This window comes from Oncorhynchus keta, unplaced genomic scaffold (genome assembly GCF_023373465.1).
Source record: "Oncorhynchus keta strain PuntledgeMale-10-30-2019 unplaced genomic scaffold, Oket_V2 Un_contig_13790_pilon_pilon, whole genome shotgun sequence".
Lineage (NCBI taxonomy): Eukaryota > Metazoa > Chordata > Actinopteri > Salmoniformes > Salmonidae > Oncorhynchus > Oncorhynchus keta.
Genome location: NW_026278361.1, coordinates 1 through 54,335, shown reverse-complemented (window position 1 = coordinate 54,335; position 54,335 = coordinate 1). Strand labels below are relative to the sequence as shown.

The 54,335-nt window shown below is 45.4% G+C and overlaps 1 protein-coding gene and 1 long non-coding RNA gene across 3 annotated transcripts; both read left to right on the top strand.

The window, feature by feature from the left end:
• The first annotated feature begins 2,581 nt into the window (after window positions 1–2,581).
• LOC127918221 (formin-2-like) lies at window positions 2,582–32,550 on the top strand. Its single transcript, XM_052501485.1, has 5 exons — window positions 2,582–2,618; window positions 8,942–9,061; window positions 25,058–25,150; window positions 30,272–30,323; window positions 32,376–32,550. Exons 1-5 carry the CDS (start codon window positions 2,582–2,584, stop codon window positions 32,548–32,550), a joined length of 477 nt encoding a protein of 158 aa, XP_052357445.1.
• Window positions 32,551–33,434: 884 nt separating this feature from the next.
• Window positions 33,435–35,061, top strand: LOC127918219 (uncharacterized). 2 transcript variants are annotated; one of them, XR_008099499.1, is made up of 3 exons: window positions 33,435–33,728; window positions 33,911–33,988; window positions 34,923–35,061. It is a non-coding gene; the product is annotated as an uncharacterized LOC127918219 (long non-coding RNA). The 2 variants fall into 2 exon arrangements; XR_008099500.1 differs by lacking the exon at window positions 34,923–35,061 and adding an exon at window positions 34,677–34,840 and having other exon boundaries at window positions 33,435–33,644.
• The last annotated feature ends 19,274 nt before the right edge of the window (window positions 35,062–54,335 follow it).

The window sequence follows — 54,335 nt, the reverse complement described above, 5'->3', positions numbered from 1 at the left end:
CAAAATAAAAGATGGCGGAACCGCAAAAGTTCTTCTGTGCAAAGGTGTTTATTTACAAGTGAATTCCGGAACAAAAACAACAGTACTGCCATCAACGTCTTCACCTTATGGGACAGCTTAAAAACAATGCTGCCCCATCCACAGCTCAATCCAAAATAACCTCCCCCATGACTGAAAGAGGGCTCCTTTTGTAGGGCTAGCCCTCCTCCTCAGAACAATTAACCCTGGTTAATTAATCAATTAATAATACAAACATACATTTTCCATGAACTAACATACTAAAGGATATACATTGCAACACGGTTTTTAAACAATATCACAACATAACATTTACAACATTACATCACTACTGACAATATCTTTCAATATGCCCATGTGCATTAATGAGCCATTTGGGACAGGCACTATAAAGCCAACTCCAATTCCCTGAGCTCGGGTCCTTTTCCAGCATACCCGGAAGCTACAGAGATGGAGAGAGAGAAACAGAACAAACAAACAATGCGCATCCACAACATTGATAAGTATAAAATGCATGCACCAAGACAGAAGTTAATTTGTGTGTCGACCCACATTGTTAACTTATCTTATAATGGCGCAGGGAGGAGTGATGAATATGTGTGTATGTTAAAGAACCAAATGCTGCCCGCGGCCAGTGACGGACTTCTACGTCACATTACCTTCTCCTCTCCTGAAGCGACCATGTACGGGAGCCTTGATAGGTAGTCCGCAGTAACGCTCTCTTTTTCCTGCCTTGTGACGGACACAGAACCTGAAGGGCTGGAGCTCCAGATACCACCTGGTCACACGAGAATTCGGTCCTTCATGGTCTGGATCCAGGTCAGTGCTCTGTGGTCCGTGTGCAGGTCAAATTCTCCCAAGAAGGTAGTAACGGAGGCTATCTAGGGCCCACTTTATAGCCAGACACTCCTTTTTCGATTGTAGAATACCTGGTTTCCCTGGGCAACAGCTTCCGACTCAGGTACAGCACAGGAAGCTCTTCTCTTGGCTCCCTTGGGCCAGTACAGCCAATTCCTACAGCCGAAGCGTCCACCTGCACGAAAATCTCTTCTGAAAATCAGGGGTCTGGAGAACAGGGAATGAGCACAGTCGTTTTTCAGTGTCATGAAGGCTTCCTCACACTCCTCAGTCCACTTCACAGGGTTGCTGGCCCCTTCGAAGTGAGGTTGGTCAGAGGACAGCGATGGTCGAAAACTGTGGAATGAATCTCCGGTACCACCCTGCCAGACCTAGGAAGGACTTCACCTGTTTCTTGGTTCTGGGTTGAGGGCTATTCCTGATGGACTCCACTTTCTCCACCTGAGGCCGAACTTCACCCTTACCCAGCTGGTAACCCAGGTACTTTGTCTCCTGTTTCGCCCACTCACACTTCAGGAGGTTAAGCGTGAGGCCTGCTTCATGAATCTTCCCCAGGACTCTGCTAAGATGCTGTATGTGCTCCTCCCAGGAGTGGCTGTAGATCACCACGTCGTCCAAGTAAGCAGCACAGTAATCGTCACAGTCCTGGAGGACCTTGTCCATCAGCCTCTGAAAGTCGCAGGGGCCCCATGAAGGCCAAACGGCATGACCTTGAACTGGAACAGGCCCATTGGTGTCCGGAATGCAGTGTAGGCCTTGGATTGTTCATCCAGGGCACCTGCCAGTACCCTTTGCAGAGATCCAATGTGGTGATGTAATGAGCTCTACCTATTCTCTCCAGTAAGTCGTCAATGCGGGGCATGGGATAGGCATCAAACTGGGAGATGGCATTCACCTTACGGAAGTCCATGCAGACGCGCAAAGAGCCATCCTTCTTTGGGACAATGACAATAGGGCTGCTCCATTCACTTGAAGATGGCTCGACAACATCCATCTCTATCATGGTGTGGACCTCTACCTTGAGGGCTACCACCAGCCTCTCAGGCACACGGTAAGGATGCTGGCGGACAGGGTTCTGGCCAGGTTTCAAACGAATGACGTGTTCTAGGACTTTGGTTCTTCCTGGTCTCTGACTGAAGAGGGCCGGATACTTGCCAAACAGCTGCTTCAGCTCATCTTGCTTGTCTTCTTCCAGGTGAGCCAGTATGACTTCTGCTCGTTCTTTCCATGCCTCTGTGACCCCATCCGACTCATCCTCTTCTACTCTGCGGACCAGAAAGGACTTTCCTTTGGAGAGTTCCTCTCTCTCCTCCCAGGCCTTGAGAAGGTTCACATGGTAGATTTGCTTTTTCTTACCCTTGTCCGGGTGCAGCACCTCGTAGGTCACTGGGCCCATCTTCCTCCCGATTAGGTACGGTCCTTGCCATTGTGCAAGGATCTTGCTGGTAGACGAGGGAAGGAGGAGCAGGACTTTCTGTCCTGGCTCAAACTCTCTGTGGCGAGCGTGCTGGTCATAGCCTCTCTTCTGGGCCTTCTGGGCTTGCTGAAGGTTTGCTCTAGCTTCCTCTCGGTACCGTTCCAACCTGTCTCGCATCTGGAGGACATACTGACAATCCCCTGTCCTGAGGTAGCTACTGGGAACCTTCCCAGCACTTCTTCAGCAGGTCCAGTGGTCCTTGCACTGGCCATCCATAGAGGAGTTCGAATGGCGAGAAACCTGTCGATGCCTGAGGCACCTCCCTGTAAGCAAAAAGCAGAAAGGGTAACCACTTATCCCAGTCTTTACCAGTGTCAGCCACAAACTTCTCAACATGTTCTTGAGCGTTTGATTGAATCTTCTACGAGCCCATCCGTTTGGGGATGGTAGGGAGTAGTCCTCAAGCCTTTAATGCCCAGCTGTCGGTGGAGTTGAACCATCAGTCAGCGAGGTGAAGTTTGTCCCTTGGTCCGTCAGGATTTCATCTGGGATTCCTACACGAGAGAAGAGCTGAACAAGAGCACTGATTATTTTTGGAGTGGTTATGGAACGGAGTGGGAAGGCTTCTGGGAACCGGGTGGCATAGTCACAGATCACCAATATATACTTGTAACCTGCACTACTCTTCTCCAAGGGTCCAACAATGTCCATTGCAATTCTCTTGAATGGGGTAGAGATAACTGGCAGTGAACATAGAGGAGCCCGCTCAGACCTACGGACAGCACTGGTTTTCTGGCACGTGGGGCATGATTTGCAGTATTTTTGTACATCAGTATACATGGAGGGCCAAAAGAAACGGGAGCCTAGCCTAAGATAGGTCTTATGTTGCCCTAGATGGCCTGCCCATGGAACTGTATGTGCAAGGTTGAGAACAAGTGGTCTACAGGTAGATGGCACCACCAACTTCCTGCTATCTGCCTCTGACCCAAGGTAGAGTATGTGGTTGTCTACTGTGTAAATCCCCCACATGAAGATTGACTGTCCCCAGCTAAGGCCTTGTCAAACAAACATTTCAAGGTTGCGTCAGACTTCTGCAGTGTAGCAAAATTTTGTGGAACATCCCATTGCACCTCTAACCCAGACACATCAGCAACAGGTACAGGGGTTCCCACATACTTCTCAAGACGCCGCTGGCGGGCGTGACTTTCTGGGCCCTTTGGTTCCCCCTCGCACAGACTATCACACAAGTCAGGCAGAGGTTGTAAACCAGCTTTGGCCTGGGCACGAGTGACAACTGAACATGCCATCTGAACATCAGACTGGCAAACTGACTGCTCATATAGCTGACCCCCACACTTCCCAACAGATCAGAGAGTACAGGCACATCCCTCCCCAAAATCATCTCAAAAGGTAGCTTCTCCATTACCCCAACTTTGAGGAGGTATTTCTGACCCTGAATCTCAACTGTGAGCTCAGCTGTGGGCTGCTGTGACTGGTCACCATGAACACATTGGATCAGTGTCTGATGACCATAATCAATGTCATTAACAGGTACATTACCTTTTCTGATCAATGACAGGGAACTGCCGGTGTCAATCATTGCAGTAAGACTTTTACCATTCACTTTTACAGGTACCAAGCATGACCCTTCCCGAGTCTGTCTATTCTGAACACCATCCCCCCTCTCTGGGTACATAACAGTAACCTGAGAGCTTGATTTACGTAGCGGACACATTGAAGCTTTGTGCCCCTGCTGCCGGCAGTAAAAACAGGTCAGACCCCTCCCATCAGAGCGAACTGCATGATCCCTTACCTCCCTCCCAGACACATAACCCCCAGAGTTACCTCCACCATCTCTGGCGTTTCTGATGTCCCTTGTGTCTCTGAGACTCCTTGGAGCGGGTGCTGCAGGTTGTGGTGGGCCCCCTTTACGTGCATTAAGATACTGCAGGGCAAGCTTGGCCGCCATAAGCCCGTCCTTGGGCTCGTGCTCTCGGACCCAGGTTCGAATGTCGTGTGGTAGAACTTGTAGAAGTTGCTCGAGGATGATGACCTCCCGATTTCGTCCTGTGTCTTCTCCCCGGTCGAACCCATCGTCGGTAGAGACCCTTGAGGCGGTGGTACGTCTCTGTCGGCGACTCACCCGATGGCGTTGATGCAGCTCTGGCGTTGACGGTAGGTTTCCGGTGAGATGTCAAACTTCACCAGCAGCGCTTCCTTCAAGCCCTTGTAGACATTGGACAGCCCCTCATCCATTGCTGTGTAAGCCTCTAAGGCCTTGCCCGTGAGCAATGGGACAAGCCTGCAGGCCCACTCTACCTCAGGCCACTGCCACGCCTTAGCCATGCGCTCAAACCTCAGCACGTAGTTTTCAATGTCCTCCCCCTGCTGGTATGAGGGCATCTTTGGCTCCTTCCTCAGGAATGCTGGAAGATGGACGTTAACACTGCTGGACTGGTCTCCTGGTGCTGGCCTCATTACTGCTTGGGGTGCCTGCTGTGGAGTTGAAGTCCCCGCTGCATCGAGCTTTGTCGTCCTGGTGTTGAAAGACACCATATTGGGCTCTCACTGACGAGTTCCGCCTGGTGGGAGCTGTGAGGATAGATTGGCGTAGGCCACGTAACTCCTGCTTGAGGTCTTCGTCCCTCCTCTCAAGGCAGGTGAAAAGTTGCTGAAAAAGGGTTACCATGGTTGGGTGTGGTTCTGGTCCCCCAACTGCTCCTTCAGTCAGCAGCTCACCCAGTTCTGGTTGTCTTTGGCCCTGCGGTCGGGCTCCTAGTTTCTCATACTTGACCTCTTCTTCACCAGACGATTCCATGGTATTCCACCCCGGTTCAACTTCAGGTACCTTTTTCTGACAGTTGATGCTGTTGCTGAGAACGCAATCCTGTACGCATTCCTTTACCTCTCTTGTTGGAATTCACTGATTTGCGGTACGCCATCCCACCACTGCCACCATATGTCACGAGAGTAGGCCAGAAGGCTAAACTGGATAACCTAACCTCTATCAAAATAAAAAGATGGCGGAACCGCAAAAGTTCTTCTGTGCAAAGGTGTTTATTTACAAGTGAATTCCGGAACAAAAAAACAACAGTACTGCCATCAACGTCTCACCTTATGGGACAGCTTAAAAACAATGCTGCCCCATCCACAGCTCAATCCAAAATAACCTCCCCATGACTGAAAGAGAGGCTCCTTTTGTAGGGCTAGCCCCTCCCCTCAGAACAATTAACCCTGGTTAATTAATCAATTAATAATACAAACATACATTTTCCATGAACTAAACATACTAAAGGATATACATTGCAACACGGTTTTAAACAATATCACAACATAACATTTACAACATTACATCACTACTGACAATATCTTTCAATATGCCCATGTGCATTAATGAGCCATTTGGGACAGGCACTATAAAGCCAACCCAATTCCCTGAGCTCGGGTCCTTTTCCAGCATACCCGGAAGCTACAGAGATGGAGAGCGAGAAACAGAACAAACAAACAATGCGCTCATCCACAACATTGATAAGTATAAAATGCATGCACCAAGACAGAAGTTAATTTGTGTGTCGACCCACATTGTTAACTTATCTTATAATGGCGCAGGGAGGAGTGATGAATATGTGTGTGTGTGTTAAAGAACCAAATGCTGCCCGCGGCCAGTGACGGACTTCTACGTCACAGACCGCCACAGGAAAGACCCAGAGTTACCTGTCTCTCATGAGGACCGCCACAGGAAAGACCCAGAGTTACCTGTCTCTCATGAGGACCGCCACAGGAAAGACCCAGAGTTACCTGTCTCTCATGAGGACCGCCACAGGAAAGACCCAGAGTTACCTGTCTCTCATGAGGACCGCCACAGGAAAGACCCAGAGTTACCTGTCTCTCATGAGGACCACCACAGGAAAGACCCAGAGTTACCTGTCTCTCATGAGGACCGCCACAGGAAAGACCCAGAGTTACCTGTCTCTCATGAGGACCGCCACAGGAAAGGACGACCCAGAGTTACCTCTGATGCAGAGGATCAGTTCATTAGAGTTACCTGTCTCTCATGAGGACCCGCCACAGGAAAGGACGACCCAGAGTTACCTCTGCTGCAGAGGATAAATTCATTAGAGATTAACGGCACCTCAGATTACAGCCCAAATTAATGCTTCACAGAGTTCAAGTAAGACACATCACAACATCAACTGTTCAGAGGAGACTGCGTGAATCAGGCCTTCATGGTCGAATTGCTGCAAAGAAACCACAACTAAAGGACACCAATAATACGAACAGACTTCCTTGAGCCGAGAAACACGAGCAACAGACATTAGACCGGTGGAAATCTGTTATTTTGGTCTGATGAGTCCATATTTGAGATTTTTGGTTCCAACCACCGTCTGAGTGAGACTCAGAGTAGGTGAACGGATGATCTCTGCACGTGTGGTCCCCACCGTGAAGCATGGAGGAGGAGGTGGTGTGGGGTGCTTTGCTGGTGACACTGTGATTTATTTAGATTTCAAGGCATACTTAACCAGTATGGCTATCACAGCATTCTGCAGCAATACTCCATCCCATCTGGTTTGCGCTTAGTGGGACTATCATTTGTTCTTCAACAGGACAATGATGCAAACACACCTCCAGGCTGTGTAAGGGCTATTTGACCAAGAAGGAGAGTGATGAACTACTGCATCTGATGACTTGGCCTCCACAATCACCTGACCTCAACCCAATTGAGATGAGTTGGACCGCAGAGTGAAGAAAAATCAGCCAACAAGTGCTCCGCACATGTGGGAACTCTTTCAAGACTGTTGGAAAAGCATTCCTTATGAAGCTGGTTGAGAGAATGCCAAGATTTTTCAGAGCTGTCATCAAGGCAAAGGGTGGCTACTTTGAAGAATCTAAAATATATTTTGATTTTAACACTTTTTGATTACTACATGATTCCATATGTGTTTCATAGTTTTGATGTCTTCAGTATTATTTTACTGTTGAAAATAGTACATTACTACCCAAACCCACTCTACATGATCTAACTCTACTACCCTAACCCACTCTACATGATCTAACTCTACTAGCCTAACCGACTCTACATGATCTGACTCTACTACCCTAACCGACTCTACATGATCTGACTCTACTACCCTAACCGACTCTACATGATCTAACTCTACTACCCAAACCCACTCTACATGATCTAACTCTACTACCCTAACCCACTCTACATGATCTAACTCTACTAGCCTAACCGACTCTACATGATCTGACTCTACTACCCTAACCCACTCTACGTGATCTAACTCTACTACCCTAACTCTACTACCCTAACCCACTCTCTACGTGATCTAACTCTACTACCCTAACCCACTCTGTCATTTAACTCTACTACCCTAACCCACTCTACGTGATCTAACTCTCTACCCTACTACTCGTCATTTACTCTACTACCCTAACCCACTCTACGTGATCTAACTCTACTACCCTAACCCACTCTGTCATTTAACTCTACTACCCTAACCCACTCTACGTGATCTAACTCTACTACCCTAACCCACTCTACGTGATCTAACTCTACTACCCTAACCCACTCTACGTGATCTAACTCTACTACCCTAACCCACTCTACGTGATCTAACTCTACTACCCTAACCCACTCTACGTGATCTAACTCTACTACCCTAACCCACTCTACGTGATCTAACTCTACTACCCTAACCCACTCTACGTGATCTAACTCTACTACCCTAACCCACTCTACGTGATCTAACTCTACTACCCTAACCCACTCTACGTGATCTAACTCTACTACCCGAACCCACTCTATGTGATCTAACTCTACTACCCTAACCCACTCTACGTGATCTAACTCTACTACCCCAACCCACTCTACGTGATCTAACTCTACTACCCTAACCCACTCTACTACCCTAACCCACTCTACGTGATCTAACTCTACTACCCGAACCCACTCTACTACCCTAACCCACTCCATCTAACTCTACTACCCTAACCCACTCTACTACCCTAACCCACTCTACGTGATCTACTACCCGAACCCACTCTACTACCCTAACCCACTCTACGTGATCTAACTCTACTACCCTAACCCACTCTACTACCCTAACCCACTGATCTACTCTACTACCCTAAACCCACTCTACTACCCGAACCCACTCTACTACCCTAACCCACTCTACGTGATCTAACTCTACTACCCGAACCCACTCTACTACCCTAACCCACTCTACTACCCTACTACCCAACTACCACTCTACTACCCTAACCCACTCTACGTGATCTAACTCTACTACCTAACCCCTCTACTACCCTAACCCACTGCTCTGATCTAACTAACTACTACCCTAACCCACTCTACTACCCTAACCCACTCTACGTGATCTAACTCTACTACCCTAACCCACTACTACCCCAATCTCCAGGCTTCACTGAAGTTTACTACCCTAACCCACTCTACGTGATCTAACTCTACTACCCTAACCCATCTACTACCCTAACCCACTCTACCAGGCTGAACCCACTCTACTACCCTAACCCACTGTACTACCCGAACCCAAATACCTAAACCCACTCCATTAACTCCAAACCCCGATTTGATCTAATGCTCTGTGCTCTAAGGACTAAGGTCATGTGATGTATTGTCAGGCCGCACATCTAGGGAGACTTTCTACCCTCTCCCTGAGCCCCAGGATCTGTTCCAGGCTTCACAGATGAAGTTTGAGGACTTTCAGAAGGATCTGACCAGGCTGAAGAAGGACCTTCGAGGTAACTGTACTGGTCCAAAATATAAACACATCCATTTCAAAGACTTGACTTGAGTTCACAGTTCATATAAGGAAATCAGTCAATTGAAATAAATAAATTAGGCCCACATCTATGGATTTCACATGACTGGGAATACAGTCTGTTGGTCACAGATATACACTACATGACTGGGAATACAGTCTGTTGGTCACAGATATACACTACATGACTGGGAATACAGTCTGTTGGTCACAGATATACACTACATGACTGGGAATACAGTCTGTTGGTCACAGATATACACTACATGACTGGGAATACAGTCTGTTGGTCACAGATATACACTACATGACTGGGAATACAGTCTGTTGGTCACAGATACACACTACATGACTGGGAATACAGTCTGCTGGTCACAGATACACACTACATGACTGGGAATACAGTCTGTTGGTCACAGATACACTACATGACTGGGAATACAGTCTGTCGGTCACAGATACACACTACATGACTGGGAATACAGTCTGTTGGTCACAGATATACACTACATGACTGGGAATACAGTCTGCTGGTCACAGATATACACTACATGACTGGGAATACAGTCTGTCGGTCACAGATACACACTACATGACTGGGAATACAGTCTGCTGGTCACAGATATACACTACATGACTGGGAATACAGACTGTTGGTCACAGATACACACTACATGACTGGGAATACAGTCTGTTGGTCACAGATACACACTACATGACTGGGAATACAGTCTGTTGGTCACAGATATACACTACATGACTGGGAATACAGTCTGTTGGTCACAGATATACACTACATGACTGGGAATACAGTCTGTTGGTCACAGATACACACTACATGACTGGGAATACAGTCTGTTGGTCACAGATATACACTACATGACTGGGAATACAGTCTGTTGGTCACAGATACACACTACATGACTGGGAATACAGTCTGTTGGTCACAGATACACACTACATGACTGGGAATACAGTCTGTTGGTCACAGATATACACTACATGACTGGGAATACAGTCTGTTGGTCACAGATACACACTACATGACTGGGAATACAGTCTGTTGGTCACAGATATACACTACATGACTGGGAATACAGTCTGTTGGTCACAGATATACACTACATGACTGGGAATACAGTCTGTTGGTCACAGATATACACTACATGACTGGGAATACAGTCTGTTGGTCACAGATATACACTACATGACTGGGAATACAGTCTGTTGGTCACAGATATACACTACATGACTGGGAATACAGATATACATCTGTTGGTCACAGATATACACTACATGACTGGGAATACAGTCTGTTGGTCACAGATATACACTACATGACTGGGAATACAGTCTGCCGGTCACAGATACACACTACATGACTGGGAATACAGTCTGCTGGTCACAGATACACACTACATGACTGGGAATACAGTCTGCCGGTCACAGATATACACTACATGACTGGGAATACAGTCTGTCGGTCACAGATACACACTACATGACTGGGAATACAGTCTGTTGGTCACAGATATACACTACATGACTGGGAATACAGTCTGCTGGTCACAGATATACACTACATGACTGGGAATACAGTCTGTCGGTCACAGATACACACTACATGACTGGGAATACAGTCTGCTGGTCACAGATATACACTACATGACTGGGAATACAGTCTGTTGGTCACAGATATACACTACATGACTGGGAATACAGTCTGTTGGTCACAGATACACACTACATGACTGGGAATACAGTCTGTTGGTCACAGATATACACTACATGACTGGGAATACAGTCTGTTGGTCACAGATATACACTACATGACTGGGAATACAGTCTGTTGGTCACAGATACACACTACATGACTGGGAATACAGTCTGTTGGTCACAGATATACACTACATGACTGGGAATACAGTCTGTTGGTCACAGATACACACTACATGACTGGGAATACAGTCTGTTGGTCACAGATACACACTACATGACTGGGAATACAGTCTGTTGGTCACAGATACACACTACATGACTGGGAATACAGTCTGTTGGTCACAGATATACACTACATGACTGGGAATACAGTCTGTTGGTCACAGATACACACTACATGACTGGGAATACAGTCTGTTGGTCACAGATATACACTACATGACTGGGAATACAGTCTGTTGGTCACAGATACACACTACATGACTGGGAATACAGTCTGTTGGTCACAGATATACACTACATGACTGGGAATACAGTCTGTTGGTCACAGATATACACTACATGACTGGGAATACAGTCTGTTGGTCACAGATATACACTACATGACTGGGAATACAGTCTGTTGGTCACAGATATACACTACATGACTGGGAATACAGTCTGTTGGTCACAGATATACACTACATGACTGGGAATACAGTCTGTTGGTCACAGATATACACTACATGACTGGGAATACAGTCTGTTGGTCACAGATATACACTACATGACTGGGAATACAGTCTGTTGGTCACAGATACACACTACATGACTGGGAATACAGTCTGTTGGTCACAGATACAATTCATGACCAAAAGTATGTGAACACCTGGTCGTCGAACATCTCATTCCAGAATCATCTGCATTAATTAATATGTCCCCCCTTTGCTGCTATAACAGCCTCCACTCTTCTGGGAAGGCTTTCCACTAGATGCTGAAACATTGCTGGGAGGGGACTTGCTTCTAGTCAGCCTCAAGCATTTGTGAAGTCAGGCACTGATGTTGGGCGATTAGGCCTGGCTCGCAGTCTGCGTTCCAATTCATCCCAAAGGTGTTGGATGTCATTGTATTCTGTAGCGTTAAGATTTCCCTTTACTGGAACTAACAGCCCCGGACCATTATTCCTCCTCCACCAAACTTTACAGTTGGCACCATGCATTGGGGAAGGTAACGTTCTCCTAGCATCCGCCAAACTTTACAGCTGGTACCATGCATTGGGGAAGGTAACGTTCTCCTAGCATCCTCCAAACTTTACAGTGGGTACCATGCATTGGGGAAAGTAACGTTCTCCTAGCATCCTCCAAACTTTACAGTTGGTACCATGCATTGGGGAAAGTAACGTTCTCCTAGCATCCACCAAACTTTACAGTTGGTACCATGCATTGGGGAAAGTAACGTTCTCCTAGCATCCTCCAAACCCAGATTTGGCTGTCGGACTGCCAGATGGTGAAGCGTGATTCATCACTCCAGAGAACGCGTTTCCACTGTTCCAGAGTCCAATGGTGGTGAGCTTTACACCACTCTAACCTGCGCTTGGCATTGTAAATGGTGATCTTAGGCTTGTGTGTGGCTGCTGCCTCTCCTAGCCCCCCCCCACCCCCCCCCGCATCTCCTAGGCCCCCCCACCTCTCCTAGGCCCTCTACCCCGTACCTCCCTGGTGTTCCAGAACACTGCTTCTAATGCCAGCCAGGCCAGGGAGGGAGTTGCACCAGGCTTGTTTGTAGTGTTTAGCACTCTGTAAAGCCCACTCCTACACCACGCCTGTATGTTTCTTCTCCATGGCCCTTGGGGAAAGTAAGTCTGTTGGTCCTAGCATCCACCAAACTTTACAGTTGGTACCATGCATTGGGGAAGGTAACGTTCTCCTAGCATCCACCAAACTTTACAGTTGGTACCATGCATTGGGGAAAGTAACGTTCTCTAGCATCCTCCAAACCCAGATTTGGCTGTCGGACTGCCAGATGGTGAATACAGTGATTCATCACTCCAGAGAACAGCGTTTCCACTGTTCCAGAGTCCAATGGTGGTGAGCTTTACACCACTCTAACCTGCGCTTGGCATTGTAAATGGTGATCTTAGGCCTGCTTGTGTGTGGCTGCTGCCTCTCCTAGCCCCCCACCCCCCGCATCTCCTAGGCCCCCCACCTCTCCTAGGCCCTCTACCCCGTACCTCCCTGGTGTTCCAGAACACTGCTTCTAATGAGCCAGGCCAGGTGAGTTTGCACCAGGCTTGTTTGTAGTGTTTAGCTCTCTGTAAAGCCCACTCCTACACCACGCCTGTATGTTTCTCCCTAGGCCCTCTGCTTGTTTGACCGTTACCTTGTCCTCATCATACAGGGGTGGCTTGAATTATTATGCTAATTATCCAGGGAGCTTCAGACATAAGGACTCCACTTCCTTGTGTAAATATTGATGTAAATGTAGTGTACAGCGCTGGCAGAGAACAGGGCTTTGAACACAGTGTGTAAACTACAAGTTATTTCCTGAAGGTCAAGCATTTAGAAGGCTGGAAGTTGTTAACACATTGGAAATGGTAAACAGATCTCTCTCTCTCTCTCTCTCTCTCTCTCTCTCTCTCTCTCTCTCGCCTCTCTCGCCCTCTCTCTGACTCGCCCTCTCTCTCTCGGTCCAGATCTCTCTCTCTCGCCTGGGAATACGCCTCTCATCTCGCTCTACTCTCTCTCTCGCCCTCTACAGTCTCTCTGGTCACTCTATACACTCTCATGACTGGGAATCTCTCTGTCTCTCACCCTCTCTACACTCTCTGCCCTCTCTCTCTCTCTGGCCCTCTCTCTCTCTCTCGCCCTCAGTCTCTCTCTCTCGCCCTCTCTCTCAAAGTCTCTCTCTCGCCTCTCTCTCTCACAGATATACTCTCGACTGGGAACTCTCTCTCTCACAGATATACACTACATGCTCTCTCACTGGGAATACAGTCTGTCTCTCGTCACAGATACACACTCTTTTCAAACAGTCTCTGGTCGCGCTCTCTCTCTCTGTGAACACCTGGCTCCTTTCTCTCATTCTCTCAAACAATTTTTAAAGTCCCCCTTGCTGCTATAACAGACTTCTCACCCTGTTCCGCTATTCCTGGACTGTTCTCATCCCAAGCATTTGTGAAGTCAGGCACCAGATGAAACCTGACCGTCTACACATCCCAAAGGTCACTGCTGTCACAGCCCCTGACTTCGCACTGGCCAGGGAGAGGTCCAGGGCAATTCTACGCTGGGGAAGGTAACGCTTCAGGACAGAACCAGATTGGGAAGGGTCATTTGCTGGCCATTTTCTCTCTGATTCTTCATTGTTTTTATGTGGTTCCAAGCAGCTCATGTGAGATGGGGAAGAACGGAGCATCCTCCAAACTTCTAGGTACCATGCATTGGGAAAGTAACGAGCATCCACCAAACTTACAGTTTCTACCTGAACTCTGACAGCTTGGCTGCATCCCAAATGCCACTCTATTTCCCTATATAAACCTAGTGCACTATACCCAGGGAATAGCGATGGCTGAAGTTCATCATAGAGAAGGGCTGTTCCAGAGTCCACGGTGGTGTTCTACACCATAGGGAATAGGGCTGTAGTGTACTATATAGGGCTGTAGTATAAAGTAGTGTTCTATATAGGGAATAGTTCTGTTATACAAGTAGTGGACTATATAGGGAATAGGGCTCTTTTGTAGTGTTTAAAGTAGTGCACTATATAGAGAATCTCCCTAGGCCCTCTGCTTGTAGTATAAAGTAGTGTACTATATCCAGGGAGTCAGACATAGGGCTGTAGTATTGATGTAAATGTAGTGCACAGCGGCTAAGGAATAGGGCTGTAGTATAAAGTAGTGTTATATAGGGCTGTAGCATAAAGGCATGCTACATGCCAGAATGGGGAACCATGCTAGATGCCAGAATGGGGAACCTCGCCCTAGATGACAGAATGGGCACCATGCTAGATGCCAGCCTGGGCACCATGCTAGATGCCAGCTCTCTCTCTCTGGGCACCTCTGCTAGATGCCAGAAAGTCTCTCTCGCGCACTCTCTCTGTAACTGCTCCCTTTCTTTCTCAAAACAATTTTTTAAAGAAAAGACTTCTCACCCTGTTCCCGCTATTCCTGGACTGTTTCTCATCCCAATGTCTGTCTTATCAACCAACCAGATGAAACCTGACCCGTCTACACTGAGGTCACTGCTGTCATCGCGCAGGCCAGGAGAGGTCAGGGCAGCAGGCTATTTCAGGACAGAACCAGATCAGGGTCATTTGGGCCATTTTCTCTCTGATTCTTCATTGTTTTTATGTGGTTCCAAGCAGCTCATGATGAGATGAGGAAGCAGGAGAGAGTTGTGTAAACACATCCTAGTTTCTACCCTGAACTCTGACAGCTTGGCTGCATCCAAATGCCACTCTATTCCCTATATAAACCTAGTGCACTATACAGGGAATAGGGCTGTAGTGTACTATATAGGGCTGTAGTATGAAGTAGTGTTCTATATAGGAATAGGGCTGTAGTGTACTATATAGGGCTGTAGTATAAAGTAGTGTTCTATATAGGGAATAGGGTTCTGTTATAAAGTAGTGCACTATATAGGGAATAGGGCTGTAGTATAAAGTAGTGTACTATATAGGGAATAGGGCTGTAGTATAAAGTAGTACTATATAGGGCAATAGGGCTGTAGTATAAAGTAGTGCACTAGAATAGGGCTGTAGCATAAACCATGCTACATGCCAGAATGGGGAACCATGCTAGATGCCAGAATGGGCACCATGCTGAGAATGGGCACCATGCTAGATGCCAGAATGGGCACCATGCTAGATGCCAGAATGGGCACCATGCTAGATGCCAGAATGGGCACCATGCTTGATGACAGAATGGGCACCATGCTTGATGACAGAATGGGCACCATGCTTGATGACAGAATGGGCACCATGCTTGATGACAGAATGGGCACCATGCTTGATGACAGAATGGGCACCATGCTTGATGACAGAATGGGCACCATGCTTGATGACAGAATGGGCACCATGCTTGATGACAGAATGGGCACCATGCTTGATGACAGAATGGGCACCATGCTTGATGACAGAATGGGCACCATGCTTGATGACAGAATGGGCACCATGCTTGATGACAGAATGGGCACCATGCTTGATGACAGAATGGGCACCATGCTTGATGACAGAATGGGCACCATGCTTGATGACAGAATGGGCACCATGCTTGATGACAGAATGGGCACCATGCTTGATGCCAGAATGGGCACCATGCTAGATGCCAGAATGGGTACCATGCTAGATGCCAGAATGGGTACCATGCTAGATGCCAGAATGGGTACCATGCTAGATGCCAGAATGGGCACCATGCTAGATGCCAGAATGGGCACCATGCTAGACGCCAGAATGGGCACCATGCTAGACGCCAGAATGGGCACCATGCTAGACGCCAGAATGGGCACCATGCTAGACGCCAGAATGGGCACCATGCTAGACGCCAGAATGGGCACCATGCTAGACGCCAGAATGGGCACCATGCTAGACGCCAGAATGGGCACCATGCTAGACGCCAGAATGGGCACCATGCTAGACGCCAGAATGGGCACCATGCTAGACGCCAGAATGGGCACCATGCTAGACGCCAGAATTGGGCACCATGCTAGAGCTATCAGAATTGGGGCACAGTGCTAGACGCTCATTGAACCTTGGGCACCATGCTAGACGCCAGAATTGGGCACCATGCTAGACGCAGAGAGGGCACCATGCTAGACGCCAGAATGGGCACCATGCTAGACGCCAGACGCCAGAATTGGGCACCATGCTAGACGCCAGAATTGGGCACCATGCTAGACGCCAGAATTGGGCACCATGCTAGACGCCAGAATTGGGGCACCATGCTAGACGCCAGAATGGGCACCATGCTTAGCGCGATTCAGAATTGGGTCAATGCTAGACGCGTTCCCTAATGAGAATTGGGCACCATGGACTAGACGCCAGAATGGGCACCATGCCGAGGTGCGCCAGAATGGGCACCATGCTTAGCTCGAGAGTTAGCTCTTGTTCCCGAAGGAGGCTGTCAATAGAGGTTTTAGTCGGTTCATGCCTTCACATTTACATACATTTAGTCATTTGCAGGGCCATGCGAACCTTTTTGCAAAGACCTGTAACATTCTACTGTCACTTCTGTTGGGGACGGAGGAGGGCGGCGCGTCCCTAGGAGGCGGAGGAGGCGGCCCCTCCGTTCGATTGGCGGGGTCACTCCAGGAATGGATGGATGGCGTCGTCCCGAGGTTTCACTAACTTGAACAATATTGTCTTAGACGTGGCTGGATGATCTCTGACTCAGCTGTTCCACTGTTCATACCGACCATAACTTTGCTCCATGGGCTGGATGATGACGCTCTGCAAAACGCTGTAGACTCCATGGGATGATGAGGGCATGTGAAATTGGAGGTGGCGAAGAGAACCGAATGGTGTTCTGTGGATTCTCCATGTGGATGGATTGGCTCAATGTCCAGTCACTCATGAATGAGATGGATGAGCGTCGTCCGAGAGTCTTCTTATCAGAAAGACTTGAACAATATAATGTCTTAGTGATTCGTGCTGGCTGGATGATGACGCTCTGCATGTTGTACTCTGTGGATTCTCCATGAGTGGCAGGATCAGACGACAGCTTCTGGAAAAAGTGTTTTTTTTTTTCATGAATAACTGGTTTGCTGCTTCAAGTTAAGGAAATCTTGTGCTTTTGATCACCTGGTTTTAAATGCTGGGTGACTTCAAACCGTCCCACCTGTATTCTACCAACACATCTCCTGTTAAAACCCCAGACCACCTGTATCCTACCAACACATCTCCTGTTAAAACTCCAGACCACCTGTATCCTACCAACACATCTCCTGTTAAAACCCCAGACCACCTGTATCCTACCAACACATCTCCCTGTTAAAACCCCAGACCACCTGTATCCTACCAACACATCTCCTGTTAAAACCCCAGACCGCCTGTATCCTACCAACACATCTCCTGTTAAAACTCCAGACCACCTGTATCCTACCAACACATCTCCTGTTAAAACTCCAGACCACCTGTATCCTACCAACACATCTCCTGTTAAAACCCCAGACCACCTGTATCCTACCAACACATCTCCTGTTAAAACCCAGACCACCTGTATCCTACCAACACATCTCCTGTTAAAACCCCAGACCACCTGTATCCTACCAACACATCTCCTGTTAAAACCCCAGACCACCTGTATCCTACCAACACATCTCCTGTTAAAACTCCAGACCACCTGTATCCTACCAACACATCTCCTGTTAAAACCCCAGACCACCTGTATCCTACCAACACATCTCCTGTTAAAACTCCAGACCACCTGTATCCTACCAACACATCTCCCAGACCCCTGTTCCTAAAACCCCTGTTAGACCACCTGTATCCTACCAACACATCTCCTGTTAAAACTCCAGACCACCTGTATCCTACCAACACATCTCCTGTGCCCCTATGGGGCGGTAAAACCCCAGACCACCTGTATCCTACCAACACATCTCCTGTTAAAACTCCAGACCCCCTCACTCTGTTAAACTCCTGTATCCTAAACACAAGAAACGACCACTCAGTTAAACCCCAGACCACCTGTATCCTACCAACACATCTCCTGTTAAACTCCAGACCAAATCCTACCAGCACATCTCCTGTTCTCCAGACCACCTGTATCCTACCAAGACTCCTGTTAAACCCCCGAGACCACCTCTATCCTGCCAACACATCTCCAATGAAAAGACCACCTGTATCCTACAACACATCTCCTGTTAAAACCCCAGACCCCTCTCGTCTACCAACACATCTCCTGAAAACCCCAGACCACCTGTATCCTACAATCTCCTGAAAACCCCAGACCACCTGTATCCTACAAGACATCTCCTGTTAAAACCCCAGACCACCTGTATCCTTCACACATCTGTAAAAGACCACCTGTATACCAGAAAACCCCAGACCACCGTATCCTACCACATCTCCTGAAAACCCCAGACTTGTATCCTACCAACACATCTCCTGTTAAAACCCCAGACTGTATCCTAACACATCTCCTGTTAAAACTCCAGACCACCTGTATCCTACAAGACATCTCCTGTTAAAACCCCAGACCACCTGTCTCCTACCAACACATCTCCTGTTAAAACTCCAGACCACCTGTATCCTACCAACACAGCTCCTGTTAAAGGGACCCCTGTATCCTACCAACACAGCTCCTGTTAAAACTCCAGACCACCTGTATCCTACCAACACATCTCCTGTTAAAACTCCAGACCACCTGTATCCTACCAACACATCTCCTGTGCCCCTATGGGGGCGGTAAACCCAGACCACCTGTATCCTACCAACACATCTCCTGTTAAAACTCCAGACCCCCAAACGTCTACCAACACATCTCATGAAAACTCCAGACCCCTGTATCCTACCAACACATCTCATGTTAAAACTCCAGACCACCTGTATCCTACCAACACATCTCCTGTTAAAACCCCAGACCAATCCTACCAACACATCTCCTGTTAAAACCCCAGACCACCTGTATCCTACCAACACATCTCCTGTTAAAACCCCAGACCACCTGTATCCTACCAACACATCTCCTGTTAAAACTCCAGACCACCTGTATCCTACCAACACATCTCCTGTGCCCCTATGGGGCGGTAAAACTCCAGACCACCTGTATCCTACCAACACATCTCCTGTTAAAACCCCAGACCACCTGTATCCTACCAACACATCTCCTGTTAAAACCCCAGACCACCTGTATCCTACCAACACATCTCCTGTTAAAACCCAGACCCCTGTATCCTACCAACACATCTCCTGTTAAAACTCCAGACCCCCTGTATCCTACCAACACATCTCCTGTTAAAACCCCAGACCACCTGTATCCTACCAACACATCTCCTGTTAAAACCCCAGACCACCTGTATCCTACCAACACATCTCCTGTTAAAACTCCAGACCACCTGTATCCTACCAACACATCTCCTGTTAAAACCCCAGACCCCTGTATCCTACCAACACAAACCTGTTAAAACCCCAGACCACCTGTATCCTACCAACACATCTCCTGTTAAAACTCCAGACCACCTGTATCCTACCAACACATCTCCTGTTAAAACCCCAGACCACCTGTATCCTACCAACACATCTCCTGTTAAAACCCAGACCACCCTGTATCCTACCAACACATCTCCTGTGCCCCTATGGGGCGGTAAAACTCCTAGACCACCTGTATCCTACCAACAGAAACGCTCTCAGGGCACTCCCTCGTCCTCCCTTCGGCCAATCTTACCGTGACTCCATTCTCCTGCTTCCTGTTTACAAACAAAAGCTTCAACAGGACGTACCAGTGACGCACTCCAATACAGAAGTGGTCCCACAAAGCCGAACCCGCAAATGAACGAGACACATACAAGAAGCTCTTCACACCTGTAGACCTCCGAGTCCCATCAAACCTGTAGAAAGGCAGTATAGGAGGAAAAACCTGTGGGCAGTATAGGAGGAAAAGGCAATTACACCGACTATGAAGCTTGTCGTATATGTGACTGGGTCCATGTCAGACGGTAACACCAAACTACAAAGGGAAACCATGAAGCCATGGACCCATGGACACCAAACTCCCAAAGGGAAACCATGAAGCCGTGGACACCATACTCCCAAAGGGAAACCATGGAACCATGGACACCAAACTCCCAAAGGGAAACCATGAAGCCGTGGACCCATGGACACCAAACTCCCAAAGGAAACCATGAAGCTGTGGACATGGACACAACTCCCAAAGGGAAACCATGAAGCCGTGGAACCATGGACACCAAACTCCCAAAGGGAAACCATGAAGCCATGGACACAACTCCCAAAGGGAAACCATGAAGCCGTGGAACCATGGACACCAAACTCCCAAAGGGAAACCATGAAGCCGTGGACCCATGGACACCAAACTCCCAAAGGGAAACCATGAAGCCGTGGACACCAAAAACTCCCAAAGGGAAACCATGAAGCCATGGACACCAAACTCCCAAAGGGAAACCATGAAGCCGTGGACACCAAACTCCCAAAGGGAAACCATGAAGCCGTGGACACCAAACTCCCAAAGGGAAACCATGAAGCTGTGGACACCAAACTCCCAAAGGGAAACCATGAAGCCGTGGACACCAAACTCCCAAAGGGAAACCATGGACCCATGGACACCAAACTCCCAAAGGGAAACCATGAAGCCGTGGACCCATGGACACCAAACTCCCAAAGGGAAACCATGGAACCATGGACACCAAACTCCCAAAGGGAAACCATGAAGCCATGGACACCAAACTCCCAAAGGGAAACCATGAAGCCATGGACACCAAACTCCCAAAGGGAAACCATGAAGCCATGGACACCAAACTCCCAAAGGGAAACCATGAAGCCATGGACACCAAACTCCCAAAGGGAAACCATGAAGTTTTACTGACGACACAACGGTGGAAGGCCTGATCACCGGTGGCGACGAGTCAGCCTATATGGAGGGAGGTCCGAGACTTAGCAGTGTGTTGCCAGGACAACAACCTCTCCCTCAACGTCAGTAAGGCCACGGAGCTCTTCGAGGACTACAGGAGAAAGAGGGGAGAGCACGTCCACATCGATGATGTTGTGTAGCGGGTCGAGAGCTTTAAGTTCCTTGTCGTCCACATCGCCAATGATTTACCATGGTCCACACACACCACACAGTTTTCAGCCTCAGTAAGCCCCCTCTGTTCTGTAGCTAGATGGTCCTCTCTCTTTACAGTAAGCCCTCTCTGTTCTGTAGCTAGATGGTCCTCTCTATTTACAGTAAGCCCCCTGTGTTCTGTAACTATATGGTCCTCTCTCTTTACAGTAAGCCCCCTGTGTTCTGTAGCTAGATGGTCCTCTCTTTACAGTAAGCCCTCTCTGTTCTGTAACTATATGGTCCTCTCTTTACAGTAAGCCCCCTGTGTTCTGTAACTATATGGTCCTCTCTCTTTACAGTAAGCCCCCTGTGTTCTGTAACTATATGGTCCTCTCTTTTACAGTAAGCCCCTCTGTTCTGTAACTATATGGTCCTCTCTCTTTACAGTAAGCCCCTCTGTTCTGTAACTATATGGTCCTCTCTCTTTACAGTAAGCCCCTCTGTTCTGTAACTATATGGTCCTCTCTTTACAGTAAGCCCTCTCTGTTCTGTAACTATATGGTCCTCTCTCTTTTACAGTGGTCCTCTCTCTTTACAGTAAGCCCTCTCTGTTCTGTGACTATATGGTCCTCTCTCTTTACAGTAAGCCATCTCTGTTCTGTAGCTATATGGTCCTCTCTTTACAGTAAGCCCTCTCTGTTCTGTAACTATATGGTCTCTCTTTACAGTAAGCCATCTCTGTTCTGTAGCAAGATGGTCCTCTCTCTTTACAGTAAGCCCTCTGTTCTGTAACTATATGGTCTCTCTTTACAGTAAGCCCTCTCTGTTCTGTGACTATATGGTCTCTCTTTACAGTAAGCCCCCTCTTTTCTATAGCTATATGGTCCTCTCTCTTTACAGTAAGCCCTCAGTCAGAGGTGACTGTAGGCTGGGTCTGTATTACAGACAGATGGTGTCTAGCCTACTGAGATGTCTGTTATATTGGTGGTCTTCAGAGGTGACTGTAGGCTGGGTCTGTATTACAGACAGATGGTGTCTAGCTTAGTGAAAGGTGCTCAACCAGTGTGCTCCAGGAAAAACAACATGGCCCTCCCTGACACAGGCTAAAGGTCAGGTAGAGGGCGGTAATTGTCCAGCTGGGATTTAGATATAATTCCTTATGGCCACTGATTGGTGCGTGACTCTCAGAGCTTCACGGAAGTTCTAGAATAGATTCCAGAATTCCACAGCAGGCATCAGTCTTCGTTCCGGGGGAGGGGAGCAGGGGTTCCCAGGGGCGACAGGGGTTTACCAGGGGTTACCAGGGGCGACAGGGGCGACAGGTGATGGGGTCAGAATGCAGTTGAATGATTTGCCTTCGCAGCCACATGCAGTGCCTTGACAGAACTTCACAAAATCTAATTGTATTTGTCACCTGTGCTGAAAACAACAGGTACATTGTACACAGGTACAAACATTACCATTCTTACAAATGGACAATAAGCATACTTTTCTACCACCTATTCTATACCTTACAGTGAAAAGCTTGCGTATGAGCCCTTAACCAACAATGCAGTTTTAAGAAGAAAGAAAATCTGTGCTATATGCAGGGTGTGTTGAGGCTATATACAGGGTGTTACGGTACAGAGTCAATGTGGAGGCTATATACAGGGTGTTACGGTACAGAGTCAATGTGGAGGCTATATACAGGGGGTACCGGTACAGAGTCAATGTGGAGGCTATATACAGGGGTACCAGTACAGAGTCAATGTGGAGGGGGCATCGGTACAGTCATATGTACTATGTAGGTAGAGAGTAAAGTGACTATGCATAAATAATAAACAGAGCATCGTTAGCATATGCAGCGGTAAAGGTAAAGTGGCTATGGGTAGCCATTTGATTAGCTGTACAGGAGTCTCATGGCTTGGGGGTAGAAGCTCTTTAGAAGCCTCTTGGACCTAGATTTGGTGCTCCGGTACCACTTGCCGTGTGGTAACAGAGAGAACAATCTATGACTAAGGTGGTTGGAGTCTTTGACAATTTATAGGGCTCTGACACCGCCTGGTGAGCTCCTGGATGGCAGGAAGCTTTGCCTTGATGTACTGGGCCGTACTCACTACCCTCTGTAGTGCCTCTGACACCGCCTGGTATAGAGGTTCTGGATGGCAGGAAGCTTTGCCCAGTGATGTACTGGGCCGTACTCACTACCCTCTGTAGTGCCTCCCTCTGACACCGCCTGGTATAGAGGTCCTGGATGGCAGGAAGCTTGGCTCCAGTGATGTACTGGGCCGTCTCACTCGTAAGCACTACCCTCTGTAGCGCCTTGCGGTCGGAGGCTGAGCAGTTGCCAACCAAGCAGTGATGCAACCCGTCAGGGTGCTCTCGATGGTGCAGATGTAAAACCTTTTGAGGATCTGAGGACCCATGAGGATCAGTGTTGAGGATATGTTGTTACCTACCCTTACAAATTGGTGGTCGGCCCATCAGGAAGTGCAGGATCCAGTTGCAGAGGGAGTTGTGTAGTCCCAGGGTCCTTAGCTTATTGATGAGCTTTGAGGGCACTATGGTGTTGAACGCTGAGCTGTAGTCAATGAATAGTATTCTCACATAGGTGTTCCTTTTGTCCAGGTAGGAAAGGGTAGCGTGGAGTGCAATAGAGATTGTATCATCTGTGGATCTGTTGGGGCGGTATGCATATTGGAGTGGGTCTAGGGTATCCAGGAGGATGGTGTTGATGTGAGCCATGACCAGCCTTTCAAAGCATTTCATGGCTACTGACGTGAGTGCTATGGGTCTGTAGTCATTTAGGCAGGTTACCTTCGTGTTCTTGGACACAGGGACTATGGTGGTCTGCTTCAAACATGTTGGTATTACGGACTCGGTCAGGGAGAGGTTGAAAATGGCAGTGAAGACAGTTGCCAGTTGGTCAGCGCACGCTTTGAGTACACATCCTGGTAATATGTCTGGCCCTGCGGCCTTGTGAGTGTTGACTTGTTTAAAGCTCTTCCTCTCATCGGCTGCGGAGACCGTGATCGCACAGTCTTCTGGAACAGCTAGTGCTCTCATGCATGTTTCAGTGTTACTTGCCTCGAAGTTAGCATATTTAGCTCCTCTGGTAGGCTCGTGTCACAGGGCAGCTCTCGGCTGAGTCATATTTATCAACGAGTAATAGTTGATCAGGTTAGTTTTCTAAGTACAGGGCCCATTTCAGGGATGTTAGAGAAGAGGGCTGGGTTCATGTGAAACTATAGCTAGGTCATAGTAACATGGTTTAACTACACTGAAGATGACCACTGGTCGGGCACTAATCTGTTATGGTCGACATTGTATGTAGCCTAGTGGTTAGAGCGTTGGGTAACCGAATGGTTGCTGGTTTGAAGGTACAAATCTGTCGTTCTGCTCCTGAACAAGGCTGTTAACCCACTGTTCCCCGGTAGGCCGTCATTGTAAATAAGAATTTGTTCTTAACTGACTTGCCTAGTTAAAGGTTAAATATTTACATTAAAATAAATGGTGATTTTTCTCTTGAAATCAGCCATTGTATTGCCTTTCTGTGGCCGTTTTGTAAACAGTTTGTCCTCTTCATTCCAGCGTGCAACACAGAGGTGGAGAAGGTGTGTAAAGTGTCGTCTGAAGATCACCTACAGCCCTTCAAGGACAAGATGGAGGAATTCCTCAGCCAAGGTAGGAGAGAACACTACTATGGACACACACACAGTACTATTTTCCCCCGAACCCTAAACGTAACCCGAACCCTAAACGTAACCCGAACCCTAAACGTAACCCGAACCCTAAAGCCTAAAATATCATTTTAACATATTCAGGTAACAAAAAAAGCCCTCGGGTTTTTCAACCTTGTCAGAACATTCTGGTAATGTAGGAAACATGTGTATACACACACACACATACACATAACACACACACACCTCAACCTGATGCCAAGCAGTGTGGACGTCACCTCAACCTGATACCAAGCAGTGTCACCTCAACCTGATACCAAGCTGATTATATGAACTGTAAATTAAATTATGGAATTCACATGACTGGGCAGGGGTGCAGCCATGGGGTGGGCCTGGGAGGGCACAGGGAGCTAGGCCCACCCACCTGGCAGCCAGGCCCACCCACTTGGCAGCCAGGTCCTTCTGTAGCTCAGTTGGTAGAGCATGGCGCTTGTAACGCCAGGGTAGTGGGTTCGATCCCGGGACCACCCATACGTAGAATGTATGCACACATGACTGTAAGTCGCTTTGGATAAAAGCGTCTGCTAAATGGCATATATTATATTATTATATTATTATTATTATATTAGGTCCACTGGACAGGGGAGCTAGGCCCAGCCACAGGGAGCTAGGCCCAGCCACAGGGGAGCTAGGTCCACCCACAGGGGAGCTAGGCCCAGCCACAGGGGAGCTAGGCCCACCCACTTGGCAGCCAGGTCCACCCACAGGGGAGCTAGGCCCAGCCACAGGGGAGCTAGGGTGCCCACCCACTTGGCAGCCAGGTCCACCCACAGGGGAGCTAGGCCCACCCACTTGGCAGCCAGGTCCACCCACAGGGGAGCTAGGCCCACCCACTTGGCAGCCAGGTCCACCCACAGGGGAGCTAGGCCCACCCACTTGGCAGCCAGGTCCACCCACAGGGAGCTAGGCCCACCCACTTGGCAGCCAGGTCCACCCACTTGGCAGCCAGGTCCACCCACTTGGGAGCCAGGCCCAGCCACAGGGGAGCTAGGCCCACCCACTTGGCAGCCAGGTCCACCCACAGGGGAGCTAGGCCCAGCCACAGGGGAGCTAGGCCCACATACTTGGCAGCCAGGTCCACCCACAGGGGAGCTAGGCCCAGCCACAGGGGAGCTAGGCCCACCCACTTGGCAGCCAGGTCCACCCACAGGGAGCTAGGCCCACCCACTTGGCAGCCAGGTCCACCCACTTGGCAGCCAGGTCCACCCACAGGGGAGCTAGGCCCAGCCACAGGGGAGCTAGGCCCAGCCACAGGGGAGCTAGGCCCACCCACTTGGCAGCCAGGTCCACCCACAGGGGAGCTAGGCCCACCCACTTGGCAGCCAGGTCCACCCACAGGGGAGCTAGGCCCACCCACTTGGCAGCCAGGTCCACCCACAGGGGAGCTAGGCCCAGCCACAGGGGAGCTAGGCCCAGCCACAGGGGAGCCAGGTCCACCCACAGGGGAGCTAGGCCCAGCCACAGGGGAGCCAGGTCCACCCACAGGGGAGCTAGGCCCAGCCAATCAGAAATTAGTTTCCCCCACAAACGGGTTTGCTACAGACATAAATAGATAAATAGTCCTCAGCCCCCCTCAGACGATCCCGCTGATGAGGAAGTCGGATGTGGAGGTACCGGGGCTGGCGAGCTACGAGTGGTCTGCTGCTGTGAGGTCACTTGGACAAACTGCAGATTATGTTGGAGAAACATTGGATTTCTATTGTTGTTTTTATGGTTCAGTGGAGAGATTGATCTCAACTGGTTGTTTAATCTCACCCAGTGGACTTCACATTATTGACTTCTTGATGATCTTCCCCTGAAATGTACTAATTCCAAATTCCTCACATTCATTACCCCCCTGTTTTCTAAAGGAAATTATATGTAGTGAAAGCAAATCACTGAGCAGCCATTTCACTGAGCAGCCATTTCACTGAGCAGCCATTTCACTGAGCAGCCATTTCACTGAGCAGCCATTTCACTGAGCAGCCATTTCACTGAGCAGCCATTTCATTGAGCAGTAATTTCACCTATTGAGAGGCATTATAAATCAAAGTGACTCTGGTATCCTGCTTGATTGTCGTGGCAGACTATTCCGTGCTCAGAGCTGTCGTGGTCTGGGCTCAGAGCTGTCGTGGTCTGGGCTCAGAGCTGTCGTGGTCTGGGCTCAGAGCTGTCGTGGTCTGGGCTCAGAGCTGTCGTGGTCTGGGCTCAGAGCTGTCGTGGTCTGGGCTCAGAGCTGTCGTGGATGGGTTTATCTGGATGTGATTAGCCCGGACCAGTAAGAACCCAGCGCCACTTATTAAAGGGAAAGCTCCACCCCGAAAACAATATTTTGGTATTTGATTCATTAGTCCATTGTTGACATCGTCCCAAAATGTTTTGCTTGTCAGCAACAAAGTTTTCAACATATTTAACTTTCAAAATACAGAAATCAGCCCTGTATGATGCATTTTGTTGCATAATTTGATGCTGCGTCTTGAATCATATGAATCCATGGTTTCTGTATTCTGGAAGTTACATTCCTTCACATGAGTGTAGACAAGCAAAACATTTTGGGACGATGTCAACAATGGACGAATGAAACACATTCCCAAAGAGTTTTTGGATGGCGTTTCCCTTTATCATGGTGGATAATGCCTCGTGACCATTGGCGTTCCGCCTACCATGAGAGGTTTCGGTAACCTTCCATGGCCATTCATCTTTGCCTGTGACCCGTGAGGACCTCAGGGTCTGGGGTGTCGGGCATTAACCCCTGAGCTTGTCTGCCTGGAGATGTCAACGTTTCTGCCCCCCCCTTCCACCTCTCACGCCGAGAAACTCACTGCTGCAGGCTGCTGTGTCACTCTCCATTCAGCTTCACGGTGGAATCTCTCTTTTTACCCACAACTGGGATCAATTTGTCAGAGAGCACCCCTGGCACTGACCCCTGATACCCCAGGAAGACACCACTGCAACCCCTAATGCCCCTAACGGAGACCCTACTTCCCCACATCGCCCACTACCAGAGCCACCGGTGCCATGGCTAACTGCACTCTAACGAACAGTTATTCTGGAAATTCCATGTGGGTCGTAGGCAGCACCCACATACTTTACATTGAAATGGGAATCTAAATGGTTGCTTTGTCTTGGTGCAGGTCTCCCTGACTGGGAGGTAAAGGTTGTCTCCCTGACTGGGAGGTAAAGGTTGTCTCCCTGACTGGGAGGTAAAGGTTGTCTCCCTGACTGGGAGGTAAAGGTTGTCTCCCTGACTGGGAGGTAAAGGTTGTCTCCTGACTGGGAGGTAAAGGTTGTCTCCTGACTGGGAGGTAAAGGTTGTCTCCCTGACTGGGAGGTAAAGGTTGTCTCCTGACTGGGAGGTAATTGTCTCCCTGACTGGGAGGTAAAGGTTGTCTCCCTGACTGGGAGGTAAAGGTTGTCTCCTGACTGGGAGGTAAAGGTTGTCTCCCTGACTGGGAGGTAATTGTCTCCTGACTGGGAGGTAAAGGTTGTCTCCCTGACTGGGAGGTAAAGGTTGTCTCCCTGACTGGGAGGTAAAGGTTGTCTCCCTGACTGGGAGGTAAAGGTTGTCTCCCTGACTGGGAGGTAAAGGTTGTCTCCCTGACTGGGAGGTAAGGTTGTCTCCCTGACTGGGAGGTAAAGGTTGTCTCCCTGACTGGGAGGTAAAGGTTGTCTCCCTGACTGGGAGGTAAAGGTTGTCTCCCTGACTGGGAGGTAAAGGTTGTCTCCCTGACTGGGAGGTAAAGGTTGTCTCCCTGACTGGGAGGTAAAGGTTGTCTCCCTGACTGGGAGGTAAAGGTTGTCTCCCTGACTGGGAGGTAAAGGTTGTCTCCCTGACTGGGAGGTAAAGGTTGTCTCCCTGACTGGGAGGTAAAGGTTGTCTCCCTGACTGGGAGGTAAAGGTTGTCTCCCTGCCGATAGGATGGTTTAGTGAGGGACCACAGAGATCTTATTGTTCACTATGTCAATAGGTTCCACCTGTAGACCAATAGGATTGTGTAGTGAAGGACCACAGATCTTATTGTTCACTGTACAGTACCAGTCAAAAGTTTGGACAGACCAAGTCATTCAAAGATTTTAGTTTATTTTTATGATTTTCTTCATTGTAGAATAATACTGAATAACTATGAAATAACACATATGGAATCATGTAGTAACCAAAAAAGTGTTAAACAAATCAAAATATATTTTAAATTCTTTAAAGTTGCCACCCTTTGCCTTGACAACTTTGCACACTCTTGGCATTCTGTCAACTACTACCCTGACTGAGAGACTAGGCTGTTCTGAGACCTGTCAACTACTAACCAACTACTACCCTGACTGAGAGACTAGGCTGTTCTGAGACCTGTCAACTACTACCCTGACTGAGAGACTAGGCTGTTCTGAGACCTGTCAACTACTACCCTGACTGAGAGACTAGGCTGTTCTGAGACCTGTCAACTACTACCCTGACTGAGAGACTAGGCTGTTCTGAGACCTGTCAACTACTAACCAACTACTACCCTCATTGAGAGACGAGGCTGTTCTGAGAACTGTCAACTACTAACCAACTACTACCCTCATTGAGAGATGAGGCTGTTCTGAGAACTGTCAACTACTAACCAACTACTACCCTGACTGAGAGATGAGGCTGTTCTGAGACCTGTCAACTACTACCCTGACTGAGAGACTAGGCTGTTCTGAGACCTGTCAACTACTACCCTGACTGAGAGATGAGGCTGTTCTGAGACCTGTCAACTACTACCCTGACTGAGAGACTAGGCTGTTCTGAGACCTGTCAACTACTACCCTGACTGAGAGACTAGGCTGTTCTGAGACCTGTCAACTACTACCCTGACTGAGAGATGAGGCTGTTCTGAGACCTGTCAACTACTATCCTGACTGAGAGACTAGGCTGTTCTGAGACCTGTCAACTACTAACCAACTACTACCCTGACTGAGAGATGAGGCTGTTCTGAGACCTGTCAACTACTAACCAACTACTACCCTGACTGAGAGATGAGGCTGTTCTGAGACCTGTCAACTACTGAGAAACGAGCGATCCTACTTACAATAACCACTGTTGTCTTTCATGTTTTCTGTCTTGCAGCTAAATCTGACCTGGAGGTCCAGGAGACGCAGCTCGGTGACACTCACAAGTTGTAAGGAACCGTTTCAATGCAGTCATCTGTACCTACCACTTTCAGATACATGTACGAGTTCTATACCCACTGGGCAATGGTTGAATCAACGTTGTTGAATCATTGACATGACGTGGAACCAACGTGGAATAGACGTTGAGTTGATGTCTATGCCCACTGGGTAGAAGTTTTTTTTTTTTGTGTTGTGTGTGTGTTTAAGCAAACAGTGTTGTCATCAATATAGCAGCATAGTTTGACAGTTTGGAATAAAGTAGAGTTTTTAGCTAGTAAAGCTCTATATTTTGACAGTTTGGAATAAAGTAGAGTGTTTAGCTAGTAAAGCTCTATATTTTGACAGTTTGGAATAGAGTTTTTAGCTAGTAAAGCTCTTTATTTTGACAGTTTGGAATAAAGTAGAGTTTTAGCTAGTAAAGCTCTATATTTTGACAGTTTGGAATAAAGTAGAGTTTTTAGCTAGTAAAGCTCTTTATTTTGACAGTTTGGAATAAAGTAGAGTGTTTAGCTAGTAAAGCTCTATATTTTGACAGTTTGGAATAGAGTTTTTAGCTAGTAAAGCTCTTTATTTTGACAGTTTGGAATAAAGTAGAGTTTTTAGCTAGTAAAGCTCTATATTTTGACAGTTTGGAATAAAGTAGAGTTTTTAGCTAGTAAAGCTCTATATTTTGACAGTTTGGAATAAAGTAGAGTTTTTAGCTAGTAAAGCTCTATATTTTGACAGTTTGGAATAAAGTAGAGTTTTTAGCTAGTAAAGCTCTATATTTTGACAGTTTGGAATAAAGTAGAGTTTTTAGCTAGTAAAGCTCTATATTTTGACAGTTTGGAATAAAGTAGAGTTTTTGGCTAGTAAAGCTCTTTATTTTGACAGTTTGGAATAAAGTAGAGTTTTTAGCTAGTAAAGCTCTATATTTTGACAGTTTGGAATAAAGTAGAGTTTTTAGCTAGTAAAGCTCTATATTTTGACAGTTTGGAATAAAGTAGAGTTTTTAGCTAGTAAAGCTCTATATTTTGACAGTTTGGAATAAAGTAGAGTTTTTAGCTAGTAAAGCTCTATATTTTGACAGTTTGGAATAAAGTAGAGTTTTTAGCTAGTAAAGCTCTATATTTTGACAGTTTGGAATAAAGTAGAGTTTTTGGCTAGTAAAGCTCTTTATTTTGACAGTTTGGAATAAAGTAGAGTTTTTAGCTAGTAAAGCTCTTTATTTTGACAGTTTGGAATAAAGTAGAGTTTTTAGCTAGTAAAGCTCTATATTTTGACAGTTTGGAATAAAGTAGAGTTTTTAGCTAGTAAAGCTCTATATTTTGACAGTTTGGAATAAAGTAGAGTTTTTAGCTAGTAAAGCTCTATATTTTGACAGTTTGGAATAAAGTCGAGTTTTTAGCTAGTAAAGCTCTATATTTTGACAGTTTGGAATAAAGTAGAGTTTTTAGCGAGTTGAGCTCTTTATTTTGACAGTTTGGAATAAAGTAGAGTGTTTAGCTAGTAAAGCTCTATAGTTTGGAATAAAGTAGAGTGTTTAGCTAGTAAAGCTCTATATTTTGACAGTTTGGAATAAAGTAGAGTTTTTAGCTTGTAAAGCTCTATATTTTGACAGTTTGGAATAAAGTAGAGTTTTTAGCTAGTAAAGCTCTATATTTTGACAGTTTGGAATAAAGTAGAGTTTTTAGCTAGTAAAGCTCTTTATTTTGACAGTTTGGAATAAAGTAGAGTTTTTAGCTAGTAAAGCTCTATATTTTGACAGTTTGGAATAAAGTAGAGTTTTTAGCTAGTAAAGCTCTTTATTTTGACAGTTTGGAATAAAGTAGAGTTTTTAGCTAGTAAAGCTCTTTATTTTGACAGTTTGGAATAAAGTAGAGTGTTTAGCTAGTAAAGCTCTATATTTTGGGAAACACTATTTAATGAATACCTCATATGAAACATGAAACAGTGTAAAGTATTTATTCCTACAGTTGTAAAACACATTCTATCTTTATGTTTCCTCCGTCTCCATTGGTTGTTCCATAACACTGTTGTTGTTGTTGTTGTTGTTGTTGTTGTTGTTGTTGTTGTTGTAGGTTCCTGGAGTTGACGGTGTTCTACCAGGTGAAGGCTAAGATGGGAGAGAAGGAGGTTTCCCCCCACACCTTCTTCTCCGTGTGGCACGACTTCTCCTCCGACTTTAAAGACCTGTGGAAGAAGGAGAACAAGATGATCCTACAGGAAAGGTACCAACCAGTCCTGTGTTTTTAAACAACCACATGTTTTAAATTAGATCATGACTTTTATTATGTACAGGTTACTATGTTAGAATTGAAGACTGTGCTTTGTCTCACTGAAACTCATTGAGACCGGTTGGTTACTTTCCAGGCATCAGAAATGCATCAGGATTGACTTGTTGGATACATGATGTTCTTCTCTGTTTTTAAAGAAAGAAGAATGTTACAGATAATGTGTTTCCCAGGGCTTTATAGGGCTTTATAGGGCTTTATAGGGCTTTATAGGGCTTTATAGGGCTTTATAGGGCTTTATAGGGCTTTATAGGGCTTTATAGGACTTTATGGGCTTTATAGGGCTTTATGGGGCGTTATAGGGTTTGATAGGGCGTTACAGGGCGCCTACTCTATTCTACTGTCATCACTGCTGACCTTTCTACCAGCTTGACTCTGCTAGGTCTTCAGGTCTTCAGAATCATTGTACCATCTAAACCGCTGTGAATTAAATATATTTTTCGTAACAAAAATATTGTATTTTCAGCTGTTTGAAGCTGGTGTTATAAATAGAGCAGATCTACCCGCTTTTAGACTTGTTTTCAATGAGAACGACAGATCTATAACATACACATCTTTGTGAATATGTTTGGGTCACCCATAAAATAACACATTGCAGCTTTAGGTTACCACATGCTTTTCCAGCGATCTTAGGGACAGTATTATGAGGAATTGTTTTATATTAGTCAGTGGTCTAACAGATAGTATTAGGAGGAATTGTTTTATATTAGTCAGTGGTCTAACAGACAGGAGGTATTGTTTTATATTAGTCAGTGGTCTAACAGACAGGAGGTATTGTTTTATATTAGTCAGTGGTCTAACAGACAGTATTAGGAGGTATTGTTTTATATTAGTCAGTGGTCTAACAGACAGGAGGTATTGTTTTATATTAGTCAGTGGTCTAACAGACAGTATTAGGAGGAATTGTTTTATATTAGTCAGTGTTCTAACAGACAGGAGGTATTGTTTTATATTAGTCAGTGGTCTAACAGACAGGAGGAATTGTTTTATATTAGTCAGTGGTCTAACAGACAGGAGGAATTGTTTTATATTAGTCAGTGGTCTAACAGACAGGAGGTATTGTTTTATATTAGTCAGTGGTCTAACAGACAGTATTAGGAGGAATTGTTTTATATTAGTCAGTGGTCTAACAGACAGGAGGTATTGTTTTATATTAGTCAGTGGTCTGACAATTGTTTTATATTAGTCTAACAGACAGGAGGTATTGTTTTATATTAGTCAGTGGTCTAACAGACAGTAGGTAGGAATTGTTTTATATTAGTCAGTGGTCTAACAGACAGGAGGTATTGTTTTATATTAGTCAGTGGTCTAACAGACAGGAGGAATTGTTTTATATTAGTCAGTGGTCTAACAGACAGGAGGAATTGTTTTATATTAGTCAGTGGTCTAACAGACAGGAGGTATTGTTTTATATTAGTCAGTGGTCTAACAGACAGTATTAGGAGGAATTGTTTTATATTAGTCAGTGGTCTAACAGACAGTATTAGGAGGTATTGTTTTATATTAGTCAGTGGTCTAACAGACAGTATTAGGAGGTATTGTTTTATATTAGTCAGTGGTCTAACAGACAGTATTAGGAGGAATTGTTTTATATTAGTCAGTGGTCTAACAGACAGTATTAGGAGGTATTGTTTTATATTAGTCAGTGGTCTAACAGACAGTATTAGGAGGAATTGTTTTATATTAGTCAGTGGTCTAACAGACAGGAGGTATTGTTTTATATTAGTCAGTGGTCTAACAGACAGTATTAGGAGGTATTGTTTTATATTAGTCAGTGGTCTAACAGACAGTAAGGAGGAATTGTTTTATATTAGTCAGTGGTCTAACAGACAGTATTAGGAGGTATTGTTTTATATTAGTCAGTGGTCTAACAGACAGGAGGTATTGTTTTATATTAGTCAGTGGTCTAACAGACAGTATTAGGAGGAATTGTTTTATATTAGTCAGTGGTCTAACAGACAGGAGGTATTGTTTTATATTAGTCAGTGGTCTAACAGACAGGAGGTATTGTTTTATATTAGTCAGTGGTCTAACAGACAGTATTAGGAGGTATTGTTTTATATTAGTCAGTGGTCTAACAGACAGGAGGAATTGTTTTATATTAGTCAGTGGTCTAACAGACAGGAGGTATTGTTTTATATTAGTCAGTGGTCTAACAGACAGGAGGAATTGTTTTATATTAGTCAGTGGTCTAACAGACAGTATTAGGAGGTATTGTTTTATATTAGTCAGTGGTCTAACAGACAGGAGGAATTGTTTTATATTAGTCAGTGGTCTAACAGACAGGAGGTATTGTTTTATATTAGTCAGTGGTCTAACAGACAGTATTAGGAGGAATTGTTTTATATTAGTCAGTGGTCTAACAGACAGGAGGAATTGTTTTATATTAGTCAGTGGTCTAACAGACAGTATTAGGAGGAATTGTTTTATATTAGTCAGTGGTCTAACAGACAGTATTAGGAGGAATTGTTTTATATTAGTCAGTGGTCTAACAGACAGGAGGAATTGTTTTATATTAGTCAGTGGTCTAACAGAGAGGAGGAATTGTTTTATATTAGTCAGTCATCTAACAGAGACAGTATTACTTTTGCAGTGGTCTTGGTGTGTGTGTCCTATTCCATTAATAATAATAATAATAATAATATATGCCATTTAGCAGACGGTTTTATCCAAAGCGACTTACAGTCATGTGTGCATACATTCTACGTATGGGTGGTCCCGGGAATCGAACCCACTACCCTGGCGTTACAAGCGCCATGCTCTACCAACTGAGCTACAGAAGGACCATTAGTATTCCATCACAGTTGTTACCCCCATGGTTGAATCGTGATCTCCCATAACGTTCCCCATCTGTTTAATATCAGATCATATCTGTCTCCATTAAAACCCATTCAAAAAGCAGGCAAACCTGTCACTGAACCACATCGGTGAATATCTAGTAACCGGAAGGTTGTGAGTTCAAACCCCATGTGGTCAAGCTGACATGGTACAAATATTCTGCCCCTGAACAGGCAGTTAACCCACTTGTTCCCAGGCCGTCATTGAAAATCCCCTTAACTGACTTGCCTATTAAATAAAGATGTATTCATCCCCAATATTAAAAAGACTGCTAAGGATGTGTCCCAAATGGCACCCTATTCCCTATATTGTGCACTACTTTTGACCAAGTGTCCTTTGGGAGTAGGGTGCCGTTTGGGACATAGACTAGACTGGTCCGGTTAGCGTCCAGTTGTTCGATGAGGTTTCCTGATAATACAGAGTCAACAAAGTAGAAATGAGCCCCTGACCCCCGGGGAAGAGATGAGGGTTACTGTTTGTTATACATTACAAACCCCCCAACCACTAAAGGACCAGGGATCACACACATCAACACACATCTTGGTTCTCTCTGTCTGGATCTGGTATGATAATGTCTAGGTTCTCTCTGTCTGGATCTGGTACGATAATGTCTGGATCTGGTACGATAATGTCCGGATCTGGTATGATAATGTCTAGGTTCTCTCTGTCTGGATCTGGTACGATAATGTCTAGGTTCTCCCTGTCTGGATCTGGTATGATAATGTCTGGATCTGGTATGATAATGTCTGGATCTGGTACGATAATGTCTGGATCTGGTACGATAATGTCTGGATCTGGTACGATAATGTCTGGATCTGGTACGATAATGTCTGGATCTGGTACGATAATGTCTGGATCTGGTACGATAATGTCTGGATCTGGTACGATAATGTCTGGATCTGGTACGACAATGGCTGGATCTGGTACGATAATGTCTAGGTTCTCTCTGTCTGGATCTGGTACGATAATGTCTAGGTTCTCTCTGTCTGGATCTGATATGATAATGTCTAGGTTCTCTCTGTCTGGATCTGGTACGATAATGTCTAGGTTCTCTCCGTCTGGATCTGGTACGATAATCTCTAGGTTCTCTCTGTCTGGATCTGGTACGATGATGTCTAGGTTCTCTCTGTCTGGATCTGGTACGATGATGTCTAGGTTCTCTCTGTCTGGATCTGGTATGATAATGTCTAGGTTCTCTCTGTCTGGATCTGGTATGATAATGTCTAGGTTCTCTCCGTCTGGATCTGGTATGATAATGTCTAGGTTCTCTCTGTCTGGATCTGGTACGATAATGTCTAGGTTCTCTCCGTCTGGATCTGGTATGATAATGTCTAGGTTCTTTCTCTGGATCTGGTATGATAATGTCTAGGTTCTCTCTGCCTGGATCTGGTACGATAATGGCTGGATCTGGTACGATAATGTCTAGGGTTCTCTCCGTCTGGATCTGGTATGATAATGTCTAGGTTCTCTCTGTCTGGATCTGGTATGATAATGTCTAGGTTCTCTCTGTCTGGATCTGGTATGATAATGTCTAGGTTCTCCCTGTCTGGATCTGGTATGATAATGTCTGATTTCTCTCTGTCTGGATCTGGTATGATAATGTCTAGGTTCTCTCTGTCTGGATCTGGTACGATAATGTCTAGTTTCTCTCTGTCTGGATCTGGTATGATAATGTCTAGGTTCTCTCTGTCTGGATTTGGTACGATAATGTCTAGGTTCTCTCTGTCTGGATCTGGTATGATAATGTCTAGGTTATCTCTGTCTGGATCTGGTACCATAATGTCTAGGGTTCTCTGTCTGGATCTGGTACGATAATGTCTAGGTTCTCTCTGTCTGGATCTGGTATGATAATGTCTAGGTTCTCTGTCTGGATCTGGTATGATAATGTCTAGGTTCTCTCTGTCTGGATCTGGTATGATAATGTCTAGGTTCTCTCTGTCTGGATCTGGTATGATAATGTCTAGGTTCTCTGTCTGGATCTGGTACGATAATGTCTAGGTTCTCTCTGTCTGGATCTGGTATGATAATGTCTAGGTTCTCTGTCTGGATCTGGTACGATAATGTCTAGGTTCTCTCCGTCTGGATCTGGTACGATAATGTCTAGGTTCTCTCTGTCTGGATCTGGTATGATAATGTCTAGGTTCTCTCTGTCTGGATCTGGTATGATAATGTCTAGGTTCTCTGTCTGGATCTGGTACGATAATGTCTAGGTTCTCTCCGTCTGGATCTGGTACGATAATGTCTAGGTTCTCTGTCTGGATCTGGTACGATAATGTCTAGGTTTCTCTGTCTGGATCTGGTATGATAATGTCTAGGTTCTCTGTCTGGATCTGGTACGATAATGTCTAGGTTCTCTCCGCCTGGATCTGGTACGATAATGTCTAGGTTCTCTCTGTCTGGATCTGGTACGATAATGTCTAGGTTCTCTCCGTCTGGATCTGGTATGATAATGTCTAGGTTCTCTCTGTCTGGATCTGGTACGATAATGTCTAGGTTCTCTCCGCCTGGATCTGGTACGATAATGTCTAGGTTCTCTCAGTCTGGATCTGGTATGATAATGTCTAGGTTCTCTCTGTCTGGATCTGGTACGATAATGTCTAGGTTCTCTCCGTCTGGATCTGGTATGATAATGTCTAGGTTCTCTCTGTCTGGATCTGGTACGATAATGTCTAGGTTCTCTCCGTCTGGATCTGGTATGATAATGTCTAGGTTCTTTCTCTGGATCTGGTATGATAATGTCTAGTTTCTGTCTGTCTGGATCTGGTACGATAATGGCTGGATCTGGTACGATAATGTCTAGGTTCTCTCCGTCTGGATCTGGTATGATAATGTCTAGGTTCTCTCTGTCTGGATCTGGTATGATAATGTCTAGGTTCTCTCTGTCTGGATCTGGTATGATAATGTCTAGGTTCTCTCTGTCTGGATCTGGTATGATAATGTCTGATTTCTCTCTGTCTGGATCTGGTATGATAATGTCTAGGTTCTCTGTCTAGATCTGGTACGATAATGTCTAGGTCCTCTCTGTCTGGATCTGGTATGATAATGTCTAGGTTCTCTGTTTGGATCTGGTACGATAATGTCTAGGTTCTCTCCGTCTGGATCTGGTACGATAATGTCTAGGTTCTCTCCGTCTGGATCTGGTACGATAATGTCTAGGTTCTCTCAGTCTGGATCTGGTATGATAATGTCTAGGTTCTCTCTGTCTGGATCTGGTATGATAATGTCTAGGTTCTCTCTGTCTGGATCTGGTATGATAATGTCTAGGTTCTCTGTCTGGATCTGGTATGATAATGTCTAGGTTCTCTCTGTCTGGATCTGGTATGATAATGTCTAGGTTCTCTGTCTGGATCTGGTATGATAATGTCTAGGTTCTCTGTCTGGATCTGGTACGATAATGTCTAGGTTCTCTCCGTCTGGATCTGGTACGATAATGTCTAGGTTCTCTGTCTGGATCTGGTACGATAATGTCTAGGTTTCTCTCCGTCTGGATCTGGTATGATAATGTCTAGGTTCTCTGTCTGGATCTGGTACGATAATGTCTAGGTTCTCTCCGCCTGGATCTGGTACGATAATGTCTAGGTTCTCTCAGTCTGGATCTGGTATGATAATGTCTAGGTTCTCTCTGTCTGGATCTGGTACGATAATGTCTAGGTTCTCTCCGTCTGGATCTGGTATGATAATGTCTAGGTTCTCTCTGTCTGGATCTGGTACGATAATGTCTAGGTTCTCTCCGTCTGGATCTGGTATGATAATGTCTAGGTTCTTTCTCTGGATCTGGTATGATAATGTCTAGTTTCTGTCTGTCTGGATCTGGTACGATAATGGCTGGATCTGGTACGATAATGTCTAGGTTCTCTCCGTCTGGATCTGGTATGATAATGTCTAGGTTCTCTCTGTCTGGATCTGGTATGATAATGTCTAGGTTCTCTCTGTCTGGATCTGGTATGATAATGTCTAGGTTCTCTCTGTCTGGATCTGGTATGATAATGTCTGATTTCTCTCTGTCTGGATCTGGTATGATAATGTCTAGGTTCTCTCTGTCTAGATCTGGTACGATAATGTCTAGGTCCTCTCTGTCTGGATCTGGTATGATAATGTCTAGGTTCTCTGTCTGGATCTGGTACGATAATGTCTAGGTTCTCTCCGTCTGGATCTGGTATGATAATGTCTAGGGTTCTCTGTCTGGATCTGGTACGATAATGTCTAGGTTCTCTCCGTCTGGATCTGGTACGATAATGTCTAGGGTTCTCTCTGTCTGGATCTGGTATGATAATGTCTAGGTTCTCTCTGTCTGGATCTGGTATGATAATGTCTAGGTTCTCTGTCTGGATCTGGTATGATAATGTCTAGGTTCTCTCTGTCTGGATCTGGTATGATAATGTCTAGGTTCTCTCTGTCTGGATCTGGTATGATAATGTCTAGGTTCTCTGTCTGGATCTGGTACGATAATGTCTAGGTTCTCTCTGTCTGGATCTGGTATGATAATGTCTAGGTTCTCTGTCTGGATCTGGTACGATAATGTCTAGGTTCTCTCCGTCTGGTTCTGGTACGATAATGTCTAGGTTCTCTCCGTCTGGTTCTGGTACGATAATGTCCAGGTTCTCTCAGTCTGGATCTGGTACGATAATGTCTAGGGTTCTCTCCGTCTGGATCTGGTACGATAATGTCCAGGTTCTCTCAGTCTGGATCTGGTACGATAATGTCTAGGTTCTCTCCGTCTGGATCTGGTACGATAATGTCTAGGGTTCTCTCTGTCTGGATCTGGTATGATAATGTCTAGGTTCTCTCTGTCTGGATCTGGTATGATAATGTCTGGATCTGGTACGATAATGTCTAGGTTCTCTCCGTCTGGATCTGGTATGATAATGTCTAGGTTCTCTCCGTCTGGATCTGGTATGATAATGTCTAGGTTCTCTCCGTCTGGATCTGGTATGATAATGTCTAGGTTCTCTCCGTCTGGATCTGGTACGATAATGTCTAGGTTCTCTCCGTCGATCTGGTATGATAATGTCTAGGTTCTCTCCGTCTGGATCTGGTATGATAATGTCTAGGTTCTCTCCGTCTGGATCTGGTATGATAATGTCTAGGTTCTCTCTGTCTGGATCTGGTATGATAATGTCTGATTTCTCTCTGTCTGGATCTGGTATGATAATGTCTAGGTTCTCTCTGTCTGGATCAGATACAATAATGTCTAGTTTCTCTCTGTCTGGATCTGGTACGATAATGTCTAGTTTCTCTGTCTGGATCTGGTACGATAATGTCTAGGTTCTCTCTGTCTGGATCTGGTACGATAATGTCTCGTTTCTCTCTGTCTGGATCTGGTACGATCATGTCTGGATCTGGTACGATAATGTCTGGATCTTGTATGATAATGTCTGGATCTGGCATGATAATGTCTGGATCTGGTATGATAATGTCTGGATCTGGTATGATAATGTCTGGATCTGGTACGATCATGTCTGGATCTGGTCTGATAATGGCTGGATCTGGTATGATAATGGCTGGATCTGGTACGATAATGTCCAGTTTCTCTCTCTCTGGATCTGGTACGATAATGTCTGGATCTGGTACGATAATGTCTAGTTTCTCTCTGTCTGGATCTGGTATGATAATGTCTAGTTTCTCTCTGTCTGGATCTGGTACGATAATGTCTCGTTTCTCTTTCTGGATCTGGTACGATAATGTCTAGTTTCTCTCTGTCTGGATCTGGTATGATAATGTCTAGGTTCTCTCTGTCTGGATTTGGTACGATAATGTCTAGGTTCTCTCTGTCTGGATCTGGTATGATAATGTCTAGGTTATCTCTGTCTGGATCTGGTACCATAATGTCTAGGTTCTCTGTCTGGATCTGGTACGATAATGTCTAGGTTCTCTCTGTCTGGATCTGGTATGATAATGTCTAGGTTCTCTGTCTGGATCTGGTATGATAATGTCTAGGTTCTCTCTGTCTGGATCTGGTATGATAATGTCTAGGTTCTCTCTGTCTGGATCTGGTATGATAATGTCTAGGTTCTCTGTCTGGATCTGGTACGATAATGTCTAGGTTCTCTCTGTCTGGATCTGGTATGATAATGTCTAGGTTCTCTGTCTGGATCTGGTACGATAATGTCTAGGTTCTCTCCGTCTGGATCTGGTACGATAATGTCTAGGTTCTCTCTGTCTGGATCTGGTATGATAATGTCTAGGTTTCTCTCTGTCTGGATCTGGTATGATAATGTCTAGGTTCTCTGTCTGGATCTGGTACGATAATGTCTAGGTTCTCTCCGCCTGGATCTGGTACGATAATGTCTAGGTTCTCTCTGTCTGGATCTGGTACGATAATGTCTAGGTTCTCTCCGTCTGGATCTGGTATGATAATGTCTAGGTTCTCTCTGTCTGGATCTGGTACGATAATGTCTAGGTTCTCTCCGTCTGGATCTGGTATGATAATGTCTAGGTTCTCTCTGTCTGGATCTGGTACGATAATGTCTAGGTTCTCTCCGCCTGGATCTGGTACGATAATGTCTAGGTTCTCTCAGTCTGGATCTGGTATGATAATGTCTAGGTTCTCTCTGTCTGGATCTGGTACGATAATGTCTAGGTTCTCTCCGTCTGGATCTGGTATGATAATGTCTAGGTTCTCTCTGTCTGGATCTGGTACGATAATGTCTAGGTTCTCTCCGTCTGGATCTGGTATGATAATGTCTAGGTTCTCTCTGTCTGGATCTGGTATGATAATGTCTAGGTTCTCTCTGTCTGGATCTGGTATGATAATGTCTAGGTTCTCTCTGTCTGGATCTGGTATGATAATGTCTGATTTCTCTCTGTCTGGATCTGGTATGATAATGTCTAGGTTCTCTGTCTAGATCTGGTACGATAATGTCTAGGTCCTCTCTGTCTGGATCTGGTATGATAATGTCTAGGTTCTCTGTCTGGATCTGGTACGATAATGTCTAGGTTCTCTCCGTCTGGATCTGGTACGATAATGTCTAGGTTCTCTCCGTCTGGATCTGGTACGATAATGTCTAGGTTCTCTCAGTCTGGATCTGGTACGATAATGTCTAGGGTTCTCTCTGTCTGGATCTGGTATGATAATGTCTAGGTTCTCTCTGTCTGGATCTGGTATGATAATGTCTAGGTTCTCTGTCTGGATCTGGTATGATAATGTCTAGGTTCTCTCTGTCTGGATCTGGTATGATAATGTCTAGGTTCTCTCTGTCTGGATCTGGTATGATAATGTCTAGGTTCTCTGTCTGGATCTGGTACGATAATGTCTAGGTTCTCTCCGTCTGGATCTGGTACGATAATGTCTAGGTTCTCTGTCTGGATCTGGTACGATAATGTCTAGGTTTCTCTCCGTCTGGATCTGGTATGATAATGTCTAGGTTCTCTGTCTGGATCTGGTACGATAATGTCTAGGTTCTCTCCGCCTGGATCTGGTACGATAATGTCTAGGTTCTCTCAGTCTGGATCTGGTATGATAATGTCTAGGTTCTCTCTGTCTGGATCTGGTACGATAATGTCTAGGTTCTCTCCGTCTGGATCTGGTATGATAATGTCTAGGTTCTCTCTGTCTGGATCTGGTACGATAATGTCTAGGTTCTCTCCGTCTGGATCTGGTATGATAATGTCTAGGTTCTTTCTCTGGATCTGGTATGATAATGTCTAGTTTCTGTCTGTCTGGATCTGGTACGATAATGGCTGGATCTGGTACGATAATGTCTAGGTTCTCTCCGTCTGGATCTGGTATGATAATGTCTAGGTTCTCTCTGTCTGGATCTGGTATGATAATGTCTAGGTTCTCTCTGTCTGGATCTGGTATGATAATGTCTAGGTTCTCTCTGTCTGGATCTGGTATGATAATGTCTGATTTCTCTCTGTCTGGATCTGGTATGATAATGTCTAGGTTCTCTCTGTCTAGATCTGGTACGATAATGTCTAGGTCCTCTCTGTCTGGATCTGGTATGATAATGTCTAGGTTCTCTGTCTGGATCTGGTACGATAATGTCTAGGTTCTCTCCGTCTGGATCTGGTATGATAATGTCTAGGGTTCTCTCAGTCTGGATCTGGTACGATAATGTCTAGGTTCTCTCCGTCTGGATCTGGTACGATAATGTCTAGGGTTCTCTCTGTCTGGATCTGGTATGATAATGTCTAGGTTCTCTCTGTCTGGATCTGGTATGATAATGTCTAGGTTCTCTGTCTGGATCTGGTATGATAATGTCTAGGTTCTCTCTGTCTGGATCTGGTATGATAATGTCTAGGTTCTCTCTGTCTGGATCTGGTATGATAATGTCTAGGTTCTCTGTCTGGATCTGGTACGATAATGTCTAGGTTCTCTGTCTGGATCTGGTATGATAATGTCTAGGTTCTCTGTCTGGATCTGGTACGATAATGTCTAGGTTCTCTCCGTCTGGTTCTGGTACGATAATGTCTAGGTTCTCTCCGTCTGGTTCTGGTACGATAATGTCCAGGTTCTCTCAGTCTGGATCTGGTACGATAATGTCTAGGGTTCTCTCCGTCTGGATCTGGTACGATAATGTCCAGGTTCTCTCAGTCTGGATCTGGTACGATAATGTCTAGGTTCTCTCTCGTCTGGATCTGGTACGATAATGTCTAGGGTTCTCTCTGTCTGGATCTGGTATGATAATGTCTAGGTTCTCTCTGTCTGGATCTGGTATGATAATGTCTGGATCTGGTACGATAATGTCTAGGTTCTCTCCGTCTGGATCTGGTATGATAATGTCTAGGTTCTCTCCGTCTGGATCTGGTATGATAATGTCTAGGTTCTCTCCGTCTGGATCTGGTATGATAATGTCTAGGTTCTCTCCGTCTGGATCTGGTACGATAATGTCTAGGTTCTCTCCGTCGATCTGGTATGATAATGTCTAGGTTCTCTCCGTCTGGATCTGGTATGATAATGTCTAGGTTCTCTCCGTCTGGATCTGGTATGATAATGTCTAGGTTCTCTCTGTCTGGATCTGGTATGATAATGTCTGATTTCTCTCTGTCTGGATCTGGTATGATAATGTCTAGGTTCTCTCTGTCTGGATCAGATACAATAATGTCTAGTTTCTCTCTGTCTGGATCTGGTACGATAATGTCTAGTTTCTCTGTCTGGATCTGGTACGATAATGTCTAGGTTCTCTCTGTCTGGATCTGGTACGATAATGTCTCGTTTCTCTCTGTCTGGATCTGGTACGATCATGTCTGGATCTGGTACGATAATGTCTGGATCTTGTATGATAATGTCTGGATCTGGCATGATAATGTCTGGATCTGGTATGATAATGTCTGGATCTGGTATGATAATGTCTGGATCTGGTACGATCATGTCTGGATCTGGTCTGATAATGGCTGGATCTGGTATGATAATGGCTGGATCTGGTACGATAATGTCCAGTTTCTCTCTCTCTGGATCTGGTACGATAATGTCTGGATCTGGTACGATAATGTCTAGTTTCTCTCTGTCTGGATCTGGTATGATAATGTCTAGTTTCTCTCTGTCTGGATCTGGTACGATAATGTCTCGTTTCTCTTTCTGGATCTGGTACGATAATGTCTAGTTTCTCTCTGTCTGGATCTGGTATGATAATGTCTAGGTTCTCTCTGTCTGGATTTGGTACGATAATGTCTAGGTTCTCTCTGTCTGGATCTGGTATGATAATGTCTAGGTTATCTCTGTCTGGATCTGGTACCATAATGTCTAGGGTTCTCTGTCTGGATCTGGTACGATAATGTCTAGGTTCTCTCTGTCTGGATCTGGTATGATAATGTCTAGGTTCTCTGTCTGGATCTGGTATGATAATGTCTAGGTTCTCTCTGTCTGGATCTGGTATGATAATGTCTAGGTTCTCTCTGTCTGGATCTGGTACGATAATGTCTAGGTTCTCTGTCTGGATCTGGTACGATAATGTCTAGGTTCTCTCTGTCTGGATCTGGTATGATAATGTCTAGGTTCTCTCTGTCTGGATCTGGTACGATAATGTCTAGGTTCTCTCTGTCTGGATCTGGTACGATAATGTCTAGGTTCTCTCTGTCTGGATCTGGTACGATAATGTCTAGGTTCTCTCTGTCTGGATCTGGTATGATAATGTCTAGGTTCTCTCTGTCTGGATCTGGTACGATAATGTCTAGGTTCTCTCTGTCTGGATCTGGTACGATAATGTCTAGGTTCTCTCTGTCTGGATCTGGTACGATAATGTCTAGGTTCTCTCTGTCTGGATCTGGTATGATAATGTCTAGTCTGGGATCTGGTACGATAATGTCTAGGTTCTCTCCGTCTGGATCTGGTATGATAATGTCTAGGTTCTCTGTCTGGATCTGGTACGATAATGTCTAGGTTCTCTCCGCCTGGATCTGGTAGATAATGTCTAGGTTCTCTGTCTGGATCTGGTATGATAATGTCTAGGTTCTCTCTGTCTGGATCTGGTACGATAATGTCTAGGTTCTCTCCGTCTGGATCTGGTATGATAATGTCTAGGTTCTCTCTGTCTGGATCTGGTACGATAATGTCTAGGTTCTCTCCGTCTGGATCTGGTATGATAATGTCTAGGTTCTCTGTCTGGATCTGGTATGATAATGTCTAGGTTCTCTCTGTCTGGATCTGGTATGATAATGTCTAGGTTCTCTCTGTCTGGATCTGGTATGATAATGTCTGATTTCTCCTGTCTGGATCTGGTATGATAATGTCTAGGTTCTCTGTCTAGATCTGGTACGATAATGTCTAGGTCCTCTCTGTCTGGATCTGGTATGATAATGTCTAGGTTCTCTGTCTGGATCTGGTACGATAATGTCTAGGTTCTCTCCGTCTGGATCTGGTACGATAATGTCTAGGTTCTCTCCGTCTGGATCTGGTACGATAATGTCTAGGTTCTCTCAGTCTGGATCTGGTACGATAATGTCTAGGGTTCTCTCTGTCTGGATCTGGTATGATAATGTCTAGGTTCTCTCTGTCTGGATCTGGTATGATAATGTCTAGGTTCTCTGTCTGGATCTGGTATGATAATGTCTAGGTTCTCTCTGTCTGGATCTGGTATGATAATGTCTAGGTTCTCTCTGTCTGGATCTGGTATGATAATGTCTAGGTTCTCTGTCTGGATCTGGTACGATAATGTCTAGGTTCTCTCCGTCTGGATCTGGTACGATAATGTCTAGGTTCTCTGTCTGGATCTGGTACGATAATGTCTAGGTTTCTCTCCGTCTGGATCTGGTATGATAATGTCTAGGTTCTCTGTCTGGATCTGGTACGATAATGTCTAGGTTCTCTCCGCCTGGATCTGGTACGATAATGTCTAGGTTCTCTCAGTCTGGATCTGGTATGATAATGTCTAGGTTCTCTCTGTCTGGATCTGGTACGATAATGTCTAGGTTCTCTCCGTCTGGATCTGGTATGATAATGTCTAGGTTCTCTCTGTCTGGATCTGGTACGATAATGTCTAGGTTCTCTCCGTCTGGATCTGGTATGATAATGTCTAGGTTCTTTCTCTGGATCTGGTATGATAATGTCTAGTTTCTGTCTGTCTGGATCTGGTACGATAATGGCTGGATCTGGTACGATAATGTCTAGGTTCTCTCCGTCTGGATCTGGTATGATAATGTCTAGGTTCTCTCTGTCTGGATCTGGTATGATAATGTCTAGGTTCTCTCTGTCTGGATCTGGTATGATAATGTCTAGGTTCTCTCTGTCTGGATCTGGTATGATAATGTCTGATTTCTCTCTGTCTGGATCTGGTATGATAATGTCTAGGTTCTCTCTGTCTAGATCTGGTACGATAATGTCTAGGTCCTCTCTGTCTGGATCTGGTATGATAATGTCTAGGTTCTCTGTCTGGATCTGGTACGATAATGTCTAGGTTCTCTCCGTCTGGATCTGGTATGATAATGTCTAGGTTTCTCTCAGTCTGGATCTGGTACGATAATGTCTGGTTCTCTCCGTCTGGATCTGGTACGATAATGTCTAGGTTCTCTCTGTCTGGATCTGGTATGATAATGTCTAGGTTCTCTCTGTCTGGATCTGGTATGATAATGTCTAGGTTCTCTGTCTGGATCTGGTATGATAATGTCTAGGTTCTCTCTGTCTGGATCTGGTATGATAATGTCTAGGTTCTCTCTGTCTGGATCTGGTATGATAATGTCTAGGTTCTCTGTCTGGATCTGGTACGATAATGTCTAGGTTCTCTCTGTCTGGATCTGGTATGATAATGTCTAGGTTCTCTGTCTGGATCTGGTACGATAATGTCTAGGTTCTCTCCGTCTGGTTCTGGTACGATAATGTCCAGGTTCTCTCAGTCTGGATCTGGTACGATAATGTCTAGGGTTCTCTCCGTCTGGATCTGGTACGATAATGTCCAGGTTCTCTCAGTCTGGATCTGGTACGATAATGTCTAGGTTCTCTCTGTCTGGATCTGGTACGATAATGTCTAGGTTCTCTCCGTCTGGATCTGGTATGATAATGTCTAGGTTCTCTGTCTGGATCTGGTACGATAATGTCTAGGTTCTCTCCGTCTGGATCTGGTATGATAATGTCTAGGTTCTCTGTCTGGATCTGGTACGATAATGTCTAGGTTCTCTCCGCCTGGATCTGGTACGATAATGTCTAGGTTCTCTCAGTCTGGATCTGGTATGATAATGTCTAGGTTCTCTCTGTCTGGATCTGGTATGATAATGTCTAGGTTCTCTCCGTCTGGATCTGGTATGATAATGTCTAGGTTCTCTCTGTCTGGATCTGGTACGATAATGTCTAGGTTCTCTCCGTCTGGATCTGGTATGATAATGTCTAGGCTCTCTCTGTCTGGATCTGGTATGATAATGTCTAGGTTCTCTCTGTCTGGATCTGGTATGATAATGTCTAGGTTCTCTCTGTCTGGATCTGGTATGATAATGTCTGATTTCTCTCTGTCTGGATCTGGTATGATAATGTCTAGGTTCTCTCTAGATCTGGTACTAATGTCTAGGTCCTCTCTGTCTGGATCTGGTATGATAATGTCTAGGTTCTCTGTCTGGATCTGGTACGATAATGTCTAGGTTCTCTCCGTCTGGATCTGGTACGATAATGTCTAGGTTCTCTCCGTCTGGATCTGGTACGATAATGTCTAGGTTCTCTCAGTCTGGATCTGGTACGATAATGTCTAGGGTTCTCTCTGTCTGGATCTGGTATGATAATGTCTAGGTTCTCTCTGTCTGGATCTGGTATGATAATGTCTAGGTTCTCTGTCTGGATCTGGTATGATAATGTCTAGGTTCTCTCTGTCTGGATCTGGTATGATAATGTCTAGGTTCTCTCTGTCTGGATCTGGTATGATAATGTCTAGGTTCTCTGTCTGGATCTGGTACGATAATGTCTAGGTTCTCTCCGTCTGGATCTGGTACGATAATGTCTAGGTTCTCTGTCTGGATCTGGTACGATAATGTCTAGGTTTCTCTCCGTCTGGATCTGGTATGATAATGTCTAGGTTCTCTGTCTGGATCTGGTATGATAATGTCTAGGTTCTCTCCGCCTGGATCTGGTACGATAATGTCTAGGTTCTCTGTCTGGATCTGGTATGATAATGTCTAGGTTCTCTCTGTCTGGATCTGGTACGATAATGTCTAGGTTCTCTCTGTCTGGATCTGGTATGATAATGTCTAGGTTTCTCTCTGTCTGGATCTGGTATGATAATGTCTAGGTTCTCTCCGTCTGGATCTGGTATGATAATGTCTAGGTTCTTTCTCTGGATCTGGTATGATAATGTCTAGTTTCTGTCTGTCTGGATCTGGTATGATAATGGCTGGATCTGGTACGATAATGTCTAGGTTCTCTCCGTCCTGGATCTGGTATGATAATGTCTAGGTTCTCTCTGTCTGGATCTGGTATGATAATGTCTAGGTTCTCTGTCTGGATCTGGTATGATAATGTCTAGGTTCTCTCTGTCTGGATCTGGTATGATAATGTCTGATTTTCTCTGTCTGGATCTGGTATGATAATGTCTAGGTTCTCTCTGTCTAGATCTGGTACGATAATGTCTAGGTCTCTCTGTCTGGATCTGGTATGATAATGTCTAGGTTCTCTGTCTGGATCTGGTATGATAATGTCTAGGTTCTCTGTCTGGATCTGGTATGATAATGTCTAGGTTCTCTGTCTGGATCTGGTACGATAATGTCTAGGTTCTCTCCGTCTGGATCTGGTACGATAATGTCTAGGGTTCTCTCTGTCTGGATCTGGTATGATAATGTCTAGGTTCTCTCTGTCTGGATCTGGTATGATAATGTCTAGGTTCTCTGTCTGGATCTGGTATGATAATGTCTAGGTTCTCTCTGTCTGGATCTGGTATGATAATGTCTAGGTTCTCTCTGTCTGGATCTGGTATGATAATGTCTAGGTTCTCTGTCTGGATCTGGTACGATAATGTCTAGGTTCTCTCTGTCTGGATCTGGTATGATAATGTCTAGGTTCTCTGTCTGGATCTGGTACGATAATGTCTAGGTTCTCTCCGTCTGGTTCTGGTACGATAATGTCAGGTTCTCTCAGTCTGGATCTGGTACGATAATGTCTAGGGTTCTCTCCGTCTGGATCTGGTACGATAATGTCCAGGTTCTCTCAGTCTGGATCTGGTACGATAATGTCTAGGTTCTCTCCGTCTGGATCTGGTACGATAATGTCTAGGGTTCTCTGTCTGGATCTGGTATGATAATGTCTAGGTTCTCTCTGTCTGGATCTGGTATGATAATGTCTGGATCTGGTACGATAATGTCTAGGTTCTCTCCGTCTGGATCTGGTATGATAATGTCTAGGTTCTCTCCGTCTGGATCTGGTATGATAATGTCTAGGTTCTCTCCGTCTGGATCTGGTATGATAATGTCTAGGTTCTCTCCGTCTGGATCTGGTACGATAATGTCTAGGTTCTCTCCGTCGATCTGGTATGATAATGTCTAGGTTCTCTCCGTCTGGATCTGGTATGATAATGTCTAGGTTCTCTCCGTCTGGATCTGGTATGATAATGTCTAGGTTCTCTCTGTCTGGATCTGGTATGATAATGTCTGATTTCTCTGTCTGGATCTGGTATGATAATGTCTAGGTTCTCTCTGTCTGGATCAGATACAATAATGTCTAGTTTCTCTGTCTGGATCTGGTACGATAATGTCTAGTTTCTCTGTCTGGATCTGGTACGATAATGTCTAGGTTCTCTCTGTCTGGATCTGTACGATAATGTCTCGTTTCTCTCTGTCTGGTATCATGTCTGGGATCTGGTACGATCATGTCTGGATCTGGTACGATAATGTCTGGATCTGGTATGATAATGTCTGGATCTGGCATGATAATGTCTGGATCTGGTATGATAATGTCTGGATCTGGTACGATCATGTCTGGATCTGGTACGATCATGTCTGGATCTGGTATGATAATGGCTGGATCTGGTATGATAATGGCTGGATCTGGTACGATAATGTCTAGTTTCTCTCTCTCTGGATCTGGTACGATAATGTCTGGATCTGGTACGATAATGTCTAGTTTCTCTCTGTCTGGATCTGGTATGATAATGTCTAGTTTCTCTCTGTCTGGATCTGGTACGATAATGTCTCGTTTCTCTTTCTGGATCTGGTACGATAATGTCTAGTTTCTCTCTGTCTGGATCTGGTATGATAATGTCTAGTTTCTCTCAGTCTGGATCTGGTACGATAATGTCTAGGTTCTCTCCGTCTGGATCTGGTATGATAATGTCTAGGTTCTCTCTGTCTGGATCTGGTATGATAATGTCTAGGTTCTCTGTCTGGATCTGGTATGATAATGTCTAGGTTCTCTCTGTCTGGATCTGGTATGATAATGTCTAGGTTCTCTCTGTCTGGATCTGGTATGATAATGTCTAGGTTCTCTCTGTCTGGATCTGGTATGATAATGTCTAGGTTCTCTCTGTCTGGATCTGGTATGATAATGTCTAGGTTCTCTGTCTAGATCTGGTACGATAATGTCTAGGTCCTCTCTGTCTGGATCTGGTATGAAAATGTCTAGGTTCTCTGTCTGGATCTGGTACGATAATGTCTAGGTTCTCTCCGTCTGGATCTGGTACGATAATGTCTAGGTTCTCTCAGTCTGGATCTGGTACGATAATGTCTAGGTTCTCTCCGTCTGGATCTGGTACGATAATGTCTAGGGTTCTCTCTGTCTGGATCTGGTATGATAATGTCTAGGTTCTCTCTGTCTGGATCTGGTATGATAATGTCTAGGTTCTCTGTCTGGATCTGTATGATAATGTCTAGGTTCTCTCTGTCTGGATCTGGTATGATAATGTCTAGGTTCTCTCTGTCTGGATCTGGTATGATAATGTCTAGGTTCTCTGTCTGGATCTGGTACGATAATGTCTAGGTTCTCTCCGTCTGGATCTGGTACGATAATGTCTAGGTTCTCTGTCTGGATCTGGTACGATAATGTCTAGGTTTCTCTCTGTCTGGATCTGGTATGATAATGTCTAGGTTCTCTGTCTGGATCTGGTACGATAATGTCTAGGTTCTCTCCGCCTGGATCTGGTACGATAATGTCTAGGTTCTCTCAGTCTGGATCTGGTATGATAATGTCTAGGTTCTCTCTGTCTGGATCTGGTACGATAATGTCTAGGTTCTCTCCGTCTGGATCTGGTATGATAATGTCTAGGTTCTCTGTCTGGATCTGGTACCCCTGGTTCTCTCCGTCTGGATCTGGTATGATAATGTCTAGGTTCTTTCTCTGGATCTGGTATGATAATGTCTAGGTTCTCTCTGTCTGGATCTGGTACGATAATGTCTAGGTTCTCTGTCTGGATCTGGTAGTAATGTCTCGCTTTCTGTCTGGATCTGGTAATCATGTCTGGATCTGTACTCATGTCTGGATCTGGTACGATAATGTCTGGATCTGGTATGATAATGTCTGGATCTGGTATTAATGTCTGGTAACATCTGTCTGGATCTGGTATGATAATGTCTGGATCTGGTATGATAATGTCTGGATAGGTACGATCATGTCTGGATCTGTACGATCTGTCCCTGGTATGATAATGGCTGATCTGGTACGATAATGTCTAGTTTCTCTCTGTCTGGATCTGGTACCCCTCTGGATCTGGTACGATATGTCTAATGTCTGGATCTGGTATGATAATGTCTAGTTTCTCTCTGTCTGGATCTGGTACGATAATGTCTCGTTTCTCTTTCTGGATCTGGTAATAATGTCTGGATCTGGTACGATAATGTCTAGTTTCCCTGTCTGGATCTGGTAATAATGTCTAGTTTCTCCTGTCTGGATCTGGTACGATAATGTCTGACCCTGTCTGGATCTGGTACGATAATGTCTGGATACGATAATGTCTGGTCTCTGCGTGGATCTGGTACCCTAATGTCTAGTCATTGTCTGGATCTGGTAACATAATGTCTGACCTGTCTGGATCTGGTAGGTAATGTCTACTTGTCTGGATCTGGTACCCCTGTACTGGTACATAATGTCTAGTTTCAGGTTCCTCTGAATGCATAGAGAACCCCTGTACTGCCCAGCAGTACAAGAGGGTGTGTTTGTGTGTGAAACCCCCCTGTAGAGACTACAGATGTTGGTCATGGTTTCAGGGCATAACCTGGAGGAGAGGAGGGAAGTTCAAAGAAAACCAGAGTCACATAATCATCTTGTTCCTAAGGTTTGTTCAGGCAAATTAACAGTTTGTTTTCTTCAGAGGGCACTGACCCCTATTCTGCATTGTAATAGGTAACACTTCTAACCCCTGTAGGTAACACTTCTGACCCCTGTACTACATTCTAATAGGTAACACTTCTGACCCCTGTACTACATTCTAATAGGTAACACTTCTGACCCCTGTACTACATTCTAATAGGTAACACTTCTGTACCCCTGTACTACATTCTAATAGGTAACACTTCTGACCCCTGTACTACATTCTAATAGGTAACACTTCTGACCCTGTACTACATTCTAATAGGTAACACTTCTGACCCCTGTACTACATTCTAATAGGTAACACTTCTGACCCCTGTACTACATTCTAATAGGTAACACTTCTGACCCTGTACTACATTCTAATAGGTAACACTTCTGACCCCTGTACTACATTCTAATAGGTAACACTTCTGACCCCTGTACTACATTCTAATAGGTAACACTTCTGACCCCTGTACTACATTCTAATAGGTAACACTTCTGACCCCTGTACTACATTCTAATAGGTAACACTTCTGACCCTGTACTACATTCTAATAGGTAACACTTCTGACCCCTGTACTACATTCTAATAGGTAACACTTCTGTACCCCTGTACTACATTCTAATAGGTAACACTTGACCCCTGTACTGCATTCTAATAGGTAACACTTCTGACCCCTGTACTGCATTCTAATAGGTAACACTTCTGACCCCTGTACTGCATTCTAATAGGTAACACTTGACCCCTGTACTGCATTCTAATAGGTAACACTTCCCTGTACTGACCCTGTACTGCATTCTAATAGGTAACACTTCTGACCCTGTACTGTACACATTCTAATAGGTAACACTTCCCCTGTACCCTGGTACTGCATTCTAATAGGTAACACTTCTGACCCCTGTACTACATTCTAATAGGTAACACTTCTGACCCCTGTACTACATTCTAATAGGTAACACTTCTGACCCTGTACTGCATTCTAATAGGTAACACTTCTGACCCCTGTACTACATTCTAATAGGTAACACTTCTGACCCCTGTACTGCATTCTAATAGGTAACACTTCTGACCCCTGTACTACATTCTAATAGGTAACACTTCTGACCCTGTACTACATTCTAATAGGTAACACTTCTGACCCTGTACTATGCATTCTAATAGGTAACACTTCTGACCCCTGTACTACATTCTAATAGGTAACACTTCTGACCCCTGTACTACATTCTAATAGGTAACACTTCTGACCCCTGTACTACATTCTAATAGGTAACACTTC

Coding starts and splice junctions, on each gene's coding strand:
- LOC127918221 (XM_052501485.1), top strand. CDS start 2,582: ATGGCGAGAAACCTGTCGATGCCTGAGGCACCTCCCT. Junction 2,619..8,941: donor GATGCCTGAGGCACCTCCCT/GTAAGCAAAAAG, acceptor ATGTATTGTCAG/GCCGCACATCTAGGGAGACT. Junction 25,151..30,271: donor GGAGGAATTCCTCAGCCAAG/GTAGGAGAGAAC, acceptor TCTGTCTTGCAG/CTAAATCTGACCTGGAGGTC.